Source organism: Idiotropiscis lumnitzeri, chromosome 2, assembly GCF_059441095.1.
Source record: "Idiotropiscis lumnitzeri isolate Australia: NSW breed Sydney's pygmy pipehorse chromosome 2, RoL_Ilum_1.0, whole genome shotgun sequence".
Classification (NCBI taxonomy): Eukaryota; Metazoa; Chordata; class Actinopteri; order Syngnathiformes; family Syngnathidae; genus Idiotropiscis; species Idiotropiscis lumnitzeri.
In genome coordinates, this window is record NC_142392.1 from 9,920,430 (window position 1) to 9,977,007 (window position 56,578).

The 56,578-nt window shown below is 41.4% G+C and overlaps 4 protein-coding genes across 4 annotated transcripts; 1 reads left to right on the top strand and 3 right to left on the bottom strand.

Moving 5' to 3' along the window:
- Positions 1-11,232: 11,232 nt before the first annotated feature.
- Positions 11,233-14,655, bottom strand: LOC148341640 (uncharacterized). The gene is made up of 2 exons (XM_088287904.1): positions 14,649-14,655; positions 11,233-12,645 (listed from the first exon to the last, which is right to left on the bottom strand). Exons 1-2 carry the CDS (start codon positions 14,653-14,655, stop codon positions 11,399-11,401), a joined length of 1,254 nt encoding a protein of 417 aa, XP_088144030.1. The 3' UTR covers positions 11,233-11,398.
- Positions 14,656-21,045: 6,390 nt separating this feature from the next.
- Positions 21,046-28,120, bottom strand: LOC148341641 (uncharacterized). Its single transcript, XM_088287905.1, has 3 exons — positions 28,116-28,120; positions 24,162-25,006; positions 21,046-21,083 (listed from the first exon to the last, which is right to left on the bottom strand). Exons 1-3 carry the CDS (start codon positions 28,118-28,120, stop codon positions 21,046-21,048), a joined length of 888 nt encoding a protein of 295 aa, XP_088144031.1.
- A 5,393-nt stretch (positions 28,121-33,513) lies between these two features.
- Positions 33,514-36,783, top strand: LOC148341642 (uncharacterized). Its single transcript, XM_088288715.1, has 2 exons — positions 33,514-33,909; positions 35,258-36,783. The coding sequence occupies exons 1-2, from the start codon at positions 33,789-33,791 to the stop codon at positions 36,469-36,471; spliced, it is 1,335 nt and encodes a 444-aa protein (XP_088144841.1). The 5' UTR covers positions 33,514-33,788; the 3' UTR covers positions 36,472-36,783.
- A 6,407-nt stretch (positions 36,784-43,190) lies between these two features.
- Positions 43,191-45,469, bottom strand: LOC148341643 (uncharacterized; the record flags this gene model as incomplete). The annotated part of the gene is made up of 2 exons (XM_088287906.1): positions 43,191-44,748; positions 44,992-45,469. Coding segments are annotated over 2 exons (1,671 nt in total), but the record flags the coding sequence as incomplete, so codon positions are not given.
- Positions 45,470-56,578: the final 11,109 nt, after the last annotated feature.

Below are 56,578 nucleotides of genomic sequence, written 5' to 3' on the forward strand. Positions count from 1 at the left end.
TGTCAAACGCGGCACTTAAATCCAGTAGCACCAAAACTGTGAGTTTTTTTGCATCTGCAAAACACCTGAAATCATTTAGAATCCTTAAAAGAGCTGCCTCTGTACTGTGGTTCATTCTAAAACCAGATTGAAATTTCTCTAAAACATTATTTGTATTTAAAAAAATAATATAACTGTAGAAAAACATTTTTTTCTAAAATCTTACTTCAAAACGGTAAGTTGGATACAGGGGTGTAATTATTTAAAACACTGGGCTCTGAATTGCTCTTCTTCAGAAGGGGCTTCACCACCGCCGTTTTAAACGCAGTGGGGAAGACACCCGTCTGAAGAGAGCAATTGACTATATTTAAAATCTGTTCCTCAAAAAAATCCATAAAAAGCTTTTAAAAGTGATGTGGGAATTGGATCTAAAAGGCAGGTTGTTTGATTTATCTGGGAGAAAACTCGACCAAGTGTCCTTGCATCAACCAGGGCAAAACTTTCCAGTGTTCCCTCTGGTAAAAATGACTGTCCAGCGTTAAGAGAAGTTACATTTTAATGAGCTTAAAGACTGGATCTTATGCCATCGATTTTACTTCTGAAGTGTTTTGCAAAATTCCTCACAGAAAGCGTCTGTCGCTGTCTGTGAGGACTTTTTAATATCAGAGCTGGTTAAAAGATCAAAGGTGGAGAAGAGATACCTAGGGTTGTTTTTACTAATTGTAATGAGATTTGAGAAGTAAGACATTCTTGCCAGTTTGACTGTTTTATTGTAGGATTTGAGTTGTTGACATAATATTTGGTAATGAACTGTAAGGTTGCTCTTTCTCCACCTCCATTCTGCACTCCTGCATTTTCTTTTTGATTTCTTCGTTAAATCATTTCTCCACGGGGGTATCGTCTTGATTTTTATGTTTTTTGTTAAAAGTGGAGCAACTGAGTCTAATGTTGATTTTAAAACCCTGTTAAAATTATCAACAATAAAATCACAAGGTGCAGGTAAAATGTCAGCAGGAGTGCTCTTTAAAATCTCAATAAAATTTGCAGCCACCTCAGAAGTTAGGTAGCGTTTTCTCACTGTTCTCACCGGGGCTGCTTCTTGATTAAAACTGGCGATGTTAAAATATACACAGTAATGGTCTGACACAGCCAGGTCAACAACAGAGGACACACCAACGGACAGGCCGTAGGTTATGACCAGGTCCAGGGTGTGTCCTCTATTGTGAGTTGGCTGTGCGACATGCTGTTTAAATTCAAAATAGTTAAAAAGGTTTAAAAATTCTCTGGACAGTGAGTCCGAGATATTGTCAACGTGCACATTAAAATCGCCAGTTATTAAAATTCTGTTATAAGTGGAATGTAAAATCGATAAGAACTCTGAAAACTCACTCATAAAAGAAGTAGAGTGATGAGGAGGTCTATAAAGTGTGACACAGAGAATAGAAGGACTGCTAAAAACAAAGGCATGGTGTTCAAAAGATAAATACCTGTTAAAAATAGTTTCCTTTGAAATAAGAGTTTAAGTTTTTATAATTGACACAGTCCCGCCTCCTCTTTTACAGTCTCTGGTCGAAAATAAAAAATTAAAATTTGGTGGGCAAGCCTCGGTGAGAGCAACTGGAGCATCTGTACCTAGCCATGTCTCAGATAAAAGAATACCTCCAAGGTTGTTGTCTAAAATCAGGTCGTTTATGATAAAAGTTTTGTTTAAAAGGGAGCGCACGTTCAGCACAGCCAGGTTAATGTTTGTGCTGGACGTGCGCTCATGGTCACATGGATTTGAAATGTTAACATATAAAAGATTGTCGCCCTGTTGCTCGTTGTCCCGGAGGTGATTTCTTTCCGCTTCTTAAACGCCCTGCGCTATGCTAACTTGCGCCGCAGCAAAACGGACTTTATTTGAACTATATGTAAGTCCATACACAGCAGCAGCAACAAGCTACGTGATGGAAAATAAACGACTCCACTAACAAGTACCGTGCTAAACGAGGAGGTGAGCAAGGAGGTGCTAAGCGCGCTAATTGCTAAAATTAATTGTTTCGATGTACGCTCGACGTTTAACAGAAGTCTCACTTGAACTGCATTTGGGTGGAGAGCCAGCAGCTATGAACAGAAATGTTGTATTGCAACCATTAAGTATCTAAACATAAAATGAAAGGAACACGGAAATGTCTGACGTTATCACGACGAAGTGGTTTGATGTCAAACGTAAAGTAACTGTAATGATAGCAGTTATATCATTAGTCACTAGTTGGCAGTATTGCCTGATGTGTGTTTTGGTTACCAGACGAACAAGTGTGTCTGCACAAAGACGAGAATGCAAGTCAGTAAATAAAGAGACACAAGCTTGCAGCATCACATTACCTGCGTGACTTCTTAAGATAGAAGACAGAACATTACATGGTACCAGGTCGAGGGTCAAGAAAAGGACTGACGCGAGATGGGCTCCGTAAGGCCACCAGAAGCACTAAAAATGATGGGAAATGTGGACGAGAGTTGGCGGGCTTTCAAGCAAAAATTCCAGCTCTACCTTGCCGTCGTGGGAGTCGGTAACAGAGCGAACGAAAGAAAAATAGCCCTTTTGCGAACCAATGCCGGAGCCGAGGCCATCGACGTATTCAACACCTTTGTTTATGATGAACCGAAGATAAAGACAAGTTTGAAACGGTCCTACAAAAATTTGATGAAAACTGTCTTGCTAAGAAAAACGAAACTTATGAGAGATACGTGTTTTATTCAAGACTCTAACAGCGCGGTGAGTCCTTTGACAATTTCCTCACCGATCTCAAAATTAAAGCTAAGTCTTGTAACTTTGGTGATCTGAAAAACTCAATAATAAGGAAAGCCTTGCCAAGCTAACGAGCTAGCAAAGCAGCACGTGCTAACTTTCCAAGCAGCGCCATTTTATGAAAAAAACAGAGTCCGTGAAGGCAGTGACAAGGAAAGGTAAACTGCGATTCAAGAAAAAGACCAAAAACAATGAAAATGATTAAGCTCCATTCTGCTGTAAAAAGTTTGGAGAAATGCACGAGCCAAAACGGTGTCCTGCATTTGGGAGAACATGTGCTAAGTGTAAAAAGCAAAATCACGATGCTAAGATGTGCAACACCAAGAAGAAAGTGCACACCGTGCAGGAAGACACAGATGATAGTGATGACCTAAGTGACACTTTTTTCATCAAAATCGTGTCATATGACGAAAGCGAGGTGCAACAACAAACTAGAGGAGACCCAGAGCAAGCTGTTAATGCAGTAAAAGAAGATAAATGGATTGCACCACTGCTTGTCAATGTGACTCAAGTTACTTTTAAAATTGACACAGGAGCAAAAGCAAACATAATAAACGAAAAAGACTTGAAATCACTTGAAGAGAAACCGGAAAGAGTCACAGACAAGGCCGTGAAATTGAAAACTTACAACAATCAGCCAATAAAAACAAAGGGATGTTGAAGGCTAAAAGTGACAGCAAAGGGAAGACAACACAAGTTAACGTTCAAAATTGTGCCAAGTCGACTGTAGTATATCCTTGGAGACAAGGCAGCTGAAGATCTTGGATTGATAAAAAGAATTGACCAAATCAACAGCAAGGATGTCAATAAGAACAAAGTGTTGCAGAGTGAAGGTAGTAAGAGTATAGTGAACAAATACTTTTCTGTCTTCAAAGGACAAGGGACGCTACCTTACACTTATAAAATACAGCTCAAGGAAGATGCTAAACCTGTAGTACATACCCCGAGAAGAGTTCCAGCCCCTCTCAAAGATAGATTAAAAAAGGAACTGAATTACGTGTTTGCCTCGACCCCAAAGATCTGAATGAAAACATTAAAAAAGAAGTGACATGGCAGGTGCTAAGTATTTTAGCAAATTAGATGCATCGCATGGATTTTGGTATTAATAACTGTGTTTGGTTTGCTTTTGTGAATAAAGATTTTACAAAAAACGTATGAGTAAATATTTGTCATCTTATAAATATTTGCACAACAGAGTACTGAGTTTCGAGATCCTCACTATTATATTTCTCAAAATTATATTTCTTAGCAATTTAGCTTAGTTAAGGGATATTTTATTGACAATCTAACATCAATATACAAAGACAGAAAAAAATTTGGTGGTGGGGGGGAGCGAATCTTTTTCTTCTGGGTAGGGGCGGGTGTGAAATAATTGAGAGGCACTGCTAGTATATGCAGACATTATATTCATACAATCTTGCAGCCCGAGTGAACCGCAGCATCGGTCAGAGAATCGTAAACGTCCCACTGCTGGAGCAGCAGAGGCTTCTCGGGGCATAGGCGGAAGTGACGCGGGAGTTGACGCAGCAATGTGGCGTGAATTTAGTTATTTAGTTAATATTTTTAATCAACCGAAATAAAATATTATATAAAATATATATATATATATATATTAAAATAGAACAGCCAGGTGTAAAAACAAACACAAAGGCAAAGAAATATATTTGAAAAATACGTGCTTAAAGCATGACGTCATTAGCAAGCGCGCAGCTTCTGAAGGACCTCGACCACATCCACCGACCCGTCCGCACCGGAACAAAAACACCCACCGCTAAATTCTTCTGATTTAGCGTGGAACTGACTGTAATTTTCTCAAAGGATGTCCAGTGCTACTCTAAAGGACTACGACATAATTCATTAAGTCTTTGTGTCCCGATAATCTCATTTTCGCGCGTTGATGCTTTTCGGCGTAGTTAGCTTAGCTTGCTAGCTAGCTAGCCGCTAACGAAAAGAGGCACATGACTCATCGCCAAGCAGAGCTCAAATGCGGATTTTTTGGAATTATCATTTGAAAATGTGTGAAAGAACGACACCCAAGTACAAAGAGGAACTTTGTGGAATAAAAGAAGAGAACGAGCAACATCTTCAACTGCTTGACGAAGGTTGCAACCAACCTCGTGTTGTGCCACACAAAGCAGGTTTGTACACGTCTAACTCTCATTTGCTTTGTATAGAACGACTTTCGATCGTTAGAAATATGCATCACACGTTCAAGGATATTGTCGTTTTATTTTTAAATATTGCCTTTTACTTGTCGGTTTGCTGAACATTTGTTGATGCCAAATGAAATCAGTGCAGAAAATAAATGCCAAAGAATAACCAATAGTGGGGGGTGAACTCCATGTTTTCCCAGTATAAAATTTGAACTGATTATTTAACATTTTACATTTTCTGTTTTTTATATCTTGTTCAAGCAATTCCTTACGGAAGGAATTCTGCTTGAATCTAAAATATGTGCACACTGCGGCGAAAACATTAATGGCGGTTGATCAATTTTAGTGGATAAAACACAAAATATTACGTTTTTTTTTTTTAAAAATCAAGTACGTATTGGTTTTATTTGTTTATTTATTAACTTTGTACTGGCTTCGTCGGGTGAGAGTCAAAGAACCTCGTGTGGCCCTGCACTGTTTTGTGCACAGGTGCATTGTTTCACCTCATCCAAACATTTAAAATACATTGAATGCATCCATCCAGGGTTGCACGGATCTCATCAGTGAACAAGCACATGCTGCAAGGAATGCATCTGCATCTTTGGCTTACTATGGGCTTAAAAAGGGAGAACGTCACAACCCCCTTTTCTACCAACAAGTCCAGGAACATTTAGTTCCTGGTAATAAAGTTCCTGTGGCCCAGGTGGTTTGCATCTCCCCCGCAACTCATAGTTCTTGATAATTTATGCAAAAGACAACGATGACGGAACAGTGGGAGGTGTTGTGTTACTTTGTTACTCATTACTGACACCCTCTGGCTGTTATACATCATTGCGGTTACAAAATAATTCAGGGAACTCTTAAAATATTATGGTGTATCTTAGTCTAATTTTAATACATATTGGATAACTTTAAAATATACGGTCATTATTCAAATATGTCAACATGAAAGTCAGAGTGAAAGTGTTGTTGCTTAATGCTTATGTGTAGGGATTTTTACTCTTCAAACGTAATTTTGTTTTAAAATTTATTTCAAAACAGAAATTTTATAAAAATAAAAAGGGTAACGTCGGAACTTACTCGCAGGATAAATATAATTTTGGGTAAAAAAAAAACAAACGTAAATCATACAATAAATAGCGACTCTGATTCCAGGGCCCCTTTAATTCTTTTAGGGATCCGGATTATAATGGAAGCAAAAAGTACCCACAATGAAACTATCTCTCAATGCAAAATGAAAAACTTGTAAACATATTTCACTTGAAGGATTCCTATTTTATCAATGACATGATGTTGCGATGACCCCCAGTGGTCTGCATCAATATGTTCGGGTCCCACAACAGGTGTTCCATCAGACGCACACAATAGCCTGTGTGTGCTAACCTCAGCTCGCTTCTAGAAACGTCTGTGACTAATTCAGGAATGAAATCGGGCATCAGCCGCAAGGTGCTTCCTTTTTAAATGCTCGTTTATCACTGTTGTGCTGCTAAAAGGAGGTTTACATCGTCGGACGTAATTTTGTGAAATGTCCCCATGGTCCGGTCCAAGTCGGGGTCGCATGCATTGCTCCGTGTGCGGCAGGCACAATTCAAGGTAGCACGGTAGAAAATAAGACAGTCGCCGCATGAGCTTTGACTTGACCAAACCAAATTTGTCTTTTTGTGTCCTGCAGACGTCAATGAAAACGATCTCCGTTCTGTGAAAGAGGAGCCAGACTGGACTCACATCAAAAAGGAGGAGGAGGAGATCAACAAGTCACCACTGAACGCTGTCCCTATAAAGACTGAAGATGAAAACAAGGGTGAGGGTGAGGACAACAGAGGGGCGGAGCCTACAAGCAGCAGCTCAAGGCATCACGTGACAACAGAAGGTGATGAAGACCACTGGGGGCCATCACAAGCACAAAATGAGGGCACATCAGACGCTCATGACGATGATGATGATACTGATGATGATGATGATGATGATGGTGGGCAAGCCAAAGGTGAAAGGGCAAAGCTGTCTTAAAAGGGCACAGAAAAACACGCAGTGGTGAAAAACCTTTTTCCTGCTCGGTTTGTGGCAAAAGATTCTCTCAAAAGTCTCATTTAGTAAGGCACACAAGAACGCACAGTGGAGAAAAACATTTTTCCTGCTCAGTTTGCGGAAAAGGTTTCTCTCAAAAGGCAAATTTAACAGAACATGCAAGAACACACAGTGGAGGAAAACCTTTTTCTTGCTCAGTTTGTGGTAAAAGCTTCTCTCAAAAGTTTGATTTAACAATCCACACAAGAACACACAGTGGAGAAAAACCTTTTTCATGCTCAGTTTGTGGAAAATGCTTCTCTCAAAAGGCACATTTAACAGAACACGCAAGAACACAGTGGAGAAAAACCTTTTTCGTGCTCAGTTTGTGGCAAGAGTTTCTCTCGAAAGTCACATTTACGAATCCACACAAGAAAGCATAGTGGAGACAAGCCATTCAGTTGCAGCGTTTGTGCTAAAAAATTCTCCACGAAACATTATGCTGAGAGACACAATTGTGCTGGTGAGAATTGCAGCGATACTTGAAGATTAAAAAAAAAATTAAAAAAATGAAAGAACCGACTCTTTGTGGTAAGATGTAAATGTGATTTTGAATAAAATATGATGACATTGAATTTTGCAAAGCTCTTTTATTGACACAAAGCCAATGTGATTAGTGCCAGAAGAAGCAATGTGTCTGAGTGATGATTTGTTTTGGTGTTTACATCAAACATGTAAATAAAATTTATTGCCTTTGCCTGGAATAACATTTTTTAACGTTATGCTTTTCAGTTGTCGTCTTAATCATACCTAATGGAAAAAGTGTGAGAAGAAACTGTGCTTATGAAATCGGTGCCTTCCACAATCATAAATAAAATCACTTGTTCCACTTGCTCAACTGGCTTTCATTACGCAGTGTGAAAAGGTGAAAAACTGAACTAGAAGTTGAACTCTAAAAAGAACCAAAAAGAGAAACGCGAATAGTCTCGGTTTCTCTTTCTAGGTTGAGCTCTATCAAGTGTTTGGGGTTTGTTGCGAAGCAGAATCTCACTTCGGAAAAACTATAATTTTGTCAAATATACCAAATATTTTTGTTCATGCTATATTATATTTTTTATACTTTGGATTGCTTATATAATGAAATCGGGAAATATTAAAATGTAAAATTAGCAACGACATACAGACTTAATGCAATTAATAAGAAATATAGAAACATTTTATAAATATTGAACTAATTCAAAAGAGTCCTAATCGTGAAATAAATATTGAAATATAAAAAATACTTATGTATTAAATTAATTCAATAACCCGACCCTGGATGAGCGGCAGAAAATGGCTGGATGGATGGAATAATTTAAATTGCATACATATTCAAATGAACAAATATGTTAGGAAATATTCAAGTGTGAAATAAAAAGGTTTAAATTAATATTGATATAATTTTGCATATTAAAATAATTGAATAAATATTGTATTATTACATAAGCAAGCTTAAATATAAATTGAAATAAATGAAAAAAAAAAGTCGTGTATTTTTAAATGGCCTAATATAGATATGGGAAGTAATTCTCTTCGCATACCAGCCTGGCATCAGTGTGGATGATGCCATGATCTACCTGCTCCACACTTCACTCTCCCACCTGGAGAAGGCTGGGGGCACGGTGAGGATCATGTTCTTATTGGGAGACAAGCTGGAGCAGGCGGGAGTGGCCCACCACCTCATCACATGGATCCACGACTACCTCACAAACCGGCCACAGTACGTGAGGACACAGGACTGTGTGTCTGACGTGCTCCTCTGCAGCACGGGAGCGCCGCAGGGAACTGTGCTGGCTCCCTTCCTGTTCACCCTCTACACCTCGGACTACAAATACAATTCCACAACCTGTCACCTGCAGAAGTTCTCTGATGACTCTGCGATTGTCGGCCTCATCACTGACGATGACGATCGGGAGTACAGAGGGGTTACGCAGGGGTTCGTGGACTGGTGTCAGCAGAACCGCCTCCAAATCAACGCTGGGAAATCCAAAGAGCTGGTGGTGGATTTCCGCAAGCGTCTGCACTCTCCACCTGCACCAGTGAATATCCAGGGAACAGACGTTGAGAGGGTCTCAACTTACAAGTACCTGGGTGTTCATCTGAACAATAAACTGGACTGGAGCGACAACACAGACGCTCTCTATAGGAAGGGTCAGAGCAGACTCTTCCTACTCAGGCGGTTGAGGTCCTTTGGCGTTGGGGGAACACTCCTCAGGAACTTCTATGACTTGGTGGTTTCATCAGTCATCTTCTATGGAGTGGTCTCCTGGGCAGGAGGCATCTCGGGCCGAGACAAAAAGAGACTGGACAAACTGGTGAGGAGGGCCAGCTCTGTCCTGGGCTGCTCCCTGGACTCTGTGGAGTCAGTGGGGGGCAGGAGGATGACGGTGAAACTGGCATCAATGCTGGACAACCCAGCCCACCCACTCAATGACACTCTGAGAACACTCCACAGCTCCTTCAGTGATAGACTTTTACACCCTCGCTGTACCAAAGAGAGATTTCGCCGCCCCTTCCTGCCGACTGCTGTCAGACTTTTTAACAAGAACATTCGGTCAGGCCTACAAACGGGAGGGCATTAGTGCAATTGTGCAGTCCTAGGATGCAATATATACTACGACTGTACTTTCAGCCAAGGGTGTACTTAAATATTGACCAATGATGTATTTTGTTTCCCATTACAGTATTCTTATAACAGTACTTCTATCACTGCAGCATTTCTACCATTGCAGGACGTTCACTATTACAGTACTTTTATCATTGCAGTATTTTTCTATTGTTGCAGTACTTTTCCTATTACAGTACTTTTTCCATTGCAGTATATTTTATCATTGCAGTACTTTTTAACATTACAGTACTTTTATCATTGCAGTATTTTCTATCATGCAGTACTTTTCTATCATGTCAGTACTCTTACCATTACAGTACTTTTATCAGTGTAATATCTTTATCATTGCAGTATTTTCAATCATTCAGTAGTTTTTATCATTACAGTGTTTCCCCCTCTGTATAATGGACAGGCATTAGGAGTGTTTCCTTACACTTAGATACGTTTATACTGTGTATATTTGCATGCGTTTTTATGAATGTCTGCTGCTAATGTTATACATTAACGGCTACATTACGCCGCCGACTCTGTGTGATCTATATCTTTGCTGCTGTAACACTTCAGATTTCCCCATTGTGGGACTAATAAAGGACATCTTATCTTATCTTATAAAGAGAATTACTTCCCATATCTACATTAGGCCATTTAAAAATACACAACTTTTTTTTTCATTTATTTCAATTTATATTTAAGCTTGCTTATGTAATAATACAACATTTATTCAATTATTTTAATATGCAAAATTAGATCAATATTAATTTAAACCTTTTTATTTCACTCTTGATTATTTCTTAACATATTTGTTCATTTGAATATGTGTACAATTTAAATTATTCCATCCATCCAGCCATTTTCTGCCGCTCATCCAGGGTCGGGTTATTGAATTAATTTAATACATAAGTATTTTTTATATTTCAATATTTATTTCAAGATTAGGACTCTTCTCAATGTGTTCAATATTTATAAAATGTTTCTATATTTCTTATTAATTGCATTAAGTCTGTATGTCGTTGCTAATTTTACATTTTAATATTTCCCGATTTCATTATATAAGCAATCCAAAGTAAAAAAAATATAATATAGCATGAACAAAAATATTTGGTATATTTGACAAAATGATAGTTTTTTCCGAAGTGAGATTCTGCTGAGCAACAAACCCCAAACACTTGTTAGAGCTCAACCTAGAAAGTGTATTTAGCCAGTCATAAATTTATTCAGAAAGCGAAATATTAAATGTATGTGAGGGGATATTCGAAGAGTTTGAGTTTTGTTCAATGAACCATACATATACGAGCCAGCCAAACACAGCGAGAAAACCAGCGCTGACTCCAGTCGCCATCAAGTTGCCAACTCCTGACATTCCAAAACCTTTGAGAGAAATTGAGACTATTTGCGTTTCTCTTTCTGGTTCTTTTTATAGTTCAACTTCGAGATCAGTTTTTCACCTTTTCACACAGCGTAATGAAGGCCAGTTGAGCAAGTGGAACAAGTGATTTAATTGATGATTGTGGAAGGCAACGATTTCATAAGCACCGTTTCTTCTCACACCGTTTCCATTAGGTACGATTAAACAGACAACTGAAAAGCATAATGTTAAAAAATGTTATTCCAGGCAAAGGCAATAAATTTTATTTACATGTTTGATGTTAACACACAAAAAAACTCATCATCACTCAGACACATTGCTTCTTCTGGCACTGATCACATTGGCCTTGTGTCAATAAAAGAGCTTTGCAAAATTCAATTTCATCATATTTTATTGAAAATCACATTTACATCTTACCACAAAGAGTCGGTTCTTTCATTTTTTTTTTCTTTTTTTAATCTTCAAGTATCGCTGCAATTCTCACCAGCACAATTGTGTCTCTCAGCATGCTGTTTAGTGAAGAATGTTTTAGCACAAACGCTGCAACTGAATGGCTTGTCTCCATTGTGTGTTCTTGTGTGGCTTTGTAAACTTGACCTTTGAGAGAAACTCTTGGCACAAACTGAGCAGGAAAAAGGTTTTTCTCCAGTGTGTGTTCTTGTGTGGCTTGTGAAATGCGACTTTTGAGAGAAACTCTTGGCACAAACTGGGCAGGAAAAAGGTTTTTCTCCAGTGTGTGTTCTTGTGTGGCTTGTGAAATGCGACTTTTGAGAGAAACTCTTGGCACAAACTGAACAGGAAAAAGGTTTTTCTCCAGTGTGTGTTCTTGTGTGATTTGTTAAAAATGACTTTACATTAAAGCTTTTGCCACAAACTGAGCAGGAAAAAGGTTTTTCACCACTGTGCTTTCTTATGTGGTTTGTTAAATGCAACTTTTGAGAGAAACTCTTGCCACAAACTGAGCAGGAAAAAGGTTTTTCTCCACTGTGTGTTCTTGCGTGCCTTGTGAAATTAGAATTATGGGAGAAGCTTCTCCCACAATCTGAGCACGAAAAGGGTTTTTCACCACTGTGTGTTCTTGTGTGGATTGTTAAATGAGAATTTTGAGAGAAACTCTTGCCACAAATTGAGCAAGAAAAAGGTTTTTCTCCACTGTGTGTTCTTGTGTGCCTTACTAAATGAGTCTTTCGAGAGAAGCTTTTACCACAAACTGAGCACGAAAAGGGTTTTTCACCACTGTGTGTTCTTGTGTGGTATGTTAAATTTGATTTTAGAGAAAAGCTTTTACCACAAACCAAGCAGGAAAAAGGTTTTTCTCCACTGTGTGTTCTCGTGTGCGGTTTTAACGACAGCTTTGAAGTTAATGAGTCAGTGTGACATGCCCTTTCACCTTTGGCTTGCCCATCATCATCATCATCATCATCATTAGTATCATCATCATCGTCATGAGCGTCTGATGTGCCCTCATTTTGTGCTTGTGATGGCCCCCAGTGGTCTTCATCACCTTCTGTTGTCAAGTGATGACTTGAGCTGCTGCTTGTCGGCTCCGCCCCTCTTTTGTCCTCACTCTCATCCTTGTTTTCATCTTCAGTCTTTATAGGGAAAACGTTCAGTGGTGACTTGTTGATCTCCTCCTCGTCCTCCTCCTTTTTGATGTGAGTCAAGTCTGGCTCCTCTTTCACAGAACGGAGATCGTATACACTGACGTCTGCGGGACACAAAAAGACAAATTTGGTTTGGTCAAGTCAAAGTTCAGGCGGCGACTGTCTTATATTATTTCTCCCGTGCTACCTTAACTTGTGCCTGCCGCACACGGAGCAATGCATGCGACCCCGATTTGGACCAGACCATGGGGGCATTTCACAAAATTACGTCCTACGATGTAAACCTCCTTTTAGCAGCACAACAGTGATAAACGAGCATTTAAAAAGGAAGCACGTTGCGGCTGATGCCCGATTTCATTCCTGACATAGTCACAGACGTTTCTGGAAGCGAGCTGAAGTTAGCACACACAGGCTATTGTGTGCGTCTGATGGAACACCTGTTGTGGGACCCTAAGATATTAATGGGGGGCCACTGGGGGCCATCGCAACATAATGTCATTGATAAAATAGGAATCCTTCAAGCGAAATATGTTTTCAAGTATTTCATTTTGCATTTATGGATAGTTTCATCGTGGGTACTTTTTGCTTCCATTATAATCTGGATCCCTAAAAGAATTCAAGGAGCCCTGGCATCAGAGTCGCTATTTATTGTATGATTTACGTTACTTTTTTTTAACCCAAAATGACATTTATCCTGCGAGTAAGTTCCGACATTACCCTTTTTATTTTTATAAAATTTCTGTTTTGAAATAAATTTTAAAACAAAATTACGTTTGAAGAGTAAAAGTTCTTCCACATAAGCATTAAGCAACAACACTTTCACTCTGACTTTCATGTTGACATATTTGAATAATGACCGTATATTTTAAAGTTATCCAATATGTATTAAAATTAGACTAAGATACACCATAATAATATTAGAGTTCACTTAATTATTTTGTACCTGCAATGATGCATAACAGCCATAGGGTGTCAGTAATGAGTAACAAAGTAACACAAGACCTCCCACTAATACGTCATCATTGCCATTTGGATAAATTACCAGGAACTATGAGTTGCAGTGGAGATGCAAACCACCTGGGCCACAGGAACTTTATTACCAGGAACTAAATGTTCCTGGACTTGTTGGTAGAAAAGGGGGTTGTGACGTTCTCCCTTTTTAAGCCCATAGTAAGCCAAAGATGCAGATGCATTCCTTGCAGCATGTGCTTGTTCACTGATGAGATCCGTGCAACCCTGGATGGATGCATTCAATGTATTTTAAATGTTTGGATGGGGTGAAACTACGCACATGTGCACAAAACTTGAATTACACCCGACGAAGCCAGTACAAAGTTAATAAATAAATAAATAAGACCAATACGTACTTGATTTTTTTTTTTTTAACTTAATATTTTGTGTTTTATCCACTAAAATTGATCAACCGCCATTAATGTTTTCGCCGCAGTGTGCACATATTTTAGATTCAAGCAGAATTCCTTCCGTAAGGAATTGCTTGAACAAGATATAAAAAACAGAAAATGTAAAATGTTAAATAATCAGTTCAAATTTGATACTGGGAAAAACATGGAGTTCACCCCCCCACTATTGGTTATTCTTTGGCAATTATTTTGTGCACTGATTTAATTTGGCATAAACAAATGCTCAGCAGACCTGCAAGTAAAAGTCAATATTTAAAAATAAAACGGCAATAACCTTGAACGCATTTCCCCAAACAACTTAATGTTGTGATGCATATTTTTAACGATAGAAAGTCGTTCTTTACAAAGCAAATGAGAGTCGGACGGGTACAAACCTGCTTTGTGTAGCACAACACGAGGCTGGTTGCAAACTTTGCCCAGCGATTGAAGATGTTGCTCGTTCTCTTCTTTTATTCCACAAAGTTCCTCTTTGTACTTGGGTGTCGTTCTTGCACACATTTTCAAATGATAATTCCCAAAAATCCGCACTTGATCTCTGCTTGGCGATGAGTCATGTGCCTCTTTTTGTTAGCGGCTAGCTAGCTAACAAGGTAAGCTAACTACGCCGAAAAGCATCAACGCGCGAAAATGAGATTATCGGGACACAAAGACTTAATGAATTATATCGACGTCCTTGAGAGTAGCACTGGACATCCTGTGAAAAAATTACAGTCAGTTCCACACTAAATCAGAAGAATTTAGCGGTGGGTGTTTTTGTTCCGGTGTTGACGGGTCGGTGGATGTGGTCGAGGCCCTTCGCAAGCTGCGCGCTTGCTAATGACGTCATGCTTTAAGCACGTATTTTTCAAATATATTTCTTTGCCTCTGTGTTTGTTCTGTTTTGATATATATTTTATATAACATTTTAATTCGGTTGATGAAAAAAATAACAAAATAACTAAATTAACGCCGCATTCGCGAGTCAGCTCCTACGTCACTTCCGCCTATTTCCCGAGAAGCCGCTGCTGGAACAGCAGTGGGACGTTTACGTTTCTCCTACGGAACTTGCAACAATGCTGTGGTTCAATCGGGCTGCAAGATTGTATGAATATAATGTCTGCATATACTAGCAGTGCTTCTCAATTATTTCACACCCGCCCCTACCAAGAAGAAAAAGATTCGCGCCCCCCCACCACCACCAATTTGTTTTCTGTCTTTGTAGATTGATATTAGATTGTCAATAAAATATCCCTTAACTAAGCTAAATTGACAAGAAATATAATTTTGAGAACTATTATAGTGAGGATCTCGAAGCTCAGTACTCTGTTGTGCAAATATTGATGAGATGACACATATTTGTCATGTTATTGTTGGAGTTGGGTCACCGTGGAAATAAGAAGTAGTTAGTAAATCAACCTTTAAAAGCCAAACTTCCTCCAACGCGTCTTCGTTTTTTTGTACTCAAGAAGAAAAGGGTCAAATAAAGACTCAACAACTGATTAGAGGTCCGATATTTAGTTTCTTCCATTTCTGGAGTTCAGGAAGTACAAAGATAGATATCTGGGTGGCTTTTTCTTCATCTCACGAGAAACTGCACTCGGGCGAGCACAGTCGAAAAATGCGGGCCATCTTTCAGCCCGCTTCAGTCTTTATAGGAGTTTTTTATGTCAAGGGTAATGTAGGTTGAATCGGTCGTCCTCGCTACCTCCCACGGCACGGGTCCACGTTCAAGGGAAGGTCCTCCCCAGGTTAATCATCGTCTGGATAGTTGATTCCCGTCTGGTCCCCAAGACTGGCACGCCAAGGCTGGCCTTCTCCGGCGGGCAGTCCCTCCGTCTCTCTCTCCGCTGGCATTCTTTTGTAATCTTGTCGGTGTGTGCGCGTGTATGTGCAAGTGTATGTGCAGGTGTATGTATATGTCTGTGTGTGTGTATGCGTATGTGCATGTGCTCCGATCTCCAATTGTTATGTCTTTCGGAATGTGTTTTTCTTTTGATAGCGTCTGTGTGAGTCCTCCAGTGCCCAATTTGGTATATTTCCCTCTACAGCCCATGTGGAGAATGTGCTTCGTCGTATTTGTCCATGAAGTGCTGTGAATGTGAGGGCAGCTCATGGAAATGCTATGTGTAGAGGTTATTTTAGATTCCATTAGTTTCTTCTTATTTTCGTTGTTCAACCTCTTCGTTTGGTGGCGAATAAAAACAACTTTTTACGCGTGAACAAACACTGATGGTCGAAGCACGGCAAAAAGACCGTGTTGCTCCTTCGCCATCATCTTTATTTCTTCTTCAACCAAAAAACACTTTCTTCTTCGTGCATTACAGTAAATAAAGAATTGCGCCCTCTAACGTTGACACATTTCACTCCACAAATCAAAATAATTACAAAAGACAAAGAAATGTATAATTTCTTCTCACAAACATACAAATGGCAAAAAACAAATATTTGCAATCATTATCCATAAAAATATAAACATTTGTGAAATGGCGCTAACAACTCATATTCACAGACACAAAAGACAAGGGCCTGGAAACCCTCAGTGTTGAGAGAACACTATATCTGCAAAGGTAGGCCCCGCATTGTCTCCCTATACATTGATGACGGCGCTGAAGAAAGCGGACACAGAGACTGTGACTGAATAAGTCATCAGAGCTGAACAGAATATCATTATATTATATGGCGAGCGAAGGGTTGATGATGGCAATGATTATGAGAGGGCTACGGGAAAAATATAAGCCTTTCACGTTAATGGTGACGCACGACTCAATGGACGTTTCGCTGGGGGAGTTCAAGGCCAAATTATGGAACTCCGAGGCAGCGGAAGACAAAGGATCGCTCGCCGAGGAGGCCGGAGGGACAGTGATGAAAGCACGGGCGGCGCAAAAGAAGAAAAGCAGACCGCCGACGGAGCTGGCGTGTTGGCGATGCGGCGAAAAGGGTCACCGTAAAGATGACTGCTCAAAGACTAGTTGGTGTAGTTTCTGTTAACATACAGGACCAGCGGACAAAGCATGCCGGAAGAAGCGCGGACAGAGCGCCCGGTACGCGTGCGTCCAAAAAGGCGGAGACGATGACGCCGGTGGCAGCCATGAAATGCAACATGATGACGCCAGGAGCGCAACCGGAGGTGAGGATTACTCCTTCAAGACGGAGACTGAGAATACCAACTGGACAGCACAGCAATTTCAACAAAAGGTACTGATTGTGGACACAGGTGCATCGTCCCACTTTATGAACGACAAAAGATGGTTTAAGAACTTTGTGAGCAATTTCAGGCCGGAGAAACACAGCATGGGGCTCGCAGATGGGAAACGTGTTTTTGGGCTGGCACAAGGCAAGGGAAACGCACAGGTGTGTCCAATAGTCAGTAAGGGGCGTCGGTGTAAAGTTACGTTCAAGAACGCCCTCTACATCCCATCCTTGCCTCAAGAACTGTTTTCCGTGAAGCGAGCTACAGCTAAGAGTGCCAAAGTGTTCTTCAGGGAAGGCGAAGACGTTCTTACGGCGCCTGATGGTCCAACATTTGTTATTTATTATGTGTATAAAAGAATGTACTACTTGAAAACAGAGTGTGATAAAAATGGTGTGTGTAAAGTCAGCCATGATATTCAGACATGGCACGAGATAATGGGGCACTGCAACTATGAGGATATATTGAAATTGCAAAATGTAACAGTTGGCATGCACATTAGTGGTGCGAAACACAAGCCTGATAAAGAATGTGATGTATGCATAAAAGGGAAGTTCACCCAAACGAGAAACCGAAATCCAACTGACAAGGTAAAGACATTGCTAAAACTGGTGAACACAGATTTAGCTGGTCCGATTAGCAACAAATCCATTGATGGTTTTAAGTATGTGCAATCTTTTACAGATGTGTATACAGGTGCGGTGTTTGTTTATTTTTTGAAAGCAAGGATGATGGCGATGCTCTTCAAGCTACCAAGAAGTTCTTATCTGATGTAGCACCATATGGCACTGCGAAATACATACGGTCAGACAATGGAACCCAGTTTACAAACAGAGACTTTAAGACACTGCTACGATAGAACAATATGAGACATGAAACCTCCTGTCCTTATTCCCCACACCAGAATGGGGTAGCTGAGAGGGAATGGCCGACTCTTTTTGATATGGCTAGGTGTAAGCTTATTGACTGCAACTTACCAAAGAGCCTGTGGCACAATGCTGTTCAGGAGGCGGCATATATAAGAAATCTGTGTTTTAATAAGCATACAGGCACCACTGACAGGAAAAATGTGTCATTTATCAAGGATGCACAAGTTCGGGTCAATATGCTATGCCTATCAACAAGACAGGATTAAACTAGACTTTAAGTGCGAAAAAGGACACTTTGTAGGGCACGACAAAGGCAGTCCAGCCTTTCTAGTTTATTATCCAGTGAGGGAAAGGTGCAAAAGCACAGACTGGTAAAGTTTGTCAGCAAGACAACATGTGAAAATGAAACGCTGACTTATGAGTTAGATCTGCAACCTAGAGTGAGTTGTGAAGTCAAAGACACCCCACAACCTCGTGCGAGCACAGACATACAAACTGGTGGTTCAAAACAACCAAAAGATGATGATGACAAGCACCCTAAAGGGACACCACAGGTCCCAAGTAGTGGGAGATATCCTACTCAAGAACGAAGACCACCGGGTTATCTAAAAGATTACACTCAAGACAGCAGTGAGGAGGATGACAGTACACTCGTTAGCACAGACTACTGCAACAGAGTAATGTGCAATATTCCCCTAAACTTTAAAGAGACCTGAACATCAACTGAGTCAAAAAAATGAAAGAAAGCAATGGAGAGATGAAGTCCTTAGAGGAAATCCACACTTTCACTTTGACTAAATTGCCAGATGGCAGAGAGACAGTGGGAGGAAAGTGGGTCTATTCAATCAAGGAAGGCAGTGATGGACGTGAGATGTACAAGGCCAGGTTTGTAGTGAAAGGTTATAGCTAGAGAGCAGGAATAGACTATGGTGAAATATTCTCACCAACAGCAAATCTGACTCGTGTACGGGTGGCGATGCAAAAGGCTGACGTAAAAACAGCTTATTTGCACGCACCCATTGATAGAGAAATCTACATGGAACAACCTGAGGGTTATGAGAAAGGAAGAGATGGGCTAGTGAATAAGCTGGAGAAGTCCATTTACGGCCGAAAACAATTTGGACGTAATTGGAATTTATTACTTCACAAATACCTAATCGGGAACAAATTTATCCAGAACCCAGCAGACCACTGTGTATACACGAAAGAGTCTAAAGTAGAAGGGAAAGTGATAATTGTTATCTGGGCTGATGACCTCATCATTGCCGCCAATAACACAAAAGTGGCTTCGAGGAAGTGAAGAGCATGCGATCCACCAAGTTTAAAATGAAGGACCTAGGCAGGTTAAAACATTTCCTTGGCATGGTCTTCAGCCACTCGGAAGGCCGTGTAAATGTGACACAAAACAAGTATGTAGAAAAGATCCTAAACCATTTTGACATGTAAATGTGTCGAACAAGGGAAACACCCTGCGAACAAAAACTAGACTACACTGAAGATGCGCCGAGAATGACTGATGTAAAAATGTACAGAGAAGCGGTTGGCAGTCTCATATATTTGGCCACCGGCACACGCCCTGATCTATGTTTTGTGGTGAGCCGACTATCGCAACATTTTTTCTGAACCCACAGATGAGCACTGGATCACGGTCAAACATGTCTCGCGTTATTTCAGAGGTACAACCGACGGACAGCTCTGTTTCAGAAAGAGCAGTGAGGGTCTAGGCCTTCGAGCTTACAGTGATGCAGATTGGGCGTCAGACGCTACTGACGGATGCAGTACCACGGGGTATTGTGTGAGTATGTGTGATGACAGTGCACTGGTCTCATGAAGGACCAAGAAACAACAAACAGTAGCACTATCTACCTGTGAGGCAGAATACATGGCTTTAGCCCTAACAATACAGGAGTGTATTTATTTGGAACAACTGTTAAAAGGTATTGATGACTATGTGTACACGAAAACTATCATTCATGAGGACAATCAAGGGGCTATCGCACTTGCGAGGAACCCTGTATACAGGCAGAGGTGTAAACATGTGGACATCAAATATCATTTTATTAGATCCATTATAAAAGACGAGAAGATGATACTTGTTTACTGTCCCACAAATGACATGGCAGCAGATGTTATGACCAAGCCTGTTACCAAATCTAAATTGAAGAAATTTACAGGGGTCCTGTTTGGCATGTAAATATTTGACATTCAAATGTCATGTTATTTTTTTATGTCTTTGTGAAAGTTGTACAGTATACAAGCCATTCATAAGTGGGAGTGTTGAGTGTTATTGTATGACTGCTTGTTACTGTAATGTGCTTATTTGCCACAAGGGGTGCTGTCGCTAACAGACGATGCCATGTTAGGCAGGTGTTCAAGCCTTATTTCTCTCTCTCTGCTTTTGGCTCTGGAGAAGAGCAGTTCGTGTGTGTTGCTGAAATAAACTACGCCAGTTGGCTAACGAGAGAAGTTGTCTACATATCAGAATTATTCTTCTGCTGCGACTGGGCATCAAGGTATAATCCTATGATGCCACATGACCATGGATTTTATCAGATGTTATTCTACATTTGCCATGACGCAACTTTATTTCAATACATAGTGCACATATCATGTTGCAGTGGAGTGAACTGTGCTGAGTGTTTGCAGTGTGGGGGGTGATACAGGGGGGCCTCTCTACTGCAGAGAGGGGCTTCTAGGAATTGGCAGGGCGGTGGCACTTCTTCAGAAGTGAGGATGAAGTAACCAACGTCGTGATGAGCCCTGATAAGAAGAAGTTGGCCCCAAAGTCTGACGCAAACAACAACATGCGGGGTCCTGATAGAAGATGTTGACGTCAAAGTCAGCTGCAGTCAGCTGCGACCCACGGCGACACGCCAATGATGAACCGGACTAAACCATCTTTTGAGAAGAGGAACTGTACCACCCTTTAGTGTAATCTGATTTCTTGAAGTGTAATCTGATTCCCCGATGTTATAAGAGGGAATGTGTGAAAAGCATTGACGAACAGGGGGGAGATAAAGTTGTCAAATAAACTTTGTTAACCTCTCAGTATCCACTTGGGCTGTGCGTCTTTCTCCTTCCAGCTATGAACCCGATATGTCAAATTGGCGAACCTGACATATAATTGGTCCTTCGAGAGCCGTGAACCCAACATACTGGAAGCGTCCGGGGGCGAAGCCGACGACCGGGGACAATCGTGGCCACGACGAGGATTTCTTTTTTTTTTCCAGGATTTATTTTTCTTTTCCCCTTTTTCTTTTTGTTTTTTTGTGTTTCTTTTTTTGGACCTGGTCCTCGACTTTGCTGCTGGAAGGCTGAAAGTTGAAGGGAGGCTGCGGAGAGAGACGTTCAGCTCATCTTGGGTGAGTGTGTCATTTCCGAATGGGATAAATGTGGGCATTTGAAGGGGTACGTAGTTAAATTCCGTGGGGATATTGGAGGGCGGACTCCACTACGAATAGACAGAGTAAGTCTTTAAAACTGTGTAAAACCGTAAGAATACTAGTCAATGTTACGTGAAGAGACAGAGATAGTCTATAAAACTGATAGAGGATAACAGGGGTGTATCCTCCACGCGCGTTTGAAGGGGGAAAAATAAGGGGAAGAGAAATAAGGGAAAAGAGAGAGATAAGGGGAAAAAGAAAAAAGGGGAAAAATAAAAGTCAAGAGGGAAAATCAAGGAAAAATAGGGGGAAAAATAGTGTGAATGAATAAGTGTGTGTGGCGCTATGCGATAAATGGATACATAGAAATGGTTGCCCCCCCCCGAAATTTTATTGTCGTTGGGCTGAATGTCATTTTCCAATGAGAACATGAGGGTTTAGTGTCTGTATGTTTATCAGGGTGCAATATTAGCTTCGCCAGCAGAGGGTGCCTAGGACCTTGCTCATCAGAGCCGACGCTGACTACCGTAGCAGAAGAACAGTCAATTTGTGATGACGCAAGAGAAGCTACGCTTCAAGAACATTTCTGAATGTTACTATTGTGCCCTGACAGGGAGAAGTGCTGCTGATTGGAGAAAAATAAATACGTTGCACGGCAGATGAGTTGGCCCATCATTTCAAGCTGTGTAACATGTGCATGGAGGCTTGCAACCTCATTTTGGAACGGGAAATTTAACTAACAACTGTCTGGGAAGCAGAAGCTTGGGAATTACCTAAAACAGAGTAATTGTCAACCTGTTCAGGGATTGGAGAACAGTTAAGGGAAACATGGGGAAATCAAACAGTAAAAAGCTAGAAAAAAAGGATCCGAAACAACAATTGACGTGTAAGGACTAGAAATTTATAGAAAGCCAATGTCCGGAAAAAGTAAAACATTTAAACTTATGCTTGCGTAATGAAAGCCAGTTGAGCAAGTGGAACAAGTGATTTTATTGATGACTGTGGAAGGCACCGATTTCATAAGCACAGTTTCTTCTCACACCTTTTCCATTAAATACGATTAAAAAGACAACTGAAAAGCATAATGTTAAAAAATATGTATTAAGCTGACCAGCGAATTCATGTTATAACAAAAAAACAAATATTAAAACTTATTATTTTTTTATTCCCCAGCCATTATTTTTGTATTTATTCAATTACTTCGACTTTTACCTGCTGGTACGCCATCCGGTGTGCCCTGTGAATGTTATGATCCTCCAGCAGAACTGGAGGGTTGAAGAGGACTCTCCAAACGCAGACACGGAAAAAAGGTGGTGATACAAAGATAGTGTAGCGACTTTGTAAATAGTTCAAGGGTTCTGTGTTTTCCTCTTTTCTGTGGAGGCTGTGAAGGCAGCAGGGGAGTGAACTTTATGTTGTTGTTGTGTTGCTCTCTCTCTGATCGGCGTGGTTGCGGCCAACAGCAGCCGTTTTTGGCTTAATAATAAAAGCGTTCGCTGATGGACAAATTGGCCTGATATTATACAACGTTACAATATTTATTATAATCACAATATAGTCAGTGTAATCAGCGCGTCTCGCAGCAGCTGATGGCATGGCGCGAGACTATCGCTGGAGGAACGCCCACACAGCTGAAAAAACAAAAACACACGCGGCATGACAGGCACGGATCATGACAGTGAAATGAAAGGTGGCATTCTTCATTTATTTATTTATTCATTTATTCATTCATAACTGACAGCCTCGCTCTCCGCCGTTGCCCGGGCGGAAGGTGCTCCTATTCGGCTTAACTACCACGCACGCCGGCCGGTCTCCTTCGGAGCTCACGCACGGTCCCGAACGAAGCCAAATGTCGCCGCGCGAGTGCCCGGGCGAAAGTTGTTTATCTTCGGCTTGACAGCCACACACGCCGGCCGGTCTCCTTCGGAGCTCACGCACGGTGTCCGATCGTGTACGTCGCCACCAATCGTGTCCGGGGGAACCTGCTCTTCTTCGGCCACTCTCTTCTTCGTCCACTCTCCTCTTCGGCGCACGCCGGCCGTCTAACCGCTTCAGCGCCCCCTTGTGCCGCTCGGCGAAACTACAATGTTCCCGAATATTTTTTAGACCCGCGAAGCACTGAACCCGCAAAAGGTGAACCGCGAAGTAGCGGGGGTTCACTGTATTAAATGTATGTGAGGGAATATTTGAAGAGTTTGAGTTTTGTTCAATGGACCATACATATACGAGCCAGCCAAACACACCGAGAAAACCAGCGCTGACTCCAGTCGCCATCAAATTGCCAACTCCTGACATGCCAAAACCTTGAAGAGAAACTGAGACGATTTGCGTTTCTCTTTCTTGTTCTTTTTATAGTTCAACTTCTAGATCTGTTTTTCACCTTTTCACAACGTAATGAAGGCCAGTTGAGCAAGTGGAACAAGTGATTTTATTGATGATTGTGGAAGGCACCGATTTCATAAGCACAGTTTCTTCTCACACCTTTTCCATTAGGTACGATTAAAAAGACAGCTGAAAAGTATAATATTAACAAATGTTGTTACAGGCAAAGTTTCCTTTACATGTTTGATGTAAACACACAAAACAAATCATGATCACTCAGACACATTGCTTCTTCTGGCACAGATCACATTGGCTTAATGTCAATAAAAAAGCTTTGCAAAATTGAATTTATCATATTTTATTCAAAATCAAAATTTACATCTTACCACAAAGAGTCAGTTCCTTCAGTTATTTGTTTTCTTTTTTTTAAGCTTCAAGGATTGCTGCTTTTCTCACCAGCACAATTGTGACTCTCCGCATATTGTTTAGTGGAGAATTTTTTAGCACAAACGCTGCAACTGAATGGCTTTTCTCCAGTGTGTGTTCTTGTGTGGTTTCGTAAATACGACTTTTGAGAGAACCTCTTGGCACAAACTGAGCAGGAAAAATGTTTTTCTCCACTATGTGTTCTTGTGTGTTTTGTGAAATTTGACTTATCAGAGAAACTTTTGCCACAAACTAAGCAGGAAAAAGGTTTTTCTCCACTGTGTGTTCTTGTGTGGATTGTTAAATCAAACTTTTGAGAGAAGCTTTTACCACAAACCAAGCAGGAAAATGTTTTTTCTCCAGTGTGTGTTCTTGTGTGGATTGTTAAATTTGCCTTATGAGAGAAGCATTTTCCACAAACTGAGCAGGAAAGAGGTTTTTCTCCAGTGTGCGTTCTTGTGTGGATTGTTAAACTTGAATTTTGAGAGAAGCTTTTACCACAAACTGAGCAGGAAAAAGGTTTTTCTCCAGTGTGCGTTCTTGTGTGGATTGTTAAACTTGAATTTTGAGAGAAGCATTTTCCACAAACTGAGCAGGAAAAAGGTTTTTCTCCACTGTGCGTTCTTGTGTGGATTGTTAAACTTGAATTTTGAGAGAAGCTTTTACCACAAACCAAGCAGGAAAATGTTTTTTCTCCAGTGTGTGTTCTTGTGTGAATTATTAAATATGACTTTCGAGAGTAACTTTTGCCACAAACTGAGCAGGAAAAAGGTTTTTCTCCAGTGTGCGTTCTTGTGTGGATTGTTAAACTTGAATTTTGAGAGAAGCATTTTCCACAAACTGAGCAGGAAAAAGGTTTTTCTCCAGTGTGCGTTCTTGTGTGGATTGTTAAACTTGAATTTTGAGGGAAGCTTTTACCACAAACTGAGCAGGAAAAAGGTTTTTCTCCACTGTGCGTTTTTACGTGCCCTTTTAAAGACAGCTTTGAAGTGAATGAGTCAGTGTGACATGCCCTTTCACCTTTGGCTTGCCCATCATCATCATCATCATAATCATCGTCATGATCGTCTGATAATGTGTCCTCATTATGTGCTTGTGATGGCCCCCAGTGGTCTTCATCACCTTCTGTTGTCACATGATGACTTGAGCTGATGCTTGTAGGCTCCGCCCCTCTCTTGTCCTCACTCTCATCCTTGTTTTCATCTTCAGTCTTTATAGAGACAATGTTCACTGGTGACTTGTTGATCTCCTCCTCCTCCTCCTCCTTTTTAATGTGAGTCAAGTCTGGCTCCTCTTTCACAGAACGGAGATCGTTTTCACTGACGTCTGTAGGACACAAAAAGACAAATTTGGTTTGGTCAAATCAAAGGTCAGGCGGCGACTTTGTATTATATTGTTTCTACCGTGCTACCTTGCCTTGTGCCTGCCGCACACGGAGCAATGCGTGCGACCCCAACTTGGACCGGACCATGGGGACACTTCACAAAATTCCGTCCTACGATGTAAACCTCCTTTTAGCAGCACAACAGTGATAAACGAGCATTTAAAAAGGAAGCACGTTGCGGCCGATGCCCGATTTCATTCCTGACATAGTCACAGACGTTTCTGGAAGCGAGCTGAAGTTAGCACACACAGGCTATTGTGTGCGTCTGATGGAACACCTGTTGTGGGACCCTAACTTATTGATGGGGACCACTGGGGGCCATCACAACATTATGTCATTGATAGAGTAGAAATCCTTCAAGCAAAATATGTTTACAAGTATTTCTTTTTGCATTAAGAGACAGAACTAAATATTCCTGGGCTTGTTGGTAGAAAAGGGGGTTGTGACGTTCTCCCTTTTTAAGCCCATCCTAAGCCAAAGAGATATATATACAGTGGAACCTCGGTTGTCGACCATAATCTGTTCCAGAACCCTGTTCGAGAACCGATTTGTTCGAACACCGAATCAAATGCAATAGTTGTACGCACTACTTTTCTTTTTTCGCTAGTAGCAGCTTTGTTGCTTGCACTGACCTTCTTAGGAGGCATGATTAGGGGCTAAAACACTTCCCAGCACGTAGCACGCGACAACAATTGGTCAATTGGCTGCTCAGCATCCCACCCTCGCGTGCTCACTCACGCGTTATACCGGCGTTCGAACTCCGATGTTTGTTCGAACTGCGAAGCAAGAATTTCTCTATTTTTTTTGTTCGAACTCCAATTAGTTCGACCTCAGAGTCGTTCGAGAACCGAGGTTCCACTGTATATATATACACAGTGGAACCTCGGTTCTCGACCATAATCCGTTCCTGAACCCTGTTCGAAAAGCAAATTGTTCAAACACCGAAACATTCCTTTGCTGCTTGCACTGACTTTCTTTGGAGGCATGATTAGGGGCTAAAACACTTCGTACACCTATATAAAACGCGAGAGCAAAACGCAGCACGTCCGCACGCGACAACAGTTGGTCACGAAGAGAGCAAGAGAGCGATCTACACCCGTACGCCGCTCAGCATCCCACCCTCGCATACGCACTCACGCGTCATACCGGCGTTCGAACTCCGAGGTTTGTTCGAACTGCGAAGCAAGAATTTCTCCATTTTTTTGTTCGAACTCCGATTAGTTCGACCTCAGAGTCGTTCGAGAACCGAGGTTCCACTGTATATATATTTTTTTTTAAGCATTTTTGAAGGTGTGCCGCTACTTCGCGGATTTTCAGTTTTTGCGGGTGGTCTCGGTCCCCATTAACCGCGATAACCGGGTTTTTACTGTCCTTCCAACTGACTCCTTCCGCGACTCGCACACTCCCCTTCTCTTCTGGTCAAGTGCGCAATCTCCCTTCTTCAAGTGCACACTCTCTCACGTCATCAATCGGGATTGCGCGAGACATCCCGCGACCGACAAAATAAGCACATTGTCCATTACATGCGCCACACCAATCAAAGGTAAGCAGTATTAACAATACAGCAGAATGTCAAACGATGCACAATTATTAACCATATAACTGTGTATATCATAAAGCCATCACAATTAACATTAGTTCGGAAAATATCCCCTTCTTAATCACAACTCAAAGGGATGATTCTATAAACATGCGAACCTTCAGAACACCCATGAACACGTCAACTATAATTTAGCTATTCTTTTTTAACTAACTAATACAGTGATTCTCAAATAGTGGGGCGCGGTGCGATGCTAAGGGGGGCGCATGAATTGATGACAGTGCTCCACACAGCCAGCAGCTAATCATATCACAGCGGGGCGTGTCCTATTTTTCCACTTTTGTGCTGAACAGACTGCAGTTTTCACCCAGGAAATCCATTCAGCACGACATTAAAAAACGACAACGCCGTTCATTCTTCTCGTCTAACAAAAAGAAGCACACGAGTTATCGCTAAGCAGAGATCAAGTGCGGATTTGTTGAGATTGGCGTTTGAAAATGTGTGAAAGAACGACACCCAAGTACAAAGATAAGATAAGATAAGTTGTCCTTTATTAGTCCCACAATGGGGAAATTTGAGGTGTTACAGGAGTAAAGATATAGATCACACAGAGTCGGCGGCGTAATGTAGCCGTTAATGTATAACATTAGCAGCAGACATTCATAAAAAGCATGCAAATATACACAGTATAAACTTATCTAGTGTAAGGAAACACTCCTAATGTCTGTCCATTATACAGAGGGGGAAAACACTGTAATGATAAAAACTACTGAATGATTGGAAATACTGCAATGATAAAAATATTGCAATGATAAAATTACTGTAATGGTAAAAGTACTGCAATGGTAAAAGTACTGTAATAGTAAAAGTACTGTAATAGTAAAAGTACTGCAATGATAGAAAAATACTGCAATGATAAAAGTACTGTAATGGTAAAAGTACTGCAATTATAAAAGTACTGCAAGGATAAAAGTACCGTAATAGTGAACATCCTGCAATGGTAGAAATACTGCAGAGATAGAAGTACAGTAATAAGAATAATGTAATATAAACAAAATACATCATTGGTCAATATTAAAGTACCCCTTGGGTGAAAGTGCAGTAGCGGTTTATATTGCATCCTAGGACTGCACAATTGCACTAATGCCCGCCCGTTTGTAGGCCTGACCCAATGTTCTTGTTAAAAAGTCTGACAGCAGTCGGCAGGAAGGAGCGGCGAAATCTCTCTTTGGTACAGCGAGCGTGTAAAAGTCTATCACTGAAGGAGCTGTAAAGTGTTCTCAGAGTGTCATTGAGTGGGTGGGCTAGGTTGTCCAGCATTGATGACAGTTTTGCCGGCCCCCCACTGACTCCACAGAGTCCAGGGAGCAGCCCAGGACAGAGCTGGCCCTCCTCACCAGTTTGTCCAGTCTCTTTTTGTCTCGGCCCGAGATGCCTCCTGCCCAGGAGACCACTCCATAGAAGATGACTGATGAAACCACCGAGTCATAGAAGTTCCTGAGGAGTGTTCCCCGAACGCCAAAGGACCTCAGCCGCCTGAGTAGGAAGAGTCTGCTCTGACCCTTCCTATAGAGAGCGTCTGTGTTGTCGCTCCAGTCCAGTTTATTGTTCAGATGAACACCCAGGTACTTGTAAGTTGAGACCCTCTCAACGTCTGTTCCCTGGATATTCACTGGTGCAGGTGGAGAGTGCAGACGCTTGCGGAAATCCACCACCAGCTCTTTGGATTTCCCAGCGTTGATTTGGAGGCGGTTCTGCTGACACCAGTCCACGAACCCCTGCGTAACCCCTCTGTACTCCCGATCGTCATCGTCAGTGATGAGGCCGACAATCGCAGAGTCATCAGAGAACTTCTGCAGGTGACAGGTTGTGGAATTGTATTTGTAGTCCGAGGTGTAGAGGGTGAACAGGAAGGGAGCCAGCACAGTTCCCTGCGGCGCTCCCGTGCTGCAGAGGAGCACGTCAGACACACAGTCCTGTGTTCTCACGTACTGTGGCCGGTTTGTGAGGTAGTTGTGAATCCATGTGATGAGGTGGTGGGCCACTCCCGCCTGCTCCAGCTTGTCTCCCAATAAGGCGGGCTGGATGGTGTTGAAAGCACTTGAGAAATCAAAGAACATGATCCTCACCGTGCCCCCCGCCTTCTCCAGGTGGAAGAGTGAAGTGTGGAGCAGGTAGATGATGGCATCATCCACACTGATGCCAGGCTGGTATGCAAACTGGAGTGGGTCCATTGAGGAGCTGACCAGGGGGCGCAGATGGACGAGGACCAGTCTCTCCAGGGTCTTCATCAGATGAGACGTCAGCGCCACTGGTCTGAAGTTGTTGAGCTCCTTCGGATGGGGTGTCTTTGGAACCGGAACCAGGCAGGATGTTTTCCACAGCTGGGGGACTCTGCCCAGCTTCAAGCTCAGGTTGAACATGTGCTGGACGATTCCACACAGCTGGTCTGCGCAGGATTTGAGGAGCTGGGAGCTGATCCCATCTGGGCCTGCCGCCTTCCTCGCCTTCATCTTCCTCAGCTGGTTCTTCACCTGAGATGTTGTGAGGAACAAGGCTGAGCAGGAGGAAGTGGTGGTTGTCTGATGAGGCTGGGAACTGGAGCCTGTGGAGAGAGAGAGGGGCGAGAGAGGGGGAGAGAGGGTCTTGTTCGCAGTGGCAGGAGGGGTGGGTGGGGGCTGCATCAGGGAAGCCTGAGCGGGGTCAGACATTTGATCAAACCTATTGAAAAATAGGTTCAACTCATTTGCCCACTGAAGCCCCCCCCCCCTTCTGGGTCTTACCTGCTTGTCCGTGGCCTGAGATGGTCTTCAGGCCCCTCCAGACATCCCTGGCATTGTTCCGCTGCAGTTGTTCTTCCATCCGCATCCTGTAGGACTTTTTCCCCTCTCGGATCCTCCTTCTCAGCTGACGCTGCACTCTCTTCAGCTCGTCCTTGTCGCCTGAAACAAAAGCCCTCTTTTTCTCCTTCAGGAGAGCTTTAATGTCCGGTGTGATCCAGGGTTTGTTGTTGGAGAAACATCTTACAGTCCTGGTGGGAATGGTGTTCTCCATGCAGAAGTTAATATAGTCTGTAACTGTGTCTGTTAGACCATTAATGTCCTCACCGTGAGCTTCGCTGAATACCTCCCACACAGTTGTGTTGAAACAGTCCTTCAAGGCCTCCTCGGCTTCTCCGGACCATCGCTGAACTGTGCGTGTCACAGCTGGCTGCCTGCGGACGAGAGGTTTGTACACAGGCAGGAGAGCAACCAAGTTGTGGTCAGCTTTGCCCAGCGGGGGGAGGGGCAGTGACGTGTACGCCTCCTTGGTGTTGGCATAGAAGAGGTCCAATATTTTATTGTCTCTGGTTTGGCATGTTACATATTGTGTGAATGAAGGCAGAGAGGAGGAAGGAGAAGCATGATTGAAGTCACCAGAGATAAGGAACAAGGCATTTGGGTGCTGTGTTTGTAGCCTGCTCACAGCTGCATTCAGTACATCACAGGCTGTCTCACCGTTAGCAGAGGGAGGCACGTACGCCGCTACCGCGATCACATGACTGAACTCTCGCGGTAAATAGACCGGACGCATGCTAACAGCTATCATCTCAATGTCCCGACTGCAAAGTTGATCCTTAACAGTTATATGCCCAGGGTTACACCATCTATCATTAACAAACACAGCCAGCCCTCCCCCTTTTCTCTTACCGCTCTCCAGTGTCCTGTCCGCGCTTAGTATTTGGAAGCCGTCCAATTCCACGACGGCGTCCGGCGTTAGCTCTGTTAGCCACGACTCCGTGAACACCAGCAAGCTAGCCTCCCGGAAAATCCTCTCGTGCCGGGTTAGCGCTGTTAGCTCGTCCATTTTGTTGGAGAGGGATCGAACATTCCCCATAATAACGGACGGGAGGACGGGGTGATATCGTCTCCTCCTTGCCTGGCGTTTAGCCCCCGCACGACATCCCCGTCTCTTCCTCCTCAGCTCGCGGGGAATATCGGGTCTCGCTCCGGGAGCCCACGCGGGGTTAGCACGGAGTGCTAACAGCTGATCTCTTGTGTACACGATCGATCCGTAGCTCCGAGTTTCGTCTCCGGACACGATCGCGCAAAAAACAGCCCCCAACAGTAGTAAAACCACCGCAAGTTGGATGTCCATTGCTGAGGTGAGGTAAAAATAAAATAAAAAAGGGTAAAGGGAAAAAACACACGAAAAAGGCTCAATAGTGAGCCACGCTGCTGTAAACAGGCAGCCACTCGCGCGGCGCCGGAACCGGAAAAAGTACTTTAATATTTCATTATTCGTTTTAGTATTCATTAAACTACAATAATTCACTATTAATTACAAGAGTTATTGAACTGTTTTAGGAATAATTTAGTATTCAATGTTTAATTGCTACAAAATTTACTTTTTAAATTTTTGTTTAACCATTTTGTTCAATCTTAATCTTATGGAAAATTATTTAAGAAGCACCAACACAATGTTTTTAAAGATAAAGATAAAGATGTCCTTCAATAGTCCCACAATGGGGAAATTTGCAGTGTTACAGCAGCAAAGAAATAGATCACACAGAGGCGGTGGTGCAATGTAGCCGTTAATGTATGACATTAGCAGCAGACATTCAGAAAAAAGCAAACCTATGCAAATATACACAGTATATACGTAAATACACAAATCCCCATGTGTATATACACACTTACATCCCACAACATATACAAGTGTAAGGAAACACTCCGAATGTCTGTCTATGGTACAGAGGGAAAATTAATAAAAATGCTGCAATGATAAAAAAATACTGCAATGATAGAAAATACTGCAATGATAAATGAAGGATTGTATTATGATTGCTGGCATTATTTTAAACACTTACAGGACAGAAGGTCAATTATTTAAATTAGCAGGTTCATATTTAGGGAATATGATAAACATTGATGAAACAAAAAGCATTTATCAAATGGAACTAGAAGCACGGGTCACAAGAATGACTGGGATGGTAGGCCTGATGTTTACTGATTTATTATATTATTCTCATATGCTAAATTTATAGTACTTAGTTTAAATGTATGAACTTGAGTGAAATTCTCAGTAGTGAGAATAGATTTGCACACATAGCATTTCCATGAGCTGTCCTCACATTCACAGCACTTCATGGACAGATACGATGAAGCACATTCTCCACATTGGCTGTAGAGATGCAAACATACCAAATTGGGCACTGGAGGACTCACACAGACGCTATCAAAAAAACACATTCCGAAAGACAGAACAATTGGAGATCGGAGCACATGCACATACGCATACACACACACAGACAAATACATACACCTGCACATACACCTGCACATACACGTGCACATACACGCGCATACACTTGCACATACACGCGCACACACCGACAAGATTACAAAAGAATGCCAGCGGAGAGAGAGACGGAGGGACTGCCCGCCGGAGAAGGCCAGCCTTGGCGTGCCAGTCTTGGGGACCAGACGGGAATCAACTATCCAGACGATGACTAACCTGGGGAGGACCTTCCCTCTGACGTGGACCCGTACCGTGGGAGGGAGCGAGGACAACCGATTCAACCTACATTACCTTTGACATAAAAAAACTCCTATAAAAACTGAAGCTGGGCTGAAAGATGGCGCACATTTGTCGACTGTGCTCGCCCGAGTGCAGTTTCTCGTGAGATTAAGAAAAAGCCGCCCAGATAGCTGTCTTTGTACTATTTCCTGAACTCCAGAAATTGAAGAAACTAAATATCGGACCTCTAATCAGTTGTTGAGTCTTTATTTGACCCTTTTCTTCTTGAGCACAAAAAACGAACACGCATTGGAGGAAGTTTGGCTTTTAAAGGTTGATTTACTAACTACTTCTCATTTCCACCGTGATCCAACTCCAACAATAACATGACAAATATTTGTCATCTCATCAATATTTGCACAACAGAGTACTGAGTTTCGAGATCCTTACGATAATAGTTCTCAAAATTATATTTCTTGTCAATGTAGCTTAGTTAAGGGATATTTTATTGACAATCTAACATCAATCTACAAAGACAGAAAACAAATTGGTGGTGGGGAGGCGCGAATCTTTTTCTTCTTGGTAGGGGCGGGTGTGAAATAATTGAGAAGCACTGCTAGTATATGCAGACATTATATTCATACAATCTTGCAGCCCGAGTGAACCACAGCATTGTTGCTTCGTTCGTTAGGAGAAACGTAAACGTCCCACTGCAGTTCCAGCAGCGGCTTCTCCGGGCATAGGCGGAAGTGACGCGCGAGATTACTCGCCAATGTGGCGTCAATTTAATTATTTTGTTACATTTTTTTTATCAACCGAATTAAAATATTATATAAATAATATATTAAAATAGAACAGCCAGGGGTAAAAACAAACACAGAGGCAAAGAAATATATTTGAAAAATACGTGCTTAAAGCATGACGTCATAAGCAAGCGCGCAGCTTCCGAAGGACCTCGACCACATCCACACCGAAATAAAAACACCCACCGCTAAATTCTTCTGATTCAGTGTGGAACTGACTGTAATTTTTTCACAGGATGTCCAGTGCTACTCTAAAGGACGTCGACATAATTCATTAAGTCTTTGTGTCCCGATAACCTCATCTTCGCTCGTTGATCCTTTTCGGCGTAATTAGCTTAGCTTGTTAGCTAGCTAGCCGCTAACGAAAAGAGGCACATGACTCATCGCCGAGCAGAGATCAAGGGAGGATTTTTTGGGATTGGCGTTTGAAAATGTGTGAAAGAACGACACCCAAGTACAAAGAGGAACTTTGTGGAATAAAAGAAGAGAACGAGCAACATCAACTGCTGGGCGAAGTTTGCAACAAGCCTCGTGTTGTGCCACACAAAGCAGGTTTGTACCCGTTTTACTCTCATTTGCTTTGTAAAGAACGACTTTCTATCGTTAGAAATATGCATCACAACATTAAGTTGTTTGGGGAAATGCGTTCAAGGTTATTGCCCTTTTTATCTTTAAATATTGCCTTTTACTTGTCGGTTTGCTAAACATTTGTTTATGCCTAATGAAATCAGTGCAGAAAATAAATGCCACAGAATAACCAATAGTGGGGGGGTAAACTCCATGTTTTTTCCCAGTATCAAATTTGAACTGATTATTTAAAATTTTCCACTTTCTGGTTTTTATATCTTGTTCAAGCAATTCCTTGCGGAAGCAATTCTGCCTGACTCTAAAAAATGTGCACACTGCGCCGAAAACGTCAATGGCGGTTGATCAATTTTAGTGGATAAAACACAAAATATTATTATTTTTTTTTTAAATCAAGTACGTATTCAGTGCAGAAAATATATGCCAAAGAATAACCAATAGTGGGGGGTGAACTCCATGTTTTTCCCAGTATAAAATTTACATTTAAAATAACAAAATAACATTTTCTGGTTTTTATATTTTGTTCAAGCAATTCCTTACGGAAGGAATTCCGCCTGACTCTAAAAATGTGCACACTGCCGCGAAAACGTCAATGGCGGTTGATCAATTTTAGTGAATAAAACACAAAATATTAAGTTTAAAAAAAAAAAAAAAATCAAGTCCGTAATGGTCTTATTTATGAACCTCGGGTGGCCCTGTCGAGTTTTGTGCACATGTGCGTAGTTTCACCCCATCCAAACATTTAAAATACATTGAATGCATCCATCCAAGGTTGCACGGATCTCCTCGGTGAACAAGCGCATGCTGCAAGGAATGCATCTGCATCTTTGGCTTACTATAGGCTTAAAAAGGGAGAACGTCACAACCCCCTTTTCTACCAACAAGCCCAGGAACATTTAGTTCTATCTCTAAATGCAATAAGAAATACTTGTAAACATATTTCGCTTGAAGGATTTATTTTCTATCAATGACATTATGTTGCGATGGCCCCCAGTGGTCTGCATCAATATGTTCGGGTCCCACAACAGGTGTTCCATCAGACGCACACAATAGCCTGCGTGTGCTAACTTCAGCTCGCTTCCAGAAACGTCTGTGACGATGTCAGAAATGAAATTGGGGATCAAAAGGGAGGTTTACATTGTAGGATGTAATTTTGTGAAATGCCCTCATGGTCCGGTCCAATTCGGGGTCGCACGCGTTGCTCCGTGTGCAGCAGGCTCAAGTCAAGGTAGCACTGTAGAAAATAGGACAAAGTCGCCGCACGAGCTTTGACTTGACCAAACCAAATGTGTGTTTGTCTTTTTGTGACCTACAGACGTCTGTGAAAACGATCTCCGTTCTGTGAAAGATGAGCCAGACTTGACTCACATCAAAAAGGAGGAGGAGGAGGAGGAGGAGGAGATCAACAAGTCACCAGTGAATGTTCTCCCTATAAAGACTGAAGATGCGAACAAGGATGAGAGTGAGGACAACAGAGGGGCGGAGCCTCCAAGCAGCAGCTCAAGTCATCACGTGACAACAGAAGGTGACGAAGACCACGGGGGGCCATCACAAGTACATAATGAGGACACATTATCACGCTCTCCTGATGATAATGATGATGGGCAAGCCAAATGTGAAAGGGCATGTCACACTGACAGTTGGGTATGTTCTCACTGTGGGAAATCATTAACTTCAAAATTCTCTTTAAAACGGCACATAAGAACACATAGTGGAGAAAAACATTTTTCCTGCTCAGTTTGTGGAAAATGCTTCTCTCAAAAGACGAGTTTAACAGAACACACAAGAACACACACTGGAGAAAAACCTTTTTCCTGCTCAGTTTGTGCCAAGAGTTTCTCTCAAAAGTCAAATTTACGAAGCCACACAAGAACACACAGTGGAGAAACCCCTTTTTCCTGCTCAGTTTGTGGCAAGAGTTGCTCTCAAAAGTCGCATTTAACAAGCCACATAAGAACACACACTGGAGAAAAACCTTTTTCTTGCTCATTTTGTGGCAAGTGTTTCACTCAAAAGTCAAGTTTAACACAACACACAAGAACACACAGTGGAGAAAAGCCTTTTTCCTGCTCAGTTTGTGGCAAGAGTCTCTCTCATAAGGCGCGTTTAACAGAACACACAAGAACACACAGCGGAGAAAAGCCTTTTTCCTGCTCAGTTTGTGGCAAGAGTCTCTCTCATAAGGCGCGTTTAACAGAACACACAAGAACACACACTGGAGAAAAACCCTTTTCCTGCTCAGTTTGCGGAAAAAGTTTCTCTCGAAAGTCTACTTTAGTAAAGCACTCCAGAACACACAGTGGTGAAAAACCTTTTGCTTGCTCGGTTTGTGGCAAAAGCTTTACTGTAAAGTCAACTTTAACATATCACACAAGAACGCACAGTCGAGAGCAGCCTTTTTCCTGCTCAGTTTGTGGCAAGAGTTTCTCTCTAAAGGCAAATTTAACAAGCCACACAATAACACATAGTGGTGAAAAACCTTTTCCTGCTCGATTTGCGGAAAAAGTTTCTCTCGAAAGTCACAATTAACAGCGCACTCAAGAGCACACACTGGTGAAAAACCTTTTTCCTGCTCAGTTTGTGGAAAATGCTTCTCTGTAAAGTCAACATTAACAAGCCACACAAGAAAGCACGCTGTAGAAAAACCTTTTTCCTGCTCAGTTTGTGCCAAGAGTTTCTCTCAAAAGTCGCATTTACGAAGCCACACAAGAACACACAGTGGAGAAAAGCCATTCAGTTGCAGCGTTTGTGCTAAAGAATTCTTTTCTAAAAACGGTGCTGAGAGACACGATTGTGATGGCGAGAATAGCAGCGATCCTTGAAGCTTAAAAAAAAGACGAAAAAAACTCAAGGAACTGACTGTTTGTGGTAAGATGTAAATGTGATTTTGAATAAAATATGATAAATTGAATTTTGCAAAGCTCTTTTATTGACACTAAGCCAATGTGATCAGTGCCAGAAGAACCATTGTGTCTGAGTGATGATGAGATTTTTGTGTTTACATCAAACATTTCAGTTGTCTTTTTGTCATGTTTAAATGCCCTGACGCCTTTTGGGAGAGCTTACTGAAATAACTTACTAAAGGTAACGGCCGAAATAAAAATATGGCTGAGAGGCCAGGAGGAACCAGACATGGCGTTCATTTTCACCAGCCGGCGGGGTAAAGAGTGGGACAAAGCAGAAGCGAGCAGGCAGCTCAGCGTGACTCCTTCCTCTCTCCTCCTCCCTGCTCTGCTCTGCTTTTATTAGCTTGACTCAAGAATCACCAGGAGACAAGAAATTAAAATACAAAGAAAGTCTTTTTAGTCTGAACTAATCACTAGAAGACAGGAGAGTAACTGACAATGGTGGTCTGTTTTAGACTAAACTAATCACCAGAAGATTCCAACAGGCAGGAAATCACAACTCACGGTGTTAAGGTTACTTTAACTAAACACATCTTCAGGATACTGTGTGTGTGTGTGTTAAAATAACAAGTAAGTGTCTATGTGTGTGTATTAAACATTAATGAGTGTATAAAAACATGATTATGAATACACAAACTGATTACCTATCCTCAGCGCATCTTACATTTCCCCCTGTTTGTGGGTTTAAATCATGGCCTTACGGCTTTAAGACAGATCATCATAATGAAATCATACAACAGTGTGATTATCAGTGGAGGGGTGAAAACCCTCAGTAGGGACAAAATTCCCCTCCTCCCTTCCGACGTGGAACTAGATCCTCATAATTTGATGACCGTCAGGGAATAAAACATATATATATATATATATATATATATTAAAAAAACATTTCAATATGCCTAGTGAAAAAAAAAAAAAACTGTCTCCACGCAGAGCTTGTCCCTGAGGTGACTTGGTGGAGGCCCTTGCCTCGTGGTAGGATGGGACAGCCGTCCTCGCTTCCCGGATCTTCGTGTGTGTTGTATGTGTGCACTTGTTGGGTCAGGGGCAAAAAGGGTCCATGTGTTTTTTAGGTTTCAGTGTCCAGTTCGAGTTCGTCATTGTCCAGTTCGAGTTCATCATTCTCAACATCAATCAGGTTGGAATGGTACATTTGGGCAACAAACATACGATTAACCATAGTCTTTGTCATAGGAACAATGCAACATGAACAAACTACACATAACAAAATGAAAACTGATGATTATCCCGATAAATTGTGTCTTTCAAATTTTTCATAGTGGTCATAACATCAATAATTGTTTCATTTTACTAAAAATTTAAATGCAGTTATGTTCTCCAATCAAGGCTGAAATTTCTTTATGTACGTCATTAATGTCCAAACAATATCTGATCTTTTTGTTCTGTGGCTTCAACATTCGTATTTGTGGCTGGTTGTGTGGTTCTGATGTGCGTGTGGTCCGAGATTGTGACTCAGGTGAGCTCCTGTTCGAGGGATTCGCGTTGCTAGGCCTTTAGCTGGAAACCGGTGAAGTTTGTACTGCAACTGGTGGATCCAGCTGCCACGCCCCGCGACCTTTGCGGCATCGGGGTCACTGCCATCATCTGGCGAGGGCCATCTCAGCATTCACTTGTCCCAACGAAGTTGTTTCAACGCCTTGAAGAAGAGTTGGTCTCCCACACGGACGTGGTTTCTCTGTGGATCAGAACACACTGACCAGTAATTGTGTCTTTTGCATCTTTTTCGGTCAAACATGTTTTTCATGTGGACTGCGACCGATGTGCCAGTCGCTGGTGGTTCTGATGAGTCAAGATCTGGGAATCTATTGGGGTGGCCATATAGGATTTGTTTGCACCTTTGTTATCCCAATGTGTGCATTCAATTAGTGGTGTATTTTTCCTGGCGTGATATCAAATTGTCAAGTTGATTTGCTGTGAGTGTGTGTGTGTGTGTTCATTTTCCTTTATAGTAATGCAGTGCCGACTTTGAGGTCATGCCTTGGGCTGCAGCCTTCGCTGCATTGTCAGCGAGGCAGTTTCCAATTGTAATTGGATCATTTTATTAAGTAAGTTTTGCTTTTCAAATAACCATTTAGGCATGTTTTATGCACAACATTTCGTTTCCTGTTGTGGTTTTAAAAGCCCTTGTCTGCCCAATGTCGACAGAACACATGAACATTTATCTTGACTATCAGTTCACATTGTAACCATACAACCCATCAAAGATGGGAAACCCCAAATTTTGACTTGCTCACACCCGCCTAGGCTCTTCCTGCTCATTCTAACAATTTCTCTCTTACAAATGATCTGTTTTGTGACCTTAGTTCTCAAACGCTTCTACTCCTCATCAGTTCGGAATGTGCACCTCATTTCTTTCTTATCAGTCTGGAATGTGCACCTGGTTTTTGTGTCTTACACGCCTGAATCGGTGCAAAACATCATGCTGCTTGTCTTGAACATACAGAATTTAGCATCCCTTGAAACAAAATTTCCATTTGCAATCCCCAAAACAAAAAATGTTCCTCCAGTCGGGAGAAAAATGTCCTTAAAAAAAAAAAAAGAAAAAATGTCCACAAGGTCAAGTCGCGGTTTGGTGATAATTTGGAGCGGCTTCCACAGTCGTGTGGCGCCTTCTACTGGTGCGGGAAAAGTGACGCTGGGCTGAAACGCACCGCACCTTATCAGTGTAATGTGTCCCTGTGACAATGAGGTCGCCGTGCAATGTGAATGTGGTGGACAAGAATGTAATTTTTTAATTCCTGAAGCAGCAGTGAAGACTGCTTGAACACACTCTGACGTGGCTCTCACCACGGGATCAAATTATTGTGACTAATGTGCAAATGGATTCACTTTCCTGTGTTTCTGCAGCAACACAAGTCCATGAAGCCATTTTTGCAGTCACTGTTTGCTCAATGCTCATAGTAATTTGGTCGTGCGTTAAGATGCTTTGTCCATACAATCTCCTTTTTGGTCTCATATTCACTTGAAAATTATGTTTACTACACACTAAACATGATCTACAAAAATTTTAAAAAGGTTTGTTGTCCTAGCTGTAGTATGGATATCAATCCCTCCTGTTGAGACATGGGAATTTCCATGACTCAATTTAGCAGTTAAATATCAAGTTGGTAGTGCTAATACATCGTAATCAATGAGTTCATGCTTGACAAGTTCAAAAGCTTTGTCAGCCTTAAGTGTTCAAACAATTTTTCTCTTCAGCAAATGTCATTGCCTGGTCATAAATGATGTCCAGCAATGCTTGTGTGATTTCTGAGTAATTTGCAATTCATGCTACAAAAAGAATTACACACGTCTATAAAAACATTTACTCGTCTGTTATTGGCTTTAAGGCTCTGGCAATGTTTTGCTTATCACTGACAATGCGCCCTTTTAAAGTTTTGACATTTGTGTAAATTCGCCCTTGCTTTTTGATTCTGTATTAAAGTCCAATTGTGTCAGTGTATCGCGGACTAATAAGTAAAACGCATGTTGATGTAGAACTCCTTCTACACACACTTTTTATGTTTGTTTTTTACGTCACGTGATCCTCCGTTGCTACCACAACTCGTCCTGAAAAAGTAATGTTTGTAACAAGACTTACTGCTTTCTCCCTTTTTGTCATGATCCGCGTCGGACATGACCGGGGTTTTGTTATTGTTTTCATGTTCATGCGGTTTTGTTATTGTTTTCTTCACCTCCCGGCCATGTGCACTTGTTATTGTGTTGATCTGCTGAGTAGGGGCGTTTCACCTCAGCACCTCGCCCTCACCAGCCACGCACCTGTTCCCCGTCAGCTCACACACCTGATGCCCATCCGCACTCCTAATGACTGGACTATATAAACACCTCATCCCAACAACTCAGTGTCGGAACATTGCCCCTGCTACGCCTGCCCTATGCAATTGCTGCCGCACTTTCCGGACTTCCACGACCACGGTTGTTCCTGTCAAGTTCATGCTCTTGTTCACGTCCTCGTTCCCGTCACGCCCCTCAGCGTTTTGCCCCCGGCTTATGTTCCTCGTCTTCCTTTTCTGTTAGTCACGTTTTGGTTGCGTCCTTGTTATTTTTCATCCTGCCACGTTTGTTTGTCCACGCCCCGTTGTTTGTCCTCGTTAGATTTATTTAATAAACTCCCTTAGTTTACCCTTCTCCTGCTTCCTCGCTCTTTGGGTCCACCCACCTCTTCGCCGAACGGCGAAACCTGACACTTTTTTTTCTTCCTTCTGCTCAACACGTTCATGCTTTTTGTGCATAATTTTCTTTTCCATTTTACAAGTTGGACAACTAAAATGACCGTATTTTCGCAGTCATAAGGCGCACTTTAAAGTCGCAATTTTTTTCCGAAACAAACAAAGCGCCTTGTCAGGCGATACGCTCATTAAATGGACAAAGTATCACTCACGACCATCAGCTCTTGTCATCAACGGGCTGTTGCGAGTGCATGTTAGCACATCCTGCTGGGCAAAGAGTGAGTTGTCCATGCTTACAATTGACCGTGACAAATACACTATATTCTTGATTTTTTTTTAAACCACAATGGCCGAAGGAGGGAAAAGTGTGGGTTTAATTTCAGATCCACTTGCAAGGACATTTTCAAGTCGGACCTTTCAAGAGAAGCTATATCGTCCAACACTCACTCAGTGGTGCGGGAGTGTGTTTCTGGATATTATTTGTCCAGCCGTGGTGTCATAAATGATGATATTTTGATGTGGATTCATTCAAGTAGGACGAAGTAGGAATTCCCTGAAGGCTCAGGTGTGAAATGCACTGAAGTAACTTAAAAAGTAAAAGTAAAAAAATTATGATTGTTTAAGAATGTGCAAGAAAGAACTCAATCTGATCGAAATTTTGTGCTTTGACAAATGTTGAAAATAATGATATTTTCCAGGAGGTATTTATTTCTTTGTTGTTTATTCTTTCAATTCTATACTTATTTCAATATTTGAGTATTATTTTTCTTTCAATATGTAGTATATTTTGTCTTTGAAGTGTGGGTTCTTGCTGCCTTCCGGAGAGGCAGCCGAGCAAGGCTGGATTGGTGATGGAAAAGAACTGGTTCGAAAAAGATTTTATTCTCGTCACATGCTGATGTCAAAAGAAGTCTCCCCAAAAACGTGTGCGTGTGTGCGCTCCGTGCACGTGCGAGCCCCCTCTCAGACATTCCCTTCTTATAGGGAATGCCTAAATTGGACATGAATATCTAATTTTCCCTTGTTGCATATGCATTCCCATCACGCTAGTCTTCGGGATTTCCCTCCAAAAGTCCCCCAGAGGGAGAGCAGATGCGTCTCCCCGTTGATACGACCAGTCTACTCGTGACCACCTTAAATTACTTCCATACCCTGGAAGGTCACTGACCTGGCGAGAGAATTGCCCCCACCATAAACAATGCTCAGGCCTATTTTCTCTCAGGGCAGTATCTGGTTACATCGGAACTTCAGAACCAAGACTGGTCACTTCTGTGAGCTCCAGTCCCTTCATAGTTTCATAAAGAGAGTTACTTCCCATATGTAGATTTGGCCATTTTAAAATACACAACTTTTTAAAAATGTATTTCAATGTAGATTTAAGCTTGCTTATACAATACTACAATATTTATTCAATTATTTTAATGTGAAATTATATAAATATTAATTTAAACCTTTTTATTTCACTCTTGAATATTTCTGAACAAATTTGTTCATTTGAATATGTATGCAATTTAAATTATTCCATCCATCCAGCCATTTTCTGCCGCTCATCTGGGGTCGGGTAGTTGAATTAATTTAATACGTAAGTATTTTTTATAATTCAATATTTATTTCAAGGACTCTTCTCAATTAGTTCAATATTTATAAAATGTTTCTATATTTATTAATTGCATTAAGTCTGTATGCCGTTGCCAATTTTACATTTTAATATTTCCCGATTTCATTATATAAGCAATCCAAAGTATAAAAAATATTATAGAGCATGAACAAAAATATTTGGTATATTTTACAAAATTATATTTTTTCCGAAGTGAGATTCTGCTTAGCAATTCACCCCAAACACTTGATAGAGCTCAACCTAGAAAGAGGTTTTAGCAAGTCAGATATTTATTCAGAAAGCGAAATATTAAATTTATGTGAGGGGATATTTGAAGAGTTTGAGTTTTGTTCAATGGACCATACATATACGAGCCACCCAAACACAACGAGAAAACCAGCGCTGACTCCAGTTGCCATCAGATTGCCAACTCCTGACATACCAAAACCTTGAAGAGAAACTGAGACTATTTGCGTTTCTCTTTCTGGTTCTTTTTTTAGTTCCAACTTCGAGATCTGTTTTTCACCTTTTCACACAACGTAATGAAGGCCAGTTGAGCAAGTGGAACACGTGATTTTATTGATGATTGTGGAAGGCAATGATTTCATAAGCACAGTTTCTTCTCACACCTTTTCCATTAAGTACGATTAAAAAGACAACTGAAAAGCATAATGTTAACAAATGTTGTTCTAGGCAAAGGAAATTAATTTCATTTATAATGTTTGATATGAAAACAAAAAAAACGATCATCATCACTCAGACACAATGGTTCTTCTGGCACTGATCACATTGGCTTTAAGTCAATAAAAGAGCTTTGAAAAATTAAATTTTTCATATTTTATTCAAAATCAAAATTTACATCTTACCACAAAGAGTCAGTTCCTTCAGTTTTTTTTGTCTTTTTTTAAGCTTCACGGATCGCATCAATTCTCGCCAGCACAATCGTGTCTCTCAGCTTCCGGTTTCGTGGCAAATTTTTTAGAACAAACGCTGCAACTGAATGGCTTGTCTCCATTGTGTGTTCTTGTGTGGCTTCGTAAACTTGACCTTACAGAGAAGCCTTTGCCACAAACTGAGCAAGAAAAAGGTTTTTCTCCAGTGTGTGTTCTTGTGTGACAAGTTAAATTTGACTTTACAGAGAAGCGTCTTCCACAAACTGAGCAGGAAAAAGGTTTTTCTCCACTGTGCGTTCTTGTGTGGATTGTTAAACTTGAATTTTTAGAGAAGCTTTTACCACAAACTGAGCAAGAAAAAGGGTTTTCTCCACTGTGTGTTCTTGTGTGACAAGTTAAATTTGACTTTTCAGAGAAGCGTCTACCACAAACTGAGCAGGAAAAAGGTTTTTCTCCACTGTGCGTTCTTGTGTGGATTGTTAAACTTGAATTTTGAGAGAAGCTTTTACCACAAACTGAGCAAGTAAAAGGTTTTTCTCCAGTGTGTGTTCTTGCATGTTCTGTTAAATTTGACTTTTGAGAGAAGCATTTTCCACAAACTGAGCAAGAAAAAGGGTTTTCTCCACTATGTATTCTTGTGTGACTTGTTAAAGTTGACTTAAAAGAGAAGATTTTGCCACAAACTGAGCAAGAAAAAGGTTTTTCTCCACTATGTGTTGCTGTGTGTTTTCTTAAATTAGACTTTCCAGAGAAGCTTTTGCCACAAACTGAGCAGGAAAAAGGTTTTTCCCCAGTGTGTGTTGTTGTGTGGATTGTTAAATGATAATTTTGGGAGAAACTCTTGCCACAAACTGAGCAAGAAAAAGGGTTTTCTCCAGTGTGTGTTCTTGTGTGACAAGTTAAATTTGACTTTTCAGAGAAGCGTCTACCACAAACTGAGCAGGAAAAAGGTTTTTCTCCACTGTGCGTTCTTGTGTGGATTGTTAAACTTGAATTTTGAGAGAAGCTTTTACCACAAACTGAGCAAGTAAAAGGTTTTTCTCCAGTGTGTGTTCTTGCGTGTTCTGTTAAATTTGCCTTTTGAGAGAAGCATTTTCCACAAACTGAGCAAGAAAAAGGTTTTTCTCCACTATGTATTCTTGTGTGACTTGTTAAATTTGACTTAAAAGAGAAGCTTTTGCCACAAACTGAGCAAGAAAAAGGTTTTTCTCCACTATGTGTTGCTGTGTGTTTTCTTAAATTAGACTTTCCAGAGAAGCTTTTGCCACAAACTGAGCAGGAAAAAGGGTTTTCTCCAGTGTGTGTTGTTGTGTGGATTGTTAAATGGGAATTTTGTGAGAAACTCTTGCCACAAACCGAGCAAGAAAAAGGTTTTTCTCCAGTGTGTGTTCTTGTGTGACAAGTTAAATTTGACTTTACAGAGAAGCGTCTTCCACAAACTGAGCAGGAAAAAGGTTTTTCTCCACTGTGCATTCTTGTGTGGATTGTTAAACTTGAATTTTGAGAGAAGCTTTTACCACAAACTGAGCAAGAAAAAGGGTTTTCTCCAGTGTGTGTTCTTGTGTGACAAGTTAAATTTGACTTTTCAGAGAAGCGTCTACCACAAACTGAGCAGGAAAAAGGTTTTTCTCCACTGTGCTTTCTTGTGTGGATTTTTAAACTTGAATTTTGAGAGAAGCTTTTACCACAAACTGAGCAAGTAAAAGGTTTTTCTCCAGTGTGTGTTCTTGCGTGCTCTATTAAATTTGCCTTTTGAGAGAAGCATTTTCCACAAACTGAGCAGGAAAAAGGGTTTTCGCCACTATGTATTCTTGTGTGACTTGTTAAATTTGACTTAAAAGAGAAGCTTTTGCCACAAACTGAGCAAGAAAAAGGTTTTTCTCCACTGTGCGTTCTTGTGTGGATTGTTAAATAAAACTTTCGAGAGAAGCTTTTGCCACAAACTGAGCAGGAAAAAGGTTTTTCACCACTGTGTGTTTTTCTGTGCCCTTTTAAAGACAGCTTTGAAGTGAATGAGTCAGTGTGACATGCCCTTTCACCTTTGGCTTGCCCATCATCATCATCATCATCATTAGTATCATCATGGTCATGAGCGTCTGATAATGTGTCCTCATTATGTGCTTGTGATGGCCCCCAGTGGTCTTCATCACCTTCTGTTGTCACGTGATGACTTGATCTGCTGCTTGTAGGCTCCGCCCCTCTCTTGTCCTCACTCTCATCCTTGTTTTCATCGTCAGTCTTTATAGGGAGAACGTTCACTGGTGACTTGTTGATCTGCTCCCCCTCCTCCTCCTTTTTGATGTGAGTCAAGTCTGGCTCCTCTTTCACAGAACGGAGACCGTTTTCACTGACGTCTGGAGAAAGACAAATTTGGTTTGGTCAAGTCAAAGCTCATGCGGCGACTTTGTCTTATATTGTTTTTACCGTGCTACCTTGACTTGTGCCTGCCGCACACGGAGCAATGCGTGCGACCTCAACTTGGACTCGACCATGGGGGCATTTCACAAAATTACGTCCTACGATGTAAACCTCCTTTTAGCAGCACAACAGTGATAAACGAGCATTTAAAAAGGAAGCACGCTGCGGCTGATGCCCGATTTCATTCCTGACATAGTCACAGACGTTTCTGGAATATGTATTCTAATTCAACTAAGATACACAAAAATATTTTTTTAGAGTTCACTGAATTATTTTGGAACTGCAATGATGCTTAACAGCCATAGGGTGTCAGTAATGAGTAACAAAGAAACACAAGACCTCCCACTGATACATCATCATTGTCATTTGCATAAATTATCAAGAACTTTGAGTTGCGGGGAGATGCAAACCACCTGGGCCACAGGAACTTTATTACCAGGAACTAAATGTTCCTGGACTTGTTTGTAGAAAAGGGGGTTGTGACGGTCTCCCTTTTTAAGCCCATAGTAAGCCAAAGATGCAGATGCATTCCAATGTGCATTCTTGTGTGGATTGTAAAACTTGAATTTTGAGACAAGCTTTTACCACAAACTGAGCAAGAAAAAGGGTTTTCTTGCCCATTATCATCATCATTGTCATGAGCGTCTGATAATGTGTCCTCACTGTGTGCTTGTGATGGCCCCCAGTGGTCTTCATCACCTTTTGTTTTCACGTGATGACTTGAACTGCTGCTTGGAGTCTCCGCCCCTCTGTTGTCCTCACGCTCATCCTTGTTTTCATCTTCAGTCTTTATCGGGAGAACGTTCACTGATGACTTGTTGATCTCCTCCTCCTCCTCCTCCTTTTTGATGTGAGTCAAGTCTGGCTCCTCTTTCACAGAACGGAGATCGTTTTCACTGACGTCTGCAGGACACAAAAAGACAAACACACATTTAATTTGGTCAAGTCAAAGCTCAGGCGGCGACTTTGTCTTATATTGTTTCTACCGTGCTACCTTGACTTGTGCCTGCCGCACACGGAGCAATGCGTGCGACCCCGATTTGGACCGGACCATGGGGGCATTTCACAAAGTTACGTCCTACGATGTAAACCTCCCTTTAGCAGCACAACAACAGTGATAAACGAGCAATTAAAAAGGAAGCACGTTGCGGCTGATGCCGATTTAATTCCTGACATACTCACAGACGTTTCTGGAAGCGAGCTGAAGTAAGCACACACAGGCTATTGTGTGCGTCTGATGGAACACCTGTTGTGGGACCCCAACATATTGATGCAGACCACTGGGGGCCATCGCAACATAATGTCATTGATAGAATAGGAATCCTTCAAGTGAAATATGTTTATAAGTTTTTCATTTTGCATTTAGAGATAGTTTCATCGTGGGTACTTTTTGCTTCCATTCTAATCTGTATGCCTAAAAGAATTAAAGGGGCCCTGGTAGGGCTGGACGATATGACCTAAAATCAATATCGCGATTAATTGAGCAATTTTACCTCAATAACGATAAATGCACGATAAATTCCCCGTGGACTAAAATCAAAATAAATGCAGGAAATGCATACTGACTGTTTTTTTTATTGACCAACTGGTACACATTACTTTCAATGAAAAATAAATGTCCAAAAATCCTTTGTATAAACATTCGAAATAGCTTGCTTTGCATGACTTGAACAATGTCACAAAGAAAAAGGGTACCTCTTGCAAAATCTTTTTCTGCAATTAGCTTGCGCCAAGATGCTGTCATGGTGCAAATAATGCCAAACAAAAAAATGGTAAATAAAATGAAAGAAAATGTCAATGCAAGACAAATAAACAAGTGTGCATCATCGGGGAAAATGTGCCGTCTCGAGTACTCTGGTGCGCAGTCGCCACTTGTCATCTATGTAATGCACAGTTAGGCTCAATCAGGGATCCATGTTGCGACCCGACCACAAGTCGGATGTAGATGCAAAATGCTTGACATGTCTAAGCTTCCGGCCCGATGTTGTCCATATCGGGAAATATGGCTTCCATGGAGCGTTTAAATCCTGTGCGCGCCACTGGAACTAGAGGAGCTTTATCTTTAGCTATGTGCTAGGCTATTGCGTCCTCCTCTGAGACGTTCTCTCGTATGGTGTTGCCTCCGTTATGGGCTGTTGTCACTTGTCGAACCTTGCTTCTCACTTTGAACTTTCAGCACAGCATGGTTGTGTTGTGGGTGGTGAAAAAGCTTCTGGATGTGAATCGCCAGCTACGACAGCGACGTCTGTTTTCTTTCGGGATCAGGCGGGTGGAGTCACGTGACTAGAGGCGCTGTAGCGGTTTTAAAGGGGCATGAACATTGCCGCAGACAGAAAAGGCTTTTCTTTTTTTTAAACACCGAATTTACCGACATGGGCAAAATGATTTCGGTCATAGTAATAAATTTCGGTAACGGTAAATGTTCGGTTTATCGCCCAGCCCTAGGCCCTGGCATCATAGTCGCTATTTATTGCATGATTTATGTTTGTTTTTTTTCCCAAACTGACATTTAGCCTGCTAGTACGTTCCAACATTCCCCCTTTTTTTTTTTTATAAAATTTTTGTTTCTAAATAAATTTTAAAACAAAATTACGTGTGAAGAATCAAAATCCCTACACATAAATTAAGCAACAACACTTTCCCTCTGACTTTCCCCAAACAACTTAATGTTGTGATGCATATTTTTAACGATAGAAAGTCATTCTTTACAAAGCAAATGAGAGTAAAACGTGTACAAACCTGCTTTGTGTAGCACAACACGAGGCTGCTCGCAACCTTCGCCCAGAAGGAAAAGATGTTGCTCGTTCTCTTCTTTTATTCCACAAAGTTCCTCTTTGTTCTTGGGTGTTGTTCTTTCACACATTTTCAAATGATAATTCCAAAAAATCCGCCCTTGATCTCTGCTTGGCGATGAGTCATGTGCATCTTTTCGTTAGCGGCTAGCTAGCTAACAAGCTAAGCTAACTACGCCGAAAAGCATCAACGCGCGAAGATGAGGTTATCGGCACACAAAGACTTAATGAATTATATCGTGGTACTTTAGAGTAGCACTGGACATTCTGTGAGAAAATTACAGTCAGTTCCACACTAAATCAGAAGAATTTAGCAGTGGGTGTTTTTGTTCCGGTGTGGACGGGTCGGTGGATGTGGTCGAGGTCCTTCGGAAGCTGCGCGCTTGCTAATGACGTCATGCTTTAAGCACGTATTTTTCAAATATATTTCTTTGCCTCTGTGTTTGTTTTTACCCCTGGCTGTTCTATTTCAATATATATTTTATATAATATTTTAAATCGGTTGATAAAAAAAAAACAACAAAATAACTAAATTAACGCCACATTGGCGAGTCGGCTCCTACGTCACTTCCGCCGATGCCTCGAGAAGCCGCTGCTGCAACAGCAGTGGGACGTTTACGTTTCTCCTACCGAACGAAGCAACAATGCTGTGGTTCACTCGGGCTGCAAGATTGTATGAATATAATGTCTGCATATACTAGCAGTGCCTCTCAATTATTTCACGCCCACCCCTTCCAAGAAGAAAAAGATTCGCGCCCCACCACCACCAATTTTTTTCTGTCTTTGTATATTGATGTTAGATTGTCAATAAAATATCCATAAACTAAGCTAAATTGATAAGAAATATAATTTTGAGAACTATTATTGTGAGGATCTCGAAACTCGGTACTCTGTTTTGCAAATATTGATGAGATGATAAATATTTACTCATAGTTTTTTGTATCAACTTTATTGACATTTGCAAACCAAACACAGTTATTAATACGTACATAATATAGAAAAGACAAAAAGAAGAGCCAGGGGGATTTTAAACAAAAATTCTTTGTAAATAACATAAAGCAACAGCTTTAGTATGTTTACGATACGTTTTTTAAAAAAACAATTTTATGGTTACTATACGTTTTTTTTTAATGGTTACTGTAATGTTCCGTCTTCTATCTTAAGAAGTCACGCTGGTACAGTGATGCTGCAGGCTTGTGTCTCTTTATTTATTGACTTGCATTCTCGTCTATGTGCAGACACACGAGTTCGTCTGGTAACCAAAACACACATCGGGCAATACTGCCAACTAGTGGCCAATGATATAACGGCTATTATTACATCTCCCTTTCAAACGTTAATCAATGCCTATGCCTTTTTTTTAATAAACCTTTTTTATTTTATAATTATTATTATAATAATTTTGTTTTGTTCGCAATTATTTTCACTTCTTTTCAATATCTACCCATTTTTTTTTCTGACAACAAGCAGCTCTACAACAATTTTAGCAACAATAACACAACATTAAACATTTTCAATCAGCCTGTCCGGTTGTCGTCTAACTCTTGTTGATCTTCGAAGAGGTTCAGTCATCCCAGAAGTTGCTGGTGGTTGAGGTCTGTGCTTCTTCGATGTATCCGCCTGCTTTGCAGCCTCAGCCTAATCAGAAGATTTCTCACAGTCCTCGGGAACCTTCAGCAAACTCCTCCTGTTCCTCCTCACTCTTTGTCCATCCTTTGTTTCCACAATGTAAGATCTCGGTTCGGCTTCGCTGAGGACAGTCGCTTTTCTGTCCCAACAATTAGGTCCCTCAATCCTTACAGTGTCTTTCTCAGAAAGAGGTTCCAGATGTTTTGTCGCTCTGTCATATGCAATTTTCTGTTTGAGTTTGAGCATTCTCTTCTTTTCAATCCAAATGTTGTGGTCATGTCCTTGTGGTATTTGTGGAAGCGTGGTGCGAACTGCGAAGCTTACGGCACATGAGTAGGTCAGCAGGCGAAGAAGCTCCCCACTCCAGAGGTGCAGCTCTGTCACTCAATAGGGCAAGGTAAGGATCAGATGCATCATCCTTGGCCTTCCTTAGCAGTCTCTTGATGATTTGCACTCCCTTCTCAGCCTGGCCATTTGCCTGTGGGTATAAAGGGCTTGAAGTGATGATGTGAGCCTCAGCCTCCTCCGCCGTAACGCAGTCCTTGATGTCACTGTTAGGGTGCGGCGCTCGGGATAACGCATCAGCAAGCACTATGTATTTTCCAGGCGTGTATATTAGCTCAAAATCATAGCGCTGCAATGTCATCATCATGCGTTGAATTCTGGGCGTCATGTCATTGAGATTTTTCTTCCTAATTGAAATCAGTGGCTTATGATCAGTCTCTGCTATGAACGTGGGCAGTCCATAAACATACGTGTGCAATTTGCCACATCCAAACACTAAACCCAGTGACTCCTTTTCGATCTGAGCAGAGCGTTTTTCAGTCTCTGACATTGACCTGGATGCATAGGCAACAGGTTGCCATGTGTTTCTCGCCTTTTGCAGCAGTACGGCACCTAGCCCATCTTTCGACGCATCCGTGGAAATTTTGGTTGGTTTTGATGGATCAAAGTAGGCAAGGACTGGCTCAGCTGTCACAGTTCTCTTTAGATCTTGCCATTCTTCGTCATGTTTTGTTGTCCACTCAGAGACTACGTTGTGATGCAGCAGCAAACTTAGGGACTTTGTTCTTGAAGAGAGGTTTGGAATGAACTTGCCCAGGAAATTTATCATCCCCATTGCTCGCAGAAGTCCTTTTTTTTTCGGTTGGAGCTGGCATGTCCAGTATTGCTTGCACTTTGGTTCTGTCTGGCACCACTCCATCTGCTGTGTCAATTCTGTAACTCCAAACAGACATTTCAGAAATCAGAAATCCCTTTATTGACATTGTACTCAAGTGTGCAACGAGATGAGAGATTTCTCTCGTTTTAGTTTAAGTCCATTCATTTTAACTCTTTGTAGCAGTTTCTCAAGTCTCTCATTGTGTTCTTGTTCTGTGTTCCCCCACACAACCAAATCATCAATGTATACACGGGTTCCTTCCAGACCTTCTATGATTGACTCCGTAGCTCTGTGAAAGATCTCAGGCGCAGACTTTATGCCAAATGGCAGTCTCAGAAAACAGAAACGCCCAAATGGTGTGTTGAAGGTGGTGTACCTGCAGCTTTCGGTGTCCAGCTTCAGCGGCCAAAATCCATGCGTTGCATCTAATTTGCTAAAGTACTTAGCACCTGCCATGTCACTCAGGATTTCTTCATGCTTGGGAATTTGATAATGTTCTCTTATCATGTTTTCATTCAGATCTTTGGGGTCGAGGCAAACACGTAACTCTGGGGAGTTTCTCTTTTTAACACACGTGATGGAATTTACCCAGTCGCTGGGTTCTTCCACTTTCTCTATGACTCCGATCGGTGTCATTCTGCTCAGTTCCTTTTTTAATCTCTCTTTGAGAGGGGCTGGAACTCTTCTTGGGGCATGTACTACAGGTTTAGCATCTTCCTTGAGCTGTATTTTGTAAGTGTAAGGTAGCGTACCTTGTCCTTTGAAGACAGAAAAGTATTTGTTCACTATACTCTTACTACCTTCACTCTGCAACACTTTGTTGTTCTTATTGACATCCTTGCTGGTGATTTGGTAAATTCTTTTTACCAATCCAAGATCTTCAGATGTCCTGTCTCCAAGGATTGACTCCAGTCCACTTGGCACAATTGTGAACGTTAATTTGTGTTGTCTTCCCTTTGCTGTCACTTTTAGCCTACAACATCCCTTTGTTTTTATTGACTGATTGTTGTAGGTTTTCAATTTCACGGCCTTGTCTGTGACTCTTTCCGGTTGTGGTTTCAAGTCTTTTTCATTAATTTTGTTTGCTTTTGCTCCTGTGTCAATTTTAGAAGCAAATAGTGTCCCATTGACAAGCAGTGGTGCAATCCATTTATCTTCTTTTACTGCATTAACAGCTTGCTCTGGGTCTCCTCCAGTTTGTTGTTGCACATCGCTTTCGTCATATGACACGATTTTGATGAAAAAAGTGTCACTTAGGTCATTACTATCATCTGGTGTGCACTTTCTTCTTGGTGTTGCACATCTTAGCATAGTGATTTTGCTTTTTACACTTAGCACATGTTCTCCCAAATGCAGGACACCGTTTTGGCTCGTGCATTTCTCCACACTTTTTACACCTGAATGGAGCTTGATCATTTTCATTGTTTTTGGTCTTTTTCTTGAATCGCAGTTTACCTTTCCTCGTCACTGCCTTCACGGACTCTGTTTTTTTCATAAGATGGCGCTGCTTGGGAAGTTAGCACGTGCTGCTTTGCTAGCTCGTTAGCTTGGCAAGTCTTTATTGCACTTTCCAATGATGGGTCGGCTTCCCTCAACAGCCTCTCTCTTAGTTTCTTTTCGTTCGTCTGATCCCTTATCATTGAGTTTTTCAGATCACCAAAGTTACAAGACTTAGCTTTAATTTTGAGATCGGTGAGGAAATTGTCAAAGGACTCACCGGGCTGTTGGAGTCTTGAACGAAACACGTATCTCTCATAAGTTCCGTTTTTCTTAGCTAGACAGTGTTCATCAAATTTTTGTAGGACCTTTTCAAACTTGTCTTTATCTTCGGGTTCATTGAATACCTCGATGGCCTCGGCTCCGGCATTGGTTCGCAAAAGGGCTAGTTTTCTTTCGTCCGTTCTGTTTCCGACTCCCACGGCAGCAAGGGAGAGCTGGAATTGTTGCTTGAAAGCCGTACAGGTGCTACTGTCAGACCCAAAGTGTATCCTCAACCTGAGCTTCATTCTGTCTTAACTGGGGCCGGTCTGTCATCACTACCAGCAGGTGTACAACGTGAAACTATTCCAACAATACAGAGTGACCAAGCTTCACCAACAACCGATAGTACATCTGATCGTTTGCTTACAGCACTGGAGAAGCAAAATGAAATTACATCTTCACTTTTCAAACAACAATCACTTTTGCTGTTACCCAAACGAGATTTGCAAGTTTTTGATGGAGATCCATTACAATACCTAAGTTTCATAAGAGCCTTTGAACACAACATCGAAGAAAGAACTCCTAATCACAAGGACTGTTTGTACTACCTCGAGCAATATACCAGAGGCCAGTCCCTGGATCTGGTCCGAAGCTTTCAACATCTGCCACCTTCTCGTGGATTAATTTAAGCGAAGGCTTTGCTACAAGAACATTTTGGAGATCCGTTTAAAGTAGCTTCTGCATACATGGACAAGGTACTTTCATGGCCTTTGATAAAGGGAGAAAATCTCAAGGCGATGCATGCCTACAGTTTATTGCTTCGTGAATGCTGTAATTCAACGGGAGATTCTGTAGGTGACCTAAACGTGCCCACCAATATGCAAATTATGGTTAAAAAACTGCCTTACAAGCTTAGAGATAAGTGGAGAAGTGTGGTCTGCCATCTGCAAGAAACGTACCATCGCAGAGCCACATTTCATGACATTGTGGAGAAGCAAGTTAAGATTGCAAGTGATCCTCTCTTTGGAGATATACAAGATTTGCCTGCAACAGTAAAAAGAGAGTTTAAAGCTGTGACATTTCGGACTGGTACCAAAGCTAAAGGGAGTAGCTTTGCCACTACATGTGGAAAAGAAAATGGAGCCTGTAAATAAAATGGAGAAGAACTTACCTGTGAAGGCATGCTTGTTTTGTGGAGCTGGACATTCTTTGGAGGTTTGCCTTCTATTGGATAAAAAGACGCAAGTCGAAAAGATGTCTTTTTTGAAGGAAAAAGGAATGTGCTTTGGTTGTTTGTGCTTTGGGCACAGAAGCAGAGAATGCAAAGGACGTTTGGTGTGTAGAGTATGCAATAAGAAGCACCCTACCTTGTTGCATATTTATTCCCAAACGAAGCAAATAAGTTCAACACAGGCCGATGTTGATTTAGAAAGTGTCAGAGACGGTGCTGTGGTGTCAATTCAATCCACAGTGGCTTGACGGGGATCGGTAAACAGGACTGTGTGTTATCAATACTACCCGTCCAGGTGAAATCCAAAAGAGGTAACAAAACTTTGTCTTCTGTTGGGTACAGAGGCGCGCAGAACTGTGTTGAGAGGGCTTTTGTACTAGATCTCCTGTGAGGAATAAATCGGCTCCTGTGTGAAGTTGCCGGCTTCCTGGTCATCTTTCTCTCAAAACGAGCGCGCATAATTGTTGGATGAATGTCGGTCATGTTTGGTTAATCATTAATGGAATCAGATAATTAATTCGAATAATTTGGTAAAAGTTATGCTACAGTCTTAGAGTTAAATTCCAACGGCACCAAGAGAACAAAAATAATATACTTGCTTAGGAGGAAAGGTGAACAAATTCAAAATCTTTGACTTAAACAAACTTGTGAAACATTAATGTCTATTCAAGACATGAGAGAGGCAATTAACCTTGAACGCATTTCCCCAAACAACTTAATGTTGTGATGCATATTTTTAACGATAGAAAGTCGTTCTTTACAAAGCAAATGAGAGTAAAACGTGGACAAACCTGCTTCGTGTAGCACAACACGAGGCTGCTTGTAACCTTCGCCCAGCAGTTGAAGATGTTGCTCGTTCTCTTCTTTTATTCCACAAAGTTCCTCTTTGTACTTGGGTGTCGTTCTTGCACACATTTTCAAACGCCAATCCCAACAAATCCGCACTTGATCTCTGCTTGGCGATAACTCGTGAGCTTCTCTTTGTTCGACGAGACGAATTAAAGATGGCGTCGATTTTTAAAGTAGCGCTGAATAGATTTCCTGCGTGAAAACTGCAGTCTGTTCCGCACGAAATCCGAAGAACAGGACACACCCCGCTGTGATATGATTGGCTGCTGGCCATGTGGAGCACTGTCACCGCTCACCGACAGATGTCGCCATTTGCGATGCAAATCATTGTTATCTTTTTCTAAACATTGGAAAAACGTACGATTTGAAAAAAGAAAAAACGAAAGATTTAAACCGTATGCATTTGACCAAACATTTTAGTTCCCAAATATGAACTTTACAGATGTATTGAATTTTACTTTTGTTGCTGGCTTTGTTAAAACATGCCACCATGTCGTCGGCTGGACAGTATTCCAAATGTATTTCCCTATTATTAAGAGTTGACATGATAAAGTGATACTTTATGTCAACATGTTTGCACCTTTGCCTTTTTACAGGGTTTTTCGCCAGCGACGTTGTTGCGAATTTTAAATTAAAATACGTCACTGTTTCATTATCTAAATATCTAAATATTAGAGTGTTAAAAATGATTTCAGTGTTGATATAAGCACTGAAATATTTCATTATTCGTCTCAGTATTCATTAAACTACGCCTATTCACTATTATTTCAAGATTCATTAAACTGTTTGAGTAATAATTTAGTATTCAATGTTTAATCGTTTCTTTTTAAATATTCGTGTCAATATTTTGTTCAATCTTAATGTTATGGAAAACTATATAGCAAGTAAGGTTTTTGTTATTTATTGTGGCCACCTGCTTTTGAGAAAGTGCCTTTCGCTTCTTGTACAACACGACTTTGACTGATAAGTATGCTCAATGCAGAAAAAATATCTCTGTTTTAAGATTCCACTGTCAAATAAATCTTCATCTTCCTGTGTGCATCAGTATCTTCCCACGCACTTCTCCCACTGAGATCACTCTGCAGACTGACCCAAAAGACAATTTATTTTCCAGACTATCTCATTGATCTTCCCTTACTGCTGAAAATTCCACAACAATTTGGGGTCAGACGTGGGATAGCTGAATATCCGCCGGTGAAATTCAGGGACGCTGGCGGGTGACCTCCAGGGTCCAATTCAGACAGCAGCAGCAACGAACTGCGTGATGCGAA

Excerpts from the sequence above, each read along its gene's own strand:
- LOC148341641 (XM_088287905.1), bottom strand. Across the intron at positions 21,084-24,161 it reads GGAGAGTCACAATTGTGCTG|CTGGAAGGAGAAAGACGCAC; the intron begins GTGAGAAAAGCA and ends TCGGGTTCATAG.
- LOC148341642 (XM_088288715.1), top strand. The coding sequence starts at position 33,789 with ATGTGTGAAAGAACGACACCCAAGTACAAAGAGGAACTTTGTGGAATA. Across the intron at positions 33,910-35,257 it reads TGTTGTGCCACACAAAGCAG|ACGTCTGTGAAAACGATCTC; the intron begins GTTTGTACCCGT and ends TGTGACCTACAG.